The 72,089-nt window shown below is 40.6% G+C and overlaps 1 protein-coding gene across 1 annotated transcript; it reads right to left on the bottom strand.

The window, feature by feature from the left end:
- Positions 1–34,273: 34,273 nt before the first annotated feature.
- On the bottom strand, positions 34,274–70,513 carry LOC122435137 (nuclear RNA export factor 2-like). Its single transcript, XM_043459064.1, has 22 exons — positions 70,410–70,513; positions 69,289–69,387; positions 46,422–46,602; positions 45,829–45,979; positions 45,140–45,223; positions 44,924–45,028; positions 44,730–44,810; positions 44,519–44,588; positions 44,283–44,371; positions 44,056–44,163; positions 43,761–43,870; positions 41,121–41,157; positions 40,672–40,740; positions 40,531–40,586; positions 40,283–40,390; positions 40,106–40,164; positions 39,885–40,000; positions 39,711–39,753; positions 39,023–39,095; positions 38,299–38,481; positions 34,696–34,756; positions 34,274–34,525 (listed from the first exon to the last, which is right to left on the bottom strand). The coding sequence occupies exons 2-22, from the start codon at positions 69,356–69,358 to the stop codon at positions 34,481–34,483; spliced, it is 1,899 nt and encodes a 632-aa protein (XP_043314999.1). The 5' UTR covers positions 69,359–69,387; positions 70,410–70,513; the 3' UTR covers positions 34,274–34,480.
- Positions 70,514–72,089: the final 1,576 nt, after the last annotated feature.

Below are 72,089 nucleotides of genomic sequence, written 5' to 3'. Positions count from 1 at the left end.
AGATGAGGAAAGGAAGACCCTGAGAGATTTCAGAACCTTCCCTAAGGTCACACAGCTGTAATGTGGGCAGAACTGTGACTGAAACTCATCATCTTGGCTTCTGATTCCCTGATCTTAATCATTACCCTTTCTAGAGCACCTATGCCATCTCACATACTTTATACTTTACTTCTTGTTTGCTGTCTATTATCCACTCCACTATGTCATAAGCTCTGTAAAGGCAAGGACTTTGTTCATGATTACACACTGAGGCAGAGACACAGAGAATCTTGTAGTTGCCAAGTCAAAAATCTAACATTAATATAGTCACTACAGTTTTCATATGCCTACTGTTTGAATGGTACATCTTTTTCTCTCCTTTCACTTTCAGCCTATTTGACCTTTATATTTAAATTACATTTCCTTCAGATAATGTATATTTAGATGTGTCATTTTAATCCAGTCTCATAAATATCTGCTTTTTAATTGATGTATTTAGTCTATGTACATTTAAAGTAACTAGCAATAAAATTGGATTTAATTGTACTATTTTGCTATTTTTAATGTATCTTCCTACAGATTTGATTTTACATCTGGTATTATATCTCTTCATCTTGAAAAACTGTTTTTTAAATCATATTTTGTATTGCAGATATACGGATGACTAGTTTCTGTTTGTATAACTGTCTTTGTTTTTCTTTGATTAGTGACATATATTTTGCAGATAGAGATCTATGGATTGATAGGATTTTTTTTTCTTTCAACTCTCTAAAGATGTTTCCCACTGTCTTCTAGCCTCTGTTGTTTCTGAAAAGAAGTCACTTATTTGTATTGTTGCTCTTCTGTATATAATAGATCGTCTTGACCTGATTGCTTTCAAGATTTTTCTTTGTCTTTGGTATTCAACAATTTAACCATTATGTGCTTAAGTGTGATTTTCTTTGTCTTGCTTGGGATTTTCTCAGCTTCTTAAATCTGTAAATATACACCCTTTCACTAAATTGGGGAAATTTGCATCATTATTTCTTCAAATACGTTTTATTCCCCCTTGTCTCTTTTGTCTTACCCTGGCAGCACTCCATGTACACATATGGTAGACTTATTGGCATTATCCACAGATTACGTTGACTCTAAATAATTAAAACATTTTTCTCCCTGTTTTTCAGATTGTGTAATTTCTATTGATCTAACTTTTTTTACTGACTTTTTTTTCATTGGCTTCAGTTTTCTGTGAAAACCTTTCAGGATTTTTTTTTTTCTTTCAGATTTATTTTCCAGTTCTCACATTTCCATTTCTAAATATTTTCTATTTTTCTGTCAAGATTTCTTATGTATTCATACATTATGAGTATATTTTTCTTCATGCTTTTGAGCATTGATGTAACAGGTCATCTGGTATTTCCAACATCTAGCTTATCTTGGTATTGATTCTGTTGATCACCTTTCCACCTTAGGATGGGTTGCATTTTCCTGTTTCTTCTTATGTCAAATAATTTTGGACTGTAATAATAGATATTGTGAAAGATATCTTGTAGATTTTGAATTTTGTTTCTCAAGAGTACTGATTGGCTTATTTTTACAAGCTGTTAACTTGCCTGAATTTTGAAACCAATCCAATCTCTTCTGCAGTTAGCACTAGCTGAAATATTTTAGCTCAGGCTAAAAGAATGGAAGCTTATCATCTTCCTCACCATATGCATGTAGTTCGGGGTCAGCCATAGGCTTGAGTCAAGATTTTACAAGGAATTTGTGGCACCCTTATAGTGGCTTTCACCTTTCAGTGAGTTCCTTCCTCATTTTCCAGCTGCGGTGCTTGTGCCAAAATCTGGCCATTGATTCCTCAACTATTAAGACTACAGATGACCATGTGAATTTTAGCCATTCTACATGTAACCAGGCAGAAAGCCATAAAAACATGCAGCCAGATTCTATTCCTTCTTCCACAAGTAAACTTCCCTTCGATCTCTACCTGTTTGCGATCGTTTTCAAGAGCTTTCAGATGGCTGTGTTAATTTGTTTCCAGAGTTAATAATTGTGAGCTATGGGAGGAATGATCCAGTATAAGTTAATCTGTCATTTTTCAGCAGCTAAGTCATGTCATGTGACTCCACAGACTGCAGCACACCAGGCTTCCCTGTCCTTCACTATCTCCCAGAATTTGCTCAGATTCATGTCCATTCAGTAGGTGATGCTATATAACCATCTCATCCTCTGCTGCCATCTCTTCCTTTTTCCTGTTTCCTTTTACTCTGTCATTACTGGGTTTGAAATATATACTATACCTTTAATTATGGAAAGAATAAGATATTGGTTTTCTTTTCTAAAGAAGTTGGGAGCAATTTAATTGTGAAAGTGAGAACTGCCTACTCCAGTGGAGAAAGAGAACCCAAATAAGGATGAATTCTTCAGTTATTATGGTTTTAAAAATATATGTTTCATATATAGACGTATATATTTAGAAAACTGGGACATCTGTCAAAATGACTTGTTTTAGCTTGAGTTAGAAATATGTGAGCTATTGTAATGAATTATTGGAATTGATTTTCCTCAACAATATATACTGTCCCAAACCATAGTAAATGTTAGCAAGTTTTTTTCAGCTATATTCTCAACTGAAGAGAACTCTGCATATGTATGTATATATACATATACACATGCATGTGTGAGATATCAATATATATAATAGATAAAGATAAATATATTTTCAAAGAAAATGCAATATTACCATAGCATATGTTCATAACATGCCTTTTCCATACAACAGTATGCATGCAAAGTCATTTTAGTCATGGTCGACTCTTTGCCACCATATGGAATGCATCCCACCAGACTTTTCTGTCCATGGGATTCTCCAGGCAAGAATACTGCACTCCAGTTGCCATGCCCTCCTCTAGGGGATCTTCCCAACCCAGGGATCAAACCAACTTCTCTTATATCTCCTGCATTGGCAGGCAGATTCTTTACCACTAGTGCCACCTGGGAAGTCCTGTGACAGTATAGTTTTCAAGTAATTGAATACAATTCTAAAATGACTTTTGTGGTTTAATTCACAGATTTGTCCCATGTTTTCAAATTATTTCATTTTCACTGATTGCAAAATTAATATAATATTTTTGCTAAAAACAAGTAATTGTCTTGTATTTTTTTTGTCCTCCATCTATATTATGGTACTAATCAAGTTTTATAAATTAAAAATCAATATGTATATGTGTGTGTGCTAAGTCACTTCAGTAGTGGTTGACTCTGCCACGGTATGGACTGTATCCCACCAGGCTTCTCTGTCCATGGGATTTTCCAGACAAGAATACGGGAGTGGGTTGCCATGCCCTCCTAAAGGGGATCTTCCTGACCCAGGGATTGAACCCATGGCTCCTCTGTCTCCTGAACTGCAGGCAGATTTTTTACCTACTGAGCCACCTAGGAAGTCTCATGTATATACTATATCTAAATATTAACTTTGTTTATCAATGGGTGTTTGAGTTACTGGTTATTTATATTGTCACCTCGGAACCTCACTGTATTTTCAAGCACTTTACTGTTCTGCTGTTGTTCAGTTGCTCAGTTGTGTCTGACTCTTTATGACACCCCCCACCCCCATGGACTGCAGGCTCCTCTGTCCTCCATTATTGGGGAGATAGTGGCACTACTGTTACTGTCGCTATTTAAATGTCCAATAATAAATGGTTCCATTGCATATGGGTTCTGTGGTGCTTGCCCTGTAGGGAGCTCAGGGAACTCTGAGCATTTGCTCTACATATTTTATTGATTCCTGTGAGGAAGACAATTATTATCTCTATTCTCTAGATTAGGAGACTGAAGCTGGATAACAACAGACATATTTTCTAGGGTTGTTCCTGGTCATTCACTTCAGTTGTGTCCGACTCTGTGAAAGAGAAAGACAGAGATGGTAACCAATGCCTCTCTGACTCCCATATTTTCTTCACAATAACACCTAGTTCAGCTGTAACATAATTCCTCAGCTACAAATTATATACTTACAAAATTGAGAGATGTTTCTATGTTAGAAAATCAGCAGGATGCTGTAAAAGGAGCTTATATTTTAGGCTTGGTTCAGTTTTCAAGAAGCTTACCTTCTTTGTCCTTGCTTTACTTTCTTCATCTATGTCATAGGAATTATATATCTGGTCCCCATTGACTGTGGTTAGGATTTAAAGGGTCTAAAAGATGCTGGCATGAGGTGGGACTCTTAAATAATTTCTCACCCTCCTCAGGAGTCTTCTTTCCCCAGAGTAAAACTTGTGCTTTTACAAAACTATCTCAGGAACTTGAGGACTGGCTAAATCACATGGCCACCATGCTAAGGCCACTTACCCCTTGTCTGCATGAAACAACCCATGGAGCCATCCCAGCAAGTTAAGATAACCAAGCCTTGAGCCTGGAATCCCATAAGGCCTCCAGATAGAAGATTTCTGGGTATTATGGGTCAAGATCCAGACTCTTCATAAGTCTCCTACAGGATGGATGAGCCTTTGTGCCTTGGTTGGGTAATATGTTAAATAAGACTAACAGCATCTTCCTCGTGGGATCATGATGAGGCGGAAATGGAAAACCCATAGAAAGTGTCTGGCATGTAGCTGGCCTGCAAAAAATGCTGGACCAAGCCTTAGCCCGCCTCCTCCATTCTCCAATAAAGGGGATGTATGACACCATAATCCCTCTGAAGTATGTCTGGGGATCTAACCTAAATATGAACCCCTCATGTTATGATTGAAGACCAGGGCCATTCTAAGCAATAAGGTGACTTATCCAAAGGTGTTGGGAAAAGGAGAAGATCTATTTGTATTTTTGCCATACTCTACATTAGAGACTGTGACTCTGATTATTAGTGTGGGGTCCCAAAGTTTCCACACACTGTTCTGGTCTCTTGCTTTTGACCCCAGTAATCTTACATCTGCAAAGCCTCTCAGCACAGAGTCAGAGAAGTTACCTAATGCACACCAATGACATTAGTATATATACATATATGTATATTGCACAGCTGTCTATACATATATGCACATACACACATGTATAGAAATCCTCATGATAATAAGAACAAGAAAAGGTCAGTTATTGCTGGGTAGGGGCAGTGATCATAATTCTTGTTTCTTCTGATACTTATCTTTATTTTACGCATTTTAAAATTTGAGTACATTTCCCAAACATCATGTAAATATGTTTGAAAAGTATGATAGCACTTAAAAACTGTAAACATACAGAACACCTGAGCCTATAATAAGATGTCTGTGAATTTATTTCTAGGTTTTTGCTTGATAAATGTACCTTACAGTGTTTGTCTCTCTCTCTCTTTTTTTTTTTTTTTTTTGAGCAGTGGTTTGTTTAGAAGGAAGATAGAGTGAGAAAAGTGAGGAAACTGGCAGAATTGTTGAAGCAATGGCACTGAGGCTGCCTTGTAGACAGGAAGGAGCTGATATTTACTGGGGTCACAGGAGCTGAACAAAGGGAGATACCCGATCTGGAGGTCTAATGTTAAGGTCAGCAAGAGCACTGGCAATAGAATGAGGGGCCAATTTCACACTGGAATTAGTTTCCTTAGGGAGTTTCCCTCTTTGAGACACATTATTGACCTTTCCTTGTTTAATCACTGTGCTGGGGAAGGCTGTTAGGACCACAGAAGGCTGAGGTGTAAGGAGGAAGAAGAGGAATCAAGAAATGGAATACGTAGTTTCTGCCTGCTTGGGAGCTGAGCCTGTCTACTGTGTGCCAGGCACTGTGACTGTTGCCTTATCAGTGCCGTCATTTTTTTCCTCTCCGTTCTTGGGATGTGGGGATTTATCACCTCCATTTCCTAAGTAAAGAGACTGGGACACAAATCAGTGAATCGTTTTGACTGGGATTACACAGCCACTAAGTGTTAAACACATGAGAACTAAAATCCTTCTGCCTGCCAGTCCTACATTCCTTTCTGGATGCCATGGAGCCACAACTGTAAATCCCATAGTTATAAATCAGCTGATACAAACATCTTGACTTTCTGTGCAGGGTAATGGATATGCTTTATTTCTGAGAATCAAGTCCCAGATTTTTCTCTGTGATTAACTGCATCATCTTGGACAGTTGGTTGGGCTGCTCATTCCCCAGTTGATATATGTAAAAGCTCTGGCTTTGGGACGGATTTTCAAGTTTTCTTTGACTTTTTTACATCAGCTTTATGTTTCACTGTTTCCTCTTTTGGGCACTGAAGGTAATGATGTGCAGGCACTCTCTTGAGCACCTCAGGTGTGAACATTTTCTAAACTAAATCTTGCCTGATGAATGGATGTGAGATGAGAGTTTCTGGTTGAAGGGGGTTTCCATGACCTGGATCTGATTCACTCTAGAGCAGACACATAAACACACACACACATACACTCCAATGGAAGTGTCAAGCATAAGGAAGAGAGGAAAGGAACTGAATGTGTGATGTGTGACAACCAAGTTCCCTATCAGGAGAATCAGCTGTCTGGACCACTCTTGATGCACCTTCATCTTCACCAAACAAGAAGTTCCTTGTCTCTCCTGTCTGTCTTTCCAGCTGTGCTTGTGTATCTGTTGCTGTTATTCAGTTGCTCAGTCATGTCTGACGCTCTGTGACCCCATGGACTGCAGCACGCCAGGCTTCCCTGTCCATCACCAACTCCCTGAGTTTGCTCAAGGTCATGTCCATTGAGTCAGTGATACCATCCAACCATCTCATCCTCTGTCATCCCCTTTTCCTCCTGCCCTCAATCTTGCCCAGTATTAGGGTCTTTTCAAATGAGACAGTTCTTTGCATCAGGTGTCCATATTGGAGCTTGAGCTTCAACATCAGTCCTTCCAAAGAATTTCATTTCCTTTAGGATTGACTGGTTTGATCTCCTTGCAGTCCAAAAGATTCTCAAGAGTCTCTGTGAGTCTGTAGGGGAGACATAAACTGAATATCTTAGTGCAGTGCTGACCCAAGCTTTAGTTTCTACAAGTGCTCGGAGCGATCAGCCCACACTTTGCATTCCTTTAATTCCTTTGATTCTTAGGTTTGAGAAAATTTTTATACATTTGATTGCCATTTCTTCTTAGGAGGATCTGTTTTTATTCATTGCCAATTTCTTTTATTTCATTTACTGTCTTCTCCCACCATTTTACTACTTGGTTGGATGTTAGACAACAGTTTTCCATTGAGCAGTGGATGGATAAAGCAGTACATTCATTTTACAAATATTTGCTGAATGCCCACTTTGAACCATGCATTCTTCAAGGTCAGAAGAATCAGCAGTGAAGAAAAGAGACATAAATCTTTGCCATCCTGACACTTATATTTTAGCAGGTAATGATTGTAAAATGTTGGAGAATTACCCACAGTGTTCAGAAAGAATTCACTGGCACCTTGCTAGACATAGAAGATATAGTATTAAACAAAATTTAAACAAAAATATCTGCATTGCTGTAGTTGCACTGGGAGTCAATCTGAAAACTTGGATGTGGTGGCCCCAAGTACTCCTTGAACTGAAAGTTCAGTGATCAAAGCCAGTGGGCTCATGTGTTTAATCTTTAAAATTTACATTTTGTGACAGTTTATTGAGATATCATTCACATACCATAACATTTACCCATTTAAAGTATATAATTGAATGTTTTGTTTTTTTAGTATTTTTGCAGATACATGCAACCACCATCAGAGTCAATCTTAGAATACTTTCAATAACATAGAGAGAAATCCTGTACCTTTAGTTATCACTCTCCTAGCTCCTCATTCTCCCTAGCCCTAAAAAGCCACTAATCCATTTTATGCCTCTATGGTGGCGCAAATGGTAAAGAATCTGCCTGCAATGTGGGAGACCCAGTTTCAATCCCTGGGTTGGGAAGAGCCCCTGGAGAAGGGGATGGCAACCCACTCCAGTATTCTTGTCTGGAGAATCCCATGAACAGAAGGCCCTAGTGGGCTACAGTCTATGGGATTTCAAAGAGTTGGACACAACTGAGCAACTAACATGGCTGTGCTTATTAGGGACATTTCATATAAATGGAATCATACAATATGTGATCTTCTGCCCCTGGTTTCTTTCATTTAGCATATTTTCAAGGTTCATCCGGTTGGAGCATGTATCAGTATTTTTGACTGAATAATATTCCATAATATGAAAATGCCACATTTTGTTTGTCCATTCAAATGAAATGTGGATGAACATTTTGTTTACTTCCACCTTTGGCTATTATAAATAATGTTGCTATAAACATTCATGTACACATTTTTATTTGAACACGTATTTTATTTTTATTAATTTATTTGGGTGTACCAGGTCTTAGTTGCAGTATATGGAATCTAGTTCTATGAACAGGAAACAAACCTGGGCCCCCTGAATTGAGAGTGAGGAGTCTTAGCCACTGGACCACCAAGGATGTCACTTGAACACCTGTTTTAAGTTCTCTTGTGTATAAACCAGGAGTGGAACTGTACACATGTGTTCATGTTAAAACCAAGGCAGATAATAACTGCATAATTGATCAAATAGACAAACAAACAAGCCTGTTCTCATGATACTACCAAACAGCTGGATATGAGCAAGAGCCAGAAGGGAGTATGGACAAATAAAATACCTGAAATTTTAAGGGAGAGCTTTAACAGTTAAGTTAATGCTTTCTCATGGTTCACAAATAAAAGTTACAAAAGTAGAAGGCAGTAGGAATTGCTTCTGTTACCTACAATTGAAGCCCATTAAATTCGTTACCTAAGCTTTTATGCACTTATGTTGAATATTTGCAATAGAATTCTTGTAAGGGCATAAAGCAAACCATTCTGAAAACAAAGTTTGTCTTAGAGGTTTCTAATGCAGACCAATATCTACTTCCTGAAAACTGAGCTGGCACAGTTGAAATATTATTTCCATGTAGCTTCACTCATTGTGTCAGAGGAAAATATCATGGCGAGAGGTAACTTGACACAAAACTGAATTTATGTAATAAATTCAGATAACATGTTATCCTCAAAACTCCTGTTGTGACCTGCCAGCAGGAAGAATATAACCCTTTCTTTGATAAGAAAATATGACTGTGCTAAATATGGCAAATGACGGTTCATTATATCCTGTCAAACATTCTTCTAGTCTGCCATTTAAAAAGTTGTTTCAAATATCTTTATCTTTTACTTGTTTAAAAATTTTACAATGTGTCTATACATCATATTCTCCTCAGAAAGATTGTGTGGCACATTAGTGGTGTGACATGGGAGACTTTTAATTCCAGGAAGGCTAAACTCAAAGGCTTGTGGGGGTCATAATGGTAATGTAAATAATAGAGGCAGCTATGTACATACATATATAATGTGTGTGTGTGTGTGTGTGTGTGTGTGTGTGTGTGTGTGTGTGTGTATAAGTTTTGGGATGAGCCTTTGATTCCACAAGTAAATGCTCTCTCTCTAGTTTTCTTAAAATGAACAATGCTCTTGGACTTTTGGCTCCCCACTTTTGTTTGACTAAGTGGAGGCAAAAGTGAAAGTGTTAGTCACTCAGTCATGTCCCACTCTTTGTGACTCCACGGACCATGGTCCAACAGGCTCCTCTGTCCGTGGAATTCTCCAGGCAAGAATACTGAAGTGGGCAGCCATTCCCTTCTCCAGGGGATCTTTCCTACCCAGGGGTCAAACCCACATCTCTTGAACTGCAAGCGGATTCTTCACCATCTGAACCATTAGTATTGCACAATTACCTTTAGATAAAAAGTCAATTGAGGAATCTGAAGTAGAAAAAGAGGGAATAAAATTAAGAAAGACAAAGAAACTGACATTATATACTTCTTGGAAACAATAAGAGATGAGAAGAATTTATTGCTTGAGTTATTACAGAAGTTAATGAAAATGCTTACCAAAAATTCAGAACTATCAAGGGTAAGTATATTATTCAATGAGAAAAATGGGGACTCTATGGTTGGCCCCCAAGAACCTTCCTAAAATAAGAATGGCTCTCATTTTTTACCTGCCATGAGTAGTGTAAAGATCACTTTCTTATGTTGTACAGGGATTGCATTTATAAGCTCTTATATAATGATCACAGTCCCCTTTGCATCAAGGAGTGATGATCCACATTTCATAGATCAGGAAATCAAGAGCATAAAGGATGTTACAGAGAAAGGACTAGAAATAAGTAAACTTTTATTCAAGCAAACCGCAGTTACAAGTTCACATAGTGAACATGGAAATGTCAACCAGATGTCTAGATTACAGAAAGTCAGTCCTAGTTTTTGCTGAGCTTTGAACACTATTTTTAAAATCCTATTAATATGAAAACTCAGGACACCTTTCACCCCAATTTATAAAGTTTTATCTGGTAATACGTTAACTGTTTACAAGAGAAAAGAAACCCATTTTTCGTTTGACTGAAAAAAAATTCACCAGTTCAAAAATACCTCGTTGTGGAAACTAGGCAGGGAGCATAGAAAAACATAATTTCCTACTGCATGATTTTTCTTGAAATTGCACATTTTAATTTTAATCCATTCACCAATACAATACTGAATGACAATATATTTGCTTGTGGGTAACATAAATTCAGACCATACATATTGAGAACAAAATTAGACCGCCTTCATTCCTATTTAAGGGATGTCTGAGAAAAACATAGTTTCACTACGAATGCTCTCTATTAAATTCTCAAAATAAATATGACTGAATACAAAGCATCCTTGTTCTCCAACTGAGACAGTCCATTTTCATGCACTGGAAACAGAAATGATTTGGCAGAAGGCAGGAGTACAGGGTATTACTTTAAAGTGAAGAGGTCATGCCGCCGCTAAGTCCCTCCAGTCGTGTCCGACTCTATGTGACCCTATGGACAGCAGCCCACTAGGCTCCTCTGTCCACAGGATTTTCCAGGCAAGAATACTGGAGTGAATTGCCATGCCCTCCTCCTCCTCTGGAATCTTCCAGACCCAGAGATCGAACCCACTTCTCTTAAGTCTCCTGCATTGGCAGGCAGGTTCTTTACCTCTAGTGCCACCTAGAAAGCCCAATATTTTATCATATGTACATGTGAATGGAAAATAATAACAAAAGAAATAGATATTGCTTAGTAGCAAAAATCCTGCTAATGGAATTTTTATGGACAAGATTAGATTAACTATAGAAAGTACCTGGTACATATTAGGCCTTTAAGAAGTGTTAGTCCCAGAGCCCTTTTTTCCATAAATAAGGAGATTCTGATAGAAAATAAATAGCATAACTGTAACAAAGGGCATACGCATATATACACACAAGATATGAAATGTACACACATTTATGGGCTGTGGTGCTATTTTGTTGTTTTTTCGTTGTGTGTTTTCTGATGGAGTTTGGAAGAGGAAAGGATATTTGTGCCATTTATCTTTATTATTTAATGAATTTTCCTATCTGATTTTTACTCTTCAGTTTAGTAGTGGTTTAGTCGCTAAGTCATGTCCAACTCTTGCAACTCCATGGACTATAGCCCACCAGGCTCCTCTGTCCGTGGGATTTCCCAGGCAAGAATACTGGAATGGGTTGTCATTTCCTTCTCCAGGGATCTTCCAGACTCAGGGATCAAATCCAAGTCTCCTGCATTGCAGGTGGATTCTTAACTGACTGAGCCACTAGGGAAGCCATGCAAGAATACTGGAGTGGGTTGTCATTCCCTTCTCCAGGGGATCTTCCTGACCTAGGGATCAAACTCCAATTTCCTGCATTGGCAGGTGGATTCTTTACCATCTGAGCCACCAGGAAAGCCCCACTATTCAGTTTAACATAAGAGAGAAATACACATACACACACAAACACACTCACTCCACACAAGTAGGAGGTAATTGTAGTCATCTTTCTCCAAATAAACATGTTCTGTAGGTGGTTGGAAGTGAGAATCTGGGAATCAGAGAGATGAGTGAGATGGATAAAGAGACTCAAGCTAGCAGTGTCCCATATGTGTATGCTGAATAAATAACTGGTTGTGAAAGACTCAACTTTGGGAATCATCATCAGCAAAGGAGGACCTCCTTGGTGGCTCAGCTGTATAGAATCCTCATGCAATGCAGGAGACAAGGGTTCGATCCCTGGGTCAGGAAGATCCCCTGGAGAAGGAAATGGCAATCCATTCCAGTATCTTTACCTGGGTAATCCCATGGACAGAGGAGCCTGGCAGGCTACAGTCCATGACATCACAAAAGAATAGGAAACGACTTAGCAACTAGATAACAACAAATCAATAAATGAAACTGTACATACACTTCTGATTTCATATATATATGAAAATTTCACATATTTATGATTTTTTCAAGTGTATTTAGCACCATTCATTTTATATTGTCTTTGTTTCTCTTTGCAAAAATTGATGCATTTTCTTTGCAGCAAAGGCAGCCTGTTGAGACTATCACCACCTGCTGGTCAGAGCCAGAATGGCACGTCTCAATATCTCTGGGAGGTGGCTAAGAAAGGGTTTGGAGAGAGAGGGGCCTTTGGTCTGACCCATATAGGGCTTGTTGGAGGTTTGAATGGCATAGACAGGCTTTACTACAGAATCAGATGCTTCTTGTTTGTCTGGGCTCTCCACGGAAGTTCCACACCTATCTCATGAAAAAAAGCAGCCAGGGTGAGGGTCTCTGAGGGGATGTATGTCTGTGTTCTATCTTTTTAGACACGTTTGCTTTATACAAGCATCTACACATACACGCAGAGTTGGACACAACTGAAGCGACTCAGCAGCAGCAGCAACACATACACAAAGGTAAATTATCAACAACAATTGCAATTATATGTTCATACATCATGTAATTTTTTTAAACAATTAACTGTGAATTCCTTTTCAGGCCAGTAGATTTGTATGAAATATGTTTCTGGGACTGGATTATAACAAGTCTTGTTTCCAAAAGTGCATCTTGTTTACTTTCCTCAACTATAAAACCAATATATGTTTGTAATTGGTAGAAATAAAACAAAAAAAAAAGATATGCATATGTAGGAAATGAAATGATCCTATATCTACCTCATTTCCCTCTGCTGAGATATCCTTTGTCAGTGGTGTGGAGCACATTTTGCAAACGCTTTTCTCCAATATATATGTACACAATACATTCAGATGCACAAGATGTATGAGCAGATACATGCACTTTTGTGTGTGTGTGAATGGGGTTACAGCAAACTGTATCAGGCAATTTACCTTTCTTGAGCTAAGGATAAAATTACCAAAACTTTTATTTGTATGATTATTGTGGTTGGTGTCTTTTCACAAGTTTAATTGCAATCCTATAGTTTTCATTTATTTGTCTGTATCCTGATTCAAGAGAATTCCTCATATACAAAACTCTTTCTGAGGTGTTTTATATGGATAATTTTCTCTTCATTTTTTCACACATCTTTCAATCTCATTGATTTTTACGGTGAAGAAATCAGTACAGTTCATTGTTAGTGTTTTGAAGGAGTGTTTTGAAATGTCTTTATTGCCGAATTAAGGAATTAATCATGATTTTATTTTGCATAGTTTCATAACTTCCATTTGAAGTAAAACTTGCTCATTTTGCCAAAAGATTATTTTTTCCTTTGGAAAATAAAACAAAAATTGGAGGTTAGTGCCATCTGGTGACAAAATACAGAATTGCAGCTTGGCATCACTTTTTTATTTTTATTTTTATTTTTTTCATTTATTTTTATTAGTTGGAGGCTAATTACTTTACAGTATTGTAGTGGGTTTTGTCATACATTGACATGAATCAGCCATGGATTTACATGCATTCCCCATCCTGATCCCCCCTCCCACCTCCCTCTCTACCCGCTCCCTCTGGGTCTTCCCAGTGCACCAGGCCCAAGCACTTGTCTCATGCATCCAACCTGGGCTGGTGATCTGTTTCACTATAGATAATATACATGTTTCGATGCTGTTCTTTCAAAACATCCCACCCTCGCCTTCTCCCACAGAGTCCAAAAGTCTGTTCTGTACATCTGTGTCTCTTTTTCTGTTTTGCATATAGGGTCATCATTACCATCTTTCTAAATTCCATATATATGTGTTAGTATGCTGTAATGTTCTTTATCTTTCTGGCTTACTTCACTCTGTATAATGGGCTCCAGTTTCATCCATCTCATTAGAACTGATTCAAATGAATTCTTTTTAATGGCTGAGTAATATTCCACGATGTATATGTACCACAGCTTCCTTATCCATTCGTCTGCTGATGGGCATCTAGGTTGCTTCCATGTCCTGGCTATGATAAACAGTGCTGCAATGAACATTGGGGTGCACGTGTCTCTTTCAGATCTGGTTTCCTTGGTGTGTATGCCCAGAAGTGGGATTGCTGGGTCATATGGCAGTTCTATTTCCAGTTTTTTAAGAAATCTCCACACTGTTCATCACTTTTTTAGAAGTCTGTAGAGAAAACTGCCAGAGAAGGCAATGGCACCAAACTCCAGTACTCTTGCCTGGAAAATCCCATGGACGGAGGAGCCTGGTAGGCTGCACTCCATGGGGTCGCGAAGAGTCGGACGTGGCTGAGCGACTTCACTTTCACTTTACACTTTTATGCATTGGAGAAGGAAATGGCAACCCACTCCAGTGTTCTTGCCTGGAGAATCCCAGGGATGGGGTTGCACAGAGTCGGACACGACTGAAGTGACTTAGCAGTAGCAGTAGAGAAAACTGCGACCCCTTTAATAGCAAGGGGCATTCAAGGTATTTGTGTCCAACCTTCTCAGCCTGCAATGTGGGAGACCTTGATTTGATTCCTGGGTTGGGAAGGTACACTGGAGAAAGGATAGGCTACCCACTTCAGTATTCTTGGGCTTCCTCTGTGGCTCAGCTGGTAAAGAATCTGCCTGCAGTGTGGGAAACCTGGGTTCAATTCCTGGGTTGGGAAGATCCCCTGGAGAAGGGAAAGGCTACCCACTCCAGTATTCTGGCCTGGAGAATTCCATGGACTAAGCAATCCATGGGGTCGCAAGGAGTTGGAGAGGACTGAGTGACTTTCACTTCACTTCCAAGGAGACAAGGTAGGGCTTCCCAAGTGGTGCTAGTGGTAAAGAACCCGCCTGCCAATGCAGGAGACATAAGAGACGTAGGTTCGATCCCTGGGTAGGGAAGATCCCCTGAAGGAGGAAATGTCAACCGACTTCAGTATTCTTGCCTGGAGAATCCCATGGACAGAGGAGCCTGGTGGCCTACAGCCCATAGGGTCACAGAGTCGGACACAATTGAAGTAACTTAGCACACATCATGCATAGAGGAGACAGGGAAAGAGAGCCATCTGGGGTTTATATGGCAAAGGAAATGTTAAGTGGTGACGCAGACCGCACCCATGAATATTAACTCCTTTGACAAGAAGTTTTCTATGGTGCTTTCAAATTAAAAAAGGAGTGCTTTTATGTGTGTGGTTATAAATATAAAGCTATGTGTAACTTTTTAACTTTACAATATACTTAACATCTTCTAATGATCTAAATATATATTTTCAGCATTACTTTTAAAAAAGTTTATTGGAGTATAGTTGATTTACAATGTTGTGTTAGTTTCAGATGTACAGCAAAGTGACTCAGTTATACATATACATATATTTATTCTTTTTCAGATTATTTTCTCTTATAGTTATTACAAAATATTGAGTAGAGTTCCCTATTCTATACAGTAGGTCCTTATCAGTTGTCTATTTTATATATAGTAATGTGTATATGCCAATTCAAAGCTCCCATTTTAACCCTCCATCTCCATTTCCCTCCTGGTAACTGTAAATTTGCTTTCTACATCTGCGACTCTATTTCTGTTTTGTAAGTAAGTTTATTTGTACCATTGTTTTTAAATTCCACATATAAATGATATCATGATATTTGGCTTTTTCTCACTTATTTAACTCAGTATGACAACCTCTATATCCATTCATGTTGCTGCAAATGGCATTATTTCATTCTTTTTTATGGTTAAGTAGTATTCCATTGCATATAGGTACCACATCTTCTTTATCCACTCCTCTGAGCATTACTTTTGAAAATAAAAACACAACTAGGTTTATCTCATGCTGTCATAATTTTATCTTAGTTATTTTGCTTATTTAAAGTAGTGTACATGTTCCTCTAAGTCCCTGGAAACACTGAAGAAATATACATTTATAAAAAGAATTATCTTGTATAAAAGGATTTATCTCCCCTCTTCAACTTTTATGTCCCACCTCAAGATAACCACTTGATATATTTCTTGATATTCTCTAGATATGTTTGTGTGAGATTGTTTATTATTAAAATTACATATGGAGACTTCCCTGGCAGTGCAGTAGTTAAGACTCCATGCTGCCAATGCAGGGGGTGTGGGTTCAATCCCTGGTCAGGGAACTAAGATCCCACATGCTGCAAGGCAGGGAAAAAATAGATATTGAAAAAAATAAAGGATACATTTAAAAAAATAAAAAAATAAAATTTCACATGTATGTTCTTATGATAATATATATTCTTCAAAATTTAGATCATATTGTACATTGAGTTCTGTATCTTGTTATTACATGTCTTTCTTCTTTGGTGTGGTCGAGCAGTTTTACTTATATTTTTGATTGCCATTCATTTTTCTTCTTTGAATTACCTGTTGGTAAATGTGAACATGACTCTTTCAACTAGTCAGATTTCTTTATAGATCAAGCATGTTAATTAAGTTTGTAAATTATGTTGCAAATGTGTCATGTTCAGTGTAGACACCTCCCCCAACCCACTGCACTGATCCTGTATCGGCCTCTTTTCCTCATGCACAAATACTTGAAGGTTATTCTCCTGGGAAGGGGTGGTCTGGCGCCCACAGCGGACTTACCACTACTGAACTGCAATAGGTTCCTTCTGACTTCAGGGAGGTGACATTTACTGGCACCTATTGCTTACTTCTGGGATCCAGGTCACTTCTCTAGGGGCATTACATCTGTGCACATTGAAGCTACTTTGCCTAGGAAGTTTTGTCCACTGGCTTCTCAGCACAGAGCTGTAGCTATTTAAATATGGTAGCTCTTAATTTGAATTATGCATTTTAAAATAAGGAAGAGGACAGAAAAATAGTCATTTCAGAAGAAGAATAATCATTATTTTAGTGAAAAGTGTTCCATAACTAGTATTTGAAAATAGTATTTTGGGGATTTTATACATTTTGCCAAACTAATATATCAGGATATTAATACTCCACCCCAATCAGAAGATATTCATTATTAATCATTTGATACATATTCTGTTGATTTTTTCCAGTATGTGTGCATGCATGTTAAGTCACTCAGTCACATCCAACTCTCTGCGACCCCAAGGACTGCAGCCCACCAGGCTCCTCTGTCCATGGGATTTCCCAGGCAAGAATACTGTAGTGGATTGCCATGCCCTCCTCCAGGGGATCTTCCCAACCCAAGGGTTGAACTTGTGTCTTTTATGTCTCCTGCATTGGCAGGTGGGTTCTTTACCACTGGGCCACCTGGGAAGCTCTTTTTCCAGTATATATCTTAATAAAATATACAGATATTTATCCAAATATAAAAGCATATTCTTTTAGAAATTTGTGATCACTCTCTACATGCTGTGTTGCTATTTACCTGTTTCACTTAGAATGAGAGCTTTTTTGGCATTTCATCAGTTATATGTTCTGTCATGTTTTCAAGTGTTTCATTGTGTTTCATTTTCAAGTGGTTCATAGCTTTTAATGCACATTCTCTGTTCTAATCTTTGGCTTATTTCTCTGTTGGTTAAGACCCAGTGATATTAACTCCATATCTGCAATACAAGTTGCAGAATTTTCTTCCATTCTTTTATATATTTTGTACTTTAAAATTTTGCTATACAGATGGTGTTTTATGTATATATAGTGTGTATATATAGTGTGTATATATATATATGTGTATATATATATATATATATACAGATATATCTCACACACATATATATTTAGTGACTATGACTTCAGATATAAAAGCAGTAAAGCTCATTGTTAAAGAGAAACCCTAAACAATACACTTAGCTTCAGTGAGTGCCTGCCCACATAACAGAGCAGAAAAACATTGGCACTCTTAAATTCCAGATTTTGAGTTCCTGAGCATTTTTTTTAAGTCTTTATCCTTGAGGAGAGTTGCCTAACTTCTTATAAGTCCTGTATCCTGATCTGAATAATGTCAACAATGAACAGTAACTTGAATAGCTATAAGGATTAAATTAAATTAAGTGAAGTACCTATTGATTAAAGTCCTTGTGTAAATGTCAGTAACCTTTTCTCAAGTCATTCTCCAGAGAGAGAGCAACAGCTTTGCTTTCATGTCAGTCTTGCTTAACACTTTAGGAACTAGACTGACCATCCTGGTACAAGGTTTCATCTTGTAATCAGTACTGTGTTGAGTAAGTACCCATGGGCAAAATTCCGGGAAAGTTTGAAACAGTCAGTCCTTTAAGCTTTGGAAGCCCATCCTTGAAAAAGGAAGCTAATGGGTATATAGTGGAGAAGGAAAGATTCTGCTTCTGAATTGATGTGTAACCCTGTAAGAGTACCGTGCTTTGTGGGCCTATACTTGATCATTCATAAAATGGGAATAATGATACCTTCCTCACAGAGCTCTGGGTGGAAAAAAGGAGGAAACCTATAGAAATATCTGGCACATTGTAGGACTAGGACAAAGAGTACCGCCCAGCCCATTCCTCCATCCCATGAAAGAGATGACTTTTAAATAAACCAACCAGCATAACTGTTATAGAAAACATCTGGAAATGTAGCCAAGGAAGAAAAACATACAGATATTTACCTGATGCATGAGCTTTTGGTGTCACTTCTGTGTTGTGAGATGAATTGCATGAGGATTTTGAGAAAAAAAAAGAAAATAATCTGCTTTTACTCTAGGTGATTTCCTGTCCCTTTTTCCACCTTCTGATTTGCTATTGGAGCAGCACTTTCCAACTGAGCCTCAGATTAAAAAAGCACATATGGGAAAAGAGAAGTGAAAATCAAGAGAGAAAGAGAAAGATATATCCAACTGAATGCAGAGTTTCAGAGAATAGCAAGGAGAGACAAGAAAGCCTTTTTTCAAAGAACAATGCAAAGAAATAGAGGAAAACAATAGAATGGAAAGACTAGAGATCTCTTCAAGAAAATTGGAGATACCAAGGGGAACATTTCATGCAAAGATAGGCACAATAAAGGACAGAAATGGTATGGATCTAACAGAAGAAGACATTAAGAAGAGGTGGCAAGAATACACAGAAGAACTGTATAAAAAAGATCTTAATGACCCAGATAACCACGATGTTGTGGTCACTCACCTAGAGCCAGACATTCTGGAATGTGAAGTCAGGTGGGCCTTAGGAAGCACTGCTGCCAATAAAGTTAGTAGAGGTGATGGAATTCCAGCAGAGCTATTTAAAATCCTAAAAGATCATGCTATTAAAGTGCTGCACTCAATATGTCAGCAAATTTGGAAAACCCAGCAGTGGCCATAGGACTGGAAAATGTCAATCTTCATCCCAGTTCCCAAGAAGGGCAGTCCTAAAGAATGTTCAGACTATTGGAAAAGCGTATATGAGGGTCAAGAAGCAACAGTCAGAACTCTGTATGGAACAACTGTCTGGTTCAGGATTGAAAAAGGAATACAACAAGACTGTTTATTGTCACCCTCTTCATTTAACTTATACACAGAGCACATCATGCAAATGCTGGGCTGGATGAGTTACAGGCTGGAATCAAGATTGCTGGGAGAAATACCAACAACCTCAGATATGCGGAGGATACCACTCTAATGGCAGAAACTGAAGAGGAGCTAAAGAGCCTCTTGATGAAGGTGAAGGAGGAGAGTGAAAAAGCTGGCTTAAAACTCAATATTAAAAACAACAACAACAACAACTAAGATCATAGCATCCAGTCCCATCACTTCATGGCAAATAAAAGGGAAAGGTGGAAGCAGTGACAGATTCTCCTCTTGTTAAACTCTAAAATCACTGCAGATGGTGACTGCAGTCATGAAATTAGAAGACAATTGCTTCTTGGAAGAAAAGCTATGACAAACTTAGGCAGTGTATTAAAAAGCAAAGACATCACTTTGCTGACAAAGGTCCATGTAGTCAAAGCTATGGTTTTTTCAGTAGTCATGTATAGATGTGAGAGTTGGACCATAAAGAAGGCTGAGCACTGAAGATTGATGCTTTCAAACTGTGGTGCTGGATAAGACTCTTGAGATTCCCCTGGACAGCAAGAAAATCAAACCAGTCAATCCTAAAGGAAATCAGTCATAAATATTCATTGGAAGGACTGATGCTGAAGCTGAAGCTCTAATATTTTGGCCACCTGATGTGAAGAGCCAACTCATTGGAAAAGACCCTGATGCTGGGAAAGATTGAAGGCAGAAGGAGAAGGGGGTGACAGAGGATGAGATAGTTGGATGGCACCGCTGATTCAAGGGACATGAACTTGGGCAAACTCCAGGAGATGGTGAGGGACAGGGAAGCCTGGCGTGCTGCCTGTGTCCATGGGGTCACAAAAAGTCAGACATGACATGGTGACTAAAGAACAAGAGCAACATATGGGGAAAAAACATTGAAAGGTCTGATGGACAGGAGACTGGGTTCAGGAGGCCTGTGCCCATGTCAAACCACGACCTTGACTGAATTCCTTACTCTGTGCTGACCTCAGTTTTAACACAGAAAAATACTCAGTATTTAAACAGTGGATCAGGGCATGGGTTTGAACTTAAGTGCCTTTAGTTGCAAAATGCATGATCTGTAGTAACAGTTTCCTTTCTCTAAGTCTCAACTTTTCTCTGGTGTTAAGTGGGAATCAAGGCAGTATCTGCTCCCTAAGGTTACAGTGAAGATTAAATGAAATACTACATTGAAAGTCCTCAGAGCAACGTGCAGCACCTACAGTGCTGAATACAAGTTTGCAGTATACAGTGTAATTACCATTACTCCTCCAGCCAACCAAAAGGACAGTCTTGTGAGTGGGATTTGCATAACCAGGAAACATAATTATTCTGTGGTGCTGTACTTTCATCACCATTGGGAGCAGACTGATTGACAAACAGATTAAAGGAAAACTGTAGAAAAGTCATGAACAGGACTGAATATATACTTATTTAATATGAAACTGGTGTGGCATTTCCAAGGGTGTGGACTAAGATGCATGGCTTAAGAAATTGCATATGTATAGTTATAAAGATTCAATAAAAATTGAAGTGAAAATGATGGATGCATGCCATTATTCATCTGTCCAAACTTATAGAATGTACAACACCAAGCATGAACCCTAATGTAAACTGTGGATTTGGGGATGATTATGATGTCCAGTGTAGGTTCATTAACGGTAACAAACGTACAACTCTAGCATGATGTTGATAATGGGATGGGGGAACTTCCCAGGTGATGCTAGTGGTAAAGAACCCGCCTGCCAATGCAGGAGACATAAGAGACATGGGTTCGATCCTTGGGTCGGGAAGATCCCCTGGAGGAGGGCATGGGAATCCACTCCAGTATTCTTGCCTGGAGAATCCCATGGACAGAGCAGCCTGGTGGGCTGCAGTTCGGGTTGAAAGAGTCAGACAGGACTGAGTGACTGAGCATGCATGCATGCACAATATATTTGGAAATGACCATTTACATATATTGCAAAAAGATCACCACAGTAAGTGGTGATATCATATAATATCATATAGATGTTAAAAAAGAAAAAAGGTTTTTTTCCCCTTGCAGTGAAAACTTTTAAAATCTGTCTTCATAACTTTCCAATATACCATAAAGCAGTTTTAATTATAGTCATCATGTTGTACATGATATCCTCAATATTTATTAATCTTATAACTGGAAGTGCATATATTTTGACCACCTTCATCCAATCCCCTCACCCCTCAAGTCTCATGTCTGGTAACCACAAATCTGGCCTCTTTATTAGTTTTCTTAGATTCCACATATAAAGGATATCATACTGTATTTATCTTTCTCTGTTTGACTCATTTCACTTAGCATAATGCCCTCAGTGCACATTCATGTTACAGCAAATAGCAGAGTTTCCTTCTTTTTTTAAAGGCGGAATATTATTCCATTGTATACATTTTCTCATTCACCTGCTGATACACACTTGGGTTGTTTCCATAACTTGGCTATTGTAAATAATGCTGCAGGGAATATGGAGATGCAGGCATCCCTTTGACATAATGATTTTGGTTCCTATAGATATATTCTCAGAAGTGGAATTGCTAGGTCATATGGTAGTCCTATTTTTAATTTCGAAGAACCTCCATACTATTTTCCACAGTGACTGTGTCAATTTACAATCCCATCAACAGTGTACAGGGGTTCCCTTTACTCTACATCCTCACTAGCATTTATCTCGTCTTTTTGATGACAGCCATTCTAATAGGCATAAAGTGATACCTCATTGTGGTTTTGATTTGCATTTCCCAAATGATTAATGATGTTGAATACCTTTTTTCATGTGCCTCTTGACCGTTTGTGACTTCTTTGGAAAAAAGTCTAAATAAAGTCCTCTGCATATTTTTAATTGGATTGTTTTTTGTTGTTGAGTTGTATGAGTTCTTTATATTTTTAATATTAACCTCTTATTACATATATGATTTGCAAAAATCTCCCCCATCCCATAGGCTGCCTTTTCATTTTGTTGATAATTTCTTTTGCTGTGAAGACGCTTTTTAGTTTGATGTAGCTCCACTTCTTTTTCATATTATTGTTTGTTCTTTAGTTGTCATATTCAAAAAATTATTGCCAAGACTCATCTCTAGGAGTTTTTTTCCCCCTATGTTTTCTCCTAGGAGTTTTATGGTTTATTGTTGTTGTTCAGTTGCTCAGTTGTGTCCGACTCTTTGCAACCCCATGGACTGCAGCACGCCAGGCTTCCCTGTACTTTACCATCTCCTGGAGTTTGCTCAAACTCATCTCCATTGAGTTGTTGATGCCATACAACCATCTCATCCTCTGTCACCCCCTTCTCCTCCTACCCTCAATCTTTCCCGGCAACAGGGTCTTTCCCAATGAGTCAGCTCTTCACATCAGATAATCGAAGTATTGGAGCTTCAGCTTCAGCATCAGTCTTTCCAATGAATATTCATGACTGATTTCCTTTAGGATTGACTGGTTTGATCTCCTGCTATCCAAGGGAGTCTCAAAAGTCTTCTCCAGCACCACAGTTCAAAAGCATCAACTCTTTGGCACTCAGCTTTCTTTATGATCCAGCTCTCATAACCATACATAACTACTGGAAAAATCATAGCTTTGACTAGATGGACCTTTGCCAGCAAAGTGATGCCTCTGCTTTCTAATATACTGTCTTGGTCTTACATTTAAGTCTTTAATCCGTTTCAAGCTAATTTTTGTTACTGGTGGAAGATAGGGGTCTAGCTTCATTCTTTTACATGTGTATATACAATTTTCCCAGTATCACTTATTGAAGAGATGGTTTTTCACTGAGTATTCTTGATTCTTCTGCCAAATATTAGTTGATCATATATGCTTGGGTTTATTTCTGGCCTCTCTATTTTGTTCCATTGGTCTTGTATTTGTTTTTATGCAAGTACCATACTGTTTTAATTACTATAGCCTTATCATATAGCTTGAAATCAGGAAGCGTGATGCCCCTGTTTTATTCTTCTCTCTCAGGACTGTTTTGATTATTCAGGGTCTTTTGTGGTTCCATATAAATTTTATTATTTTTTGTACTTCTGTAAAAAATGTCATCAGAAGTTTGATAGGGGTTGCACTGAATCTATAAAAAGCTTCATGTAGTGTGCACATTTTAACAATATTAATTATTCTAATCCATGAACATGAGAGACCTGTTTAATTATTTATGTCTTTTTGATTTCTTTCATCAATGTTTGTAGTTTTCAGTGTAGAGATATATTTCACCTCCTTAATTAAATTTATTTCTAAGTACTTATTGTTTTTGATGCTAATGTAAATGGATTATTTTCTTTATTTCCCTTTTCAGATAATTCATTGTTGTGTAAAGAAATGCAAATGATTTTTGTATGTTAATTTTGTGCTCTGACACTTCATTAAATTTATTGACTAGCTCTAACGGTTTTTGGGCAGTCTTTAGGATTTTCTTTATATAAAATCCTGTCATCTGCAAATAAAGACAATTTTACTTCTTCCTTTCCAGTTCTGATGCATTTTATTTCTTTTTAACACCTAATTGCTCTGGCAAGGACTTCCAGTACTATGTTGAATAAGAGTGATGAGAGTGGGCACTCTTTTATTCCTAACTTTTGAGAAAAAGCTCTCAACCTTTCACCATTTGAGTATGATGTTAGCTGTGGGCTTGTCATGTATGGCCTTTATTATGTTAAGATACATTCTTTCTACACCTAATTTGTTCAGAGTTTTTAATAATAAATGGATGTAGAATTTTGCCATTTTTTTCTGTGTCCATTGAGATTATGTAATATTTTTTCATTCTTTTAGTGAAATGAATCACATTTATTGATCTGCACATATTGAACCATGTTTGTATCTCAGGGATAAATCACACTTAATCATAGCAAATGATCCTTTATTTATTTTTATTTGAATGTTTTATTGAAGTATATTTGACTCACAATATTATGTTTTAGGTGTACAATATAGTGATTCAATATTTTATAGATTACATACCATAAAAAATTATTATAAAATATTGACTATATTCACTGTGCTGTACATTACATCCCTGTAATTTATTTATTTTATAATTGGTAGTTTGTATCTTTTAAATCCCTTTACCTACTTTGCCCATCCCCCATCTCTCTCCCCGTTGGCAACTACTTGTTTGTTCTTTGTATCTGTGAGTCAGCTTCTATTTTATATTTACTCATTTTTCTGTATTTTAGATTCCACATATAAGTGAAAACATACAGTATTTGCCTTTCTTTGTCTGGCTTATTTCACTAGACATAGTACCTCCACATTCATCCACATTGTCACAGATGGAAGATTTTGTTCTTTTTTATTGCTGAGCAATATTCCATTGTGTGTGTGTGTGTGTGTATGTATGTGTGTGTGTGTGTGTATGTATGTGTGTGTGGACAAAAACACACTGTTTTTGTCCATTTATTTGTTGATGGGCACTTAAGTTGCTCCCATAAATTGGTTACTGTAAAATAATGCTGCTATGAACATTAAGGTGCATGTAGATTTTTGAATTAGTGTTTTCATTTTCTTAAGCTAAATACCCAGTGAAATTGCTGGATCATTTGGCAGTTCTATTTTTAACATTTTGAGGCACCTCCATACTCTAGTGGCTACACTAATTTGCATCCCCACCAACAGTGAATGAAGGCTCTCTTTTCTCCACATCTTCACCAACAGGCACATGAAAAAAGATGGTCAGCATCACTAGTCATCAGGGAAATACAAATCCAACCCTCAATGAGATAGCACCTCACACTTGTCAGAATGACTTGTCAGAAAGACAAGAATGGAGTTGCTTTTTTTGGGATGAGTATGGCAGGTACTCCATGGTTAGATTAGTGTTCTGCCCTTGGAGGCAGCTGAAGCTGGGCACCTTCACCCACCACCTACCTGGGTTAGTGGAACATGCAGAGCTCAGTCAGAGGGTGGAGGCAGGGATGGAGCTGCCAGGGCCCAGGACTGATGGAACAGGAGCCAGTGGCACCAACTGGGCTGCCTTTGTCAGCACGGACTGCCCAGAGCCCAAAAAGGGAGCTGAGGAGGCTCCCTGGGAGAGGCAGGCAGGTAGCACAGGGTTTGGGGGGAGTACAGCCCTTGGGGACACCAGGTCCATGGTGGGCCGAGGCCTGCAGGAGCACACCCGTACCTGGCCAGCACTCCCAAGAGCTGAGCAATAGCCAGTCTTTCACCAGAAGGGTCTGTCTCCCACCCCAGGTCTGTGTCCTTGGGGCCTAGGGTGCAAAGGGGGACACAGAGGGCAAGCTGAGGCTGGAAGGCTGAAGCCAAAGGCCTGGGATATGGGGGACTGGCCTGGGCAGCTGGGTCTGCTAGGGGACCTTAACTTCCAGTGGGGAAGGGGCTTCCTGAGCAACCTAGGAGAGGCAGTTGACCAGGACTCACTGCCACCCCCACAAGGCCCATGGAGTGAGTGGGTCGATCCTGAAGATGGGAGAAGCCCTGGTTCTGAGGGCCCTGCTGCTGGGGGGCCACCCCGCTGTCAGAACAGGTTGGACTGGGGTTGGGGTTGGGGTTGAGGGGGCTGGTCTACAAGGCAGGGAGAGCCTTGCCTAGATGGAATTCCCTGGGGAGATGGGAGGATGGGAGGGCTGAGTTGGGGGCCCACCTCTGGACCCAAGAATGATCATTTAAACATGTTGTTGAATTCAGTTTGGTGGTATTTTGTTGAGAGTTTTAGCATCAGGGATACTGGCCTATAGTTTTCTTTTCTTGTAGTGTCCTTTTCTGGTTTTGGTATCAGGGTAATAATGCTGACTTCATCAAATGGTTTGGGAATGTCCCCTCTTCTTCAATTATTTGGAAGAATTTGAGAAGGATTGGCATTAATTCTTTAAATGTTTGGTGAAATTCTCCAGTGAAGCCATCTGGTCTTCAGCTTTTTTCATTGAGAGATTTTTGGTGACTAATTCAATCTCCTTACTAGTGATTAGTCTATTCAGATTTTCTATTCCTCTTGATTGAATCTTCGTAGGTTGTATGTTTTTAAGAATTTCTCATTTCTTGTAGGTTGTCCAATTTGTTGGTATCTAGTTATTAATTTTTTTAAAAAGCATTGGCTCATGCAACTGTGGAACCTGGCAAGTCTAAAGTCTGCAGGGTAGGCTAGCAGGCTAGAGACCTAAGGAAGAGCTATAGTTAAAGTCTGAAGGCAGTCTGCTAGCATAATTCCCTCTCTCTCTCTAGGGAAGTCAGTCATTTTTCTATTCAAATCTTCAACTGATTAGATGAGGCCCACCTACTTTATAAAGAGTCATATGCTTTACTCAGAGTCTACTGATTGAAATATTAATTCAGGACTTCCCTGGTGATCCAGTGGTTAATAATTGACTTTCCAATGCAGGGGATGAGGGTTCAATCGCTGGTTGGGGAACTAAGATCCCACATGCCACAGGGAATCTAAGCCTGTGTGCCATGACTAGAGAGCCCACATGCCACAACTACTGAACCTGGGTGCTCTAGAACCTGCATGCCACAACTAGAGAGAAGCCAGTGTGCTGCCATGAAAGATCCCACATGTTGCAACTAAGATTCTATGCAGCCAAATAAATAAATAAATATTTTAAATAAATAAATATTAAGATCATCCCCAAAAATGCCTTCACGGAAATATCCATAATAATGTTTGACCAAATATCTGGGTACCACAGTCTGGACAAATTGACACATAAAATTAACCATCACACCTGGGATCCTATAACAACTGCAGAATTTCAGGCCCTGCCACAACCACTCACCCACCTCAACCCCCAGAAAGTTTGCCCTCTTACCAGTACTTCATCACCTTTCTTTGATGCATGTTAGGGTGCTAAGAACAGCTGAACACCAATTCTTCCTGCTTTAGATTATTTTGGTGGGGGTGAGGTACAATGTCTAATCTTGCATGACGTGGGTCTGAGGTTTCTGCCCTTGGATATTGGCCATTGAAGGAATGAAATGCTCACATCTAACTACTGTCTCTCCAGCACAGGGGTTACAGGGTAAGACTTGTAAGAGGCTTTCCTGGTGGCTCAGACTGTAAAGACCCAGGTTCAATTTCTGGGTCAGGAAGATCCCCTGGAGGAAGGGAATAGGAAGGGAATGGCAACCCACTCCATTATTCTTGCTTCAAGAAAACCATGGCCAGAGGAGCCTGGTGGGAACTACAGTCCATGTGATCACAGAGAGTTGGACATGACTGAGTCACACACACACACACACACACACACACACCCCGCAGGAACAGTGCCTGGAGGGTAATTCTGTGCTCATCAAGGGAATGGTACCATTAAAACCTTGAAGACTTGTTTCCTGCTGTGGGAGGGTGCCGGCTTGGCTCCCGGCTCACCCCCGGAGCGCTGACCCAGGAGCATGGCTCCTCTGAACTCTGGAGCTGGAGTTCGGGCCACAGGCACACCAAGGTGCCCATGCGCAGCCTTGAACTGGACTGCCAACCTGCTGCTGGACTGCAAGGAGCACTGCCTGCACACTACTTGCAGCTGGACTGCAAGGAGCACGGGCCTCCTTGCACAGCATCCGCTATGACTTTAAGCCGGGGTCTATAGATGCTTCCGATGAAGGAGAGCTTTAGAAGAGCTTCCAAAAGACAGAAGTACTTCTAGCTCCAATTTAGATTAAAAAAGGAGTGAAAGTCACTCAGTCGTGTCTGACTCTTTGCGACCCCATGGACTATACAGTTATGGGATTCTCTGGGCCAGGATACTGGAGTGGGTAGCCTTTCCCGTCTCCAGGGAATCTTCCCAACCCAAGGATCAAACCCAGGACTCCCACACTGCAAGCAGATTCTTTACCCACTGAGCCACAAGGGAAGCCCAAGAATACTGGAGTGGGTAGTCTATCCCTTCTCCAGGGAATCTTTCTGACCCAGGAATCGAACCAGGGTCTCCTGCATTGCAGGTGGATTATTTAACTGACTGAGCTGTGAGGGAAGCCCAGTTTAGATCCAAACAGTCCCTGAATATAGCAGTCCCTAATGATGCTGGGGGAACAGATTAAATCAGCAGATACTGTGCTGATGCATGTGATTTGATTAAATTGAGGCTTTTAGTTCTATGTAGATCCATAATAAGTGTGCTCCTTTCAGTGGGTTTCAGTGGGGTCTAGGAGTGGAAGAGACATGAGGTGAAGAAGCCTCTGAGCAAATAAGCCAGCAGCCAGTTTCTAAACCAGAATCTTGATAGGAGGTGTGCAGTGTGAAACCAACATGTGTTGGTAAGGTTCCTCTATTCATGCTTTTGTACCATTGTTTGTTCCTGACTCCCAAACTGACTCAGATTTTGTATGTACAGCTAGAAGAAAGTCATGGGATTGCCTTCTGCAGTGTGCAGTTTCCAGATGAATCTGCCATTGCGGGAAACTGGTCACTAGTAAATGTTCCTTATGCAGCGGATGTATGATAGGTCATCTCATAAATAGTATAGTGTGTTGGTCGCTCAGTCATGTCCAACTCTTTGTGACCCCATGGACTGTAGCCTGCCAGGCTCCTCTGTCCATTGGATTCTCCAGACAAGAATACTGGAGTGGGTTGCCATGCCTTGCTCCAGGGGAATCTTCCCAACCCAGGATAAAATTCGGATTTCCTACATTGCAGGCAGATTCTTCACTGTCTGAGCCACCAGGGTATGGAGTCGCCCATTTCTGTCATTTGAATGACTTGAATTCCTCAGAAATTTCTGTCTGCTTCAGCTCAGTGGTATTGAGAACATGAAGACTGATTTTTCTCCCTTGGGGTGGCCTCTCCCTCTCCAGCTAGTGGAAAGAAACAGTCTGGACCTAGAAAGAAGTTATATGATTCATGTCGGGGGCTTTGATTTGAGTCACCTGCTCCACCCACATGGTGACTGACCCAAGTGAGCTGGAGAGGGGGCCTGACAGCATGTTCATGCCACTCCACCAGTGTCATTCAGGGGTACACGCCAATGGCCTGCGCTGGGTTCTCAGCCTTTTGTGGGGTTTCAGTGGATTTCATGGCAGGTAGAAACTTATTTATAATGAATTGATTGTTGCTTTTTAATTCTTTGGTAATGACAGCTCAGGGAAGCTGAAGGTCATGGTTGGGAGACTTGAATTGTTACTGGATGTGGGAATCATTTCACTGCTCTTAACTGGCTCAAACTGGAGCAGGTTCTAGGAACTTGAACTAAAAATATTTGTCTCTCTCTTTTTTTTTTCTTCCCAAAGTCTTGATATATGTAGACAGAACCGTGGTTTGGGGCCTGTTGGGTCAAGCTGTTTGTTTCTATAGGAAGTGCTGGCAGGTGTCAGTTGGGGCTTTCCAGGTGGTACTAGTGGTAAAGAACCGCACTGCTAATTCAGGAGACTCAAGAGACATGGGTTTGATCCCTGGATCAGGAAGATCCCCTGGAGGAGGAAAGGGCAACCCACTCCAGTATACTTGCTTGGAGAATCCCATGAACAGAGGAGCCTGATGGGCTATAGTCCATAGGGTCTCAAAGAACTGGATGCAGCTGAAGCAACTTAGCATGTGCACACATAGGTGTCAGTGGGCTTGGTGAGTCAGGCTCTCTGAACTCAACGCATCTCCCTGTCATCCACTGTGCCTGGCCCTGCAGGGTTGTAACATCTGCTAGCACAGCCTGTTTTGTTCTCTGTGCAAGCCTTTGACCGTTCCCTCTGCAAGCCCTCCAGCTTTATCCAGCAGAGTAAGGAATCTTTTCTTTATGGAAACGAATAATCCACCCTCATAAACTACTTCTCACACGTACCCTCCTGCCAGTCAAACTGGACTTGTTCTTCCTGCCTTTGTGCCTTGTCAGCTCCCCTCATCCAGCCCTACTCGGGGGCTCTGTAGGTATGTCACCGTCATGGACTCCTCCTCTGTTAATTTCTGTTATGTTGATATACATTAGGTACAGACAAATCGAATGTTTTCATTTGGCAAGGAAGGTAGGACTGGTGAAACTCAGGTCTTAACCAGTAGATTGGACGACAAGACCAATTGAAGACATGCATGTTTATATGAAATGTTTGCTGTAAAAATTTTTTTGCTTACTCTTTTATTTTTTTTTGTTTACTCTTTTAAAAAATCACTGTATTTAAGTAAAAAATGAAAGTCAGCAATAAAAACAAACTTATGAGCAGGTAAATAGGATAAATAGAATCCATATTTTGGAACATAAGCAGTAGTAGTAGGGCTGGGGATGGGGGCTACAGGCGGAGATGCCTGGGGTAAGGGATCAGTTCAGACAAAAGTTCTGGGACAAAGTGTTGGGAGTAGAAAGTACCACACAGGAGCCAGAGCAATTCTGAGGGAAGGCACACAAGTTAGTTGGAGATGAAGGTCAGAAAGAGATTCAGAGAGACAGGCTTCAGAGTTAACATTTGCCCAGAATCATCAGAGCAAGGGAACAGAAAGCAAAGAATCTGCAGAACAAGTGAATGGAAGACCAAGGTAACATCTGAGCTGGCTAAAGAAGGAGGTCAAGGATGTGGAAGCCTGATGATGTAGAGAGAGGATGTAGAAGGTCCATGTAATGAGTTCCATGTTCCCTGTCCACAAGGGATCTCAAAGAGCCTGAGTTAAGCCAGACAGTGCAATTGTTGGTTTACACTGGAGTCTGCCTCTATTCCTCACATGTGACTGAGAAATGTACACTGTGATCTCTGTTCTCTAGCTGAGAATGTCAAGTCTTGTCTGTGATAATTGAGGCACTACATGAAATAACATTAATTGCCAACATTCGTTGGATCATAGAGAAAGCAAGGGAATTCCAGAAAAACATCTGCTTCATTGACTACACAAAAGCCTTTGACTGAGTGGATCACAACAAACTGTGGAAAATTCTTAAAAAGATGGGAATACTAGACCATCTTACTTGTCTCCTGAGAAACCAGTATGCAGGTCAAGAAGCAACAGTTAGAAGGTTACATGGAACAAGTGACTGGTTCAAAATTGGGAAAGGAGTACGTCAAGGCTGTATATTGTCATCCTGCTTATTTAACTTGTATGCAGAGTACATCATGTGAAATTCTGGGCTGGATGAAGCACAAGCTGGAATCAAGATTTGGAGAAATAACAACACCCTCAGGTATGCAGATGACACCACCTCTATGGCAGAAAGCGAAGAAGAACTAAAGAGCCTCTGGATTAAAGTGAAAGAGGAGAGTGAAAAAGTTGGCTTAAAACTCAACATTCAGAAAACTAAGATCATGGCATCCGGTCCCATCACTTCATGGCAAATAGATGGGGAAACAATGGATACAGTGCAGACTTTATTTTGGGGGGCTCCAATCACTGCAGATGGTGACTGCAGCCATGAAATTAAAAGCTGCTTGCTCCTTGGAAGAAAAATTATGACCAATGTAGACAGCTTATTAAAAAGCAGAGACATTACTTTGCCAACAAAGGTCCATCTAGTCAAAGCTATGGTTTTTCCAGTAGTCATGTATGGATGTGAGAGTTGGACTATAAAGGAAGCTGAGCACCGAAGAATTGATGCTTTTAAACTGTGGTGTTGGAGAAGACTCTTGAGAGTCCCTTGGATAGCAAGGAGATCCAACCAGTTCATCCTAAAGGAAATCAGTCCTGAAAATCCATTGGAAGGACTGATGCTGAAGCTGAAACGCCAATTCTTTGACCACCTGATGTGAAGAACTGCCTCATTTGAAAAGACCCTGATGCTGGGAAAGATTGAAGCCGGGAGGAGAAGGGGACAACAGAGGATGAGATGGTTGGATGGCATCACTGACTCAGTGGACATGGTTTGGGTGGACTCCGGGAGTTGGTGATGGACAGGGAGGCCTGGCGTGCTACAGTTCATGGGGTTGCAAAGAATAGGACATGACTGAGTGACTGAACTGAATGAATTGAAGAGGGATTAAAGAGCCTCTTGATGAGGGTGAATGAGGACAGTGAAAAAGCTGGCTTAAAACTCAACATTTAAAAAACTAAGATCATGGCCTCTGGTCCCATGTCTTCATGGCAAATAAAAGGGGAAAAAGTGGAAGCAGTGACAGATTTTATTTTCCTGGGCTCCAAAATCACTGCAGATGGTGACTGCAGCCATGAAATTAAAAAAACACTTGCTCCTTGGAATGAAAGCTATGGCAAGCCTAGATTGTGTATTAAAAAGCATAGACATCACTTTGATGACAAAGGTCCGTATAGTCAAAGTTATGGTTTTTCCTGTAGTCATGTAGTAATAAATGTGAGAGTTGGACCATAAAGAAGGCTGAGTGCCGAAGAATTGATGCTTTTGAACTGTGGTGTTGGAGAAGACTCTTTTGAGAGTAGCTTGGACTGCAAGTAGGTCCAACCAGTCCATCCTAAAGGAGATCAGTCCCGGGTGTTCATTGAAAGGACTGATGCTGAAGCTGAAACTCCAATACTTTGGCCACCTCTTGCGAAGAGTTGACTCACTGGAAAAGACCCTGATGCTGTGAAAGAATGACGGCAGAAGAGGGTGGCAGGGGATGAAATGGTTAGATAGGATCACTGACTCAATGGACATTAATCTGAGCAAACTCTTGGAGACAGCGAAGGAAGGGAAGCCTGGTGTGCTGCAGTCCATGGGGCTGCAAAGAGTTGTACACAACTTAGCAACTGAACAGCAAAATTCCTAATGTAATGGCAATCATCTCCTTAGTTCATATTTTTAAAGAGTTCACAAGCCAATATATGAATCCTTCATGTAAATATACATAAAGAACTGAAAAGTTGCATGTGGTAGAAAATAACTTATGTAAGACACCAAAATGGAGGCATAATTTGTAAACTGGTGGTACCACACCTGTATCATCATGTATATGATCATAGCTTAAAATGTGACACCACTATTATTCTCATTTCAAAAATCATGCCTGCTTGTTGTCTGAAGGGTATACATTACAGAAGTGCAGAAAATAAGTTGTGTCCCTTTCAATTCTTGCTTGCAATTCTGTACTGCTAATTGTGTCAGTGAGAAAGGTCACACAGACTTGACCATAATGTGAGATTTCGTGTTGTTTGTTTCGAAGTGAAATGAAATGGCTCAACCCCCTCAAGCACCCAATGTCAGCTCTCTTGAGAGATGCATGGGTAGACAGGCTGACTCTCCCCTACTCTAAGGTACTGAAGTGAGATCCCTCCTACAATGCACCTTCAGAAAGGGGTAGTACAGGGGATGAATGAGATTCCCTATAGAAGCATGGTGAGAGGTGTGAAAAGGCCCATTTCTCACTCATGCATGCATGCTCACATCACTTCAGTTGTGTCTGACTCTGTGTGACCCTTTGGACTGTAGCCTACCAGGTTCCTCTGTCCATGGGATTCTCCAAGAAGAATACTGGAGTAGGTTGCCATGCCCTTCTCTAGGATTTCTCATTCATCTGTATGAAAATCATGAAACGTTCACAGTATGGTCTTTGGAAGTAATTAGGAATAAGAAGTAAAACATGTACGTCCTCATCTTTCGTTCTTTCCACTGCCCTCACTAGCCAGTTGGCATCCCTTGCAAAGCCTCTGTTGTTCCAGGTCACATGCCTGCTTCTGAGAATCTCTAGGAAGAGTATCTGGGTCACACCACCTCCAAAAACCAATCCCTGGAAGCATATCATGTCTCCTCTCATCATAATTTATTGGCATCAAGCCTGATGTATCTGCCAGGGACTACCAAGGAGAATGTGGGTCGGGGAGGAGGGCAGGACTTTTCAGGCCTGGACCCACTGGCTCATGATTGGGGCAAGGAAGAGCAATGCAGGACACATAACATATAACATGCAACATCACTCTTTATTATGAAAACAAACACAGCAATAATGAGTGAGGGAAATATGCAGAACAACTGACCCTCAGGATATGTTAACTGGCCTATAATGTAACTTTGGCTTCTTGGTCAGTCTCCAACCCCAGTCACGGGTGTGGCCTGAGGCTAGAGAGAAAAAGACGATGTGGATGAAGCCAAAGACGACATCCAAGGGCTCCTTTCAGGGGATTTCTTTGAAGGCTTCCTCTGGGATCTTGCCCTCGGTCTGGAGGGAAGGAGTTGGGATGTTAAAAAGCCAGTCCCCCCCCCCAAAAAAAAAAAAAAAAAAAAAGCCAGTCCCCAAGTTCCATTCCCAGGCCACCAGCCTCCACTTTCTTGGCCTCCCTGAAGGCCCAGAAATGTTCATCTTTAACCTACTTGATTCCCAGACCTCACCTTGAGCATACAGAAGACTTGACCAGCTCTGGTGTAGTTCCATCCATTGTCCTGAAGGCACCTGTAGTAGGAGAAGAACAGGTGCTCTCCATTAGTACCACAATACAGACATGTTGACACTGCAATGCCACCACTAAATTCATGCCACTTTTCTTGCTGGGACACATGGACCAGTGTGAACAGTATGTGTAATGATGAAGAAAGACCAGTGAAAACCAAATCATCTGTCACTAGCATTCATGCCCACTGGAATTCAAAACAGAAAAATAGAGCTGTGCATAAGAACAAGGGAATTCAATATATACTGATCAAGAAAGACATTCAAGAAAATGACAAATGAAAAATTATAAAGTACTAGTTTCGAACTGTCTTTTATTGAGATATAATGCACACATCATTTTAAAGTATACAAATCAGTGCTTTTTATTAGTCAAAAGATTGTGCACCTATCACATCTATCTAATTCCAGAATCATTTTAACACCTCAAAAAGAAACTCCTTAACCATTAATGATCCCTCTCTATTCCTCCCCTTCCCCTGGCAACCACTAATATGATTTTGGTCCCTGTGGATTTGCCAATTATGGACATTTCCTACAATATCTGACTTCTTGTGACTGGCTTCTTTCACTTAGCATCATGTTTTCAAGGTCCATCCATGTCATGACATATATCAGAACTGCATTCTTTTTTTATGACTGAATAATATTCTACTATATGGCTATACCAGTTTTATTCATCCATTCATCCGTTTTTTCCATATTTTGACTATTATGAATAATGCTATTCCTGAATAAGTTTTAGAGTGAACAAATGCTTTCATTTCTCCTGGGAGATACTTAGGAGTGGGATTACCGGGTGATATATTAACTCCATTTTAACATTTTGAGGAACTTCCAAATGTTTTTCCAAAGTGAGTATTCCATATACCTCTAATACATGAGCATTCTAACTTCTCCACACCTTCACCTATGCTTATCTTTTGTTTCATTGATTAAAGCCATCTTAGTGTATGTGAAGTGAGTGGTTGTTTTGATTTGTATTTTCCTAATGATTAATGATGTTGAGCATGTTTTCATGTGCTTGCCGGTCATTTGTACACCATATTTAGAGAAATATCTATTCAAATCTTTTCTCCATTTTTAAATTAGTATTTATGTTTTGATTGTTGACTTGTAAAATCCTTCAATATTCTAGACAGCGAACCTTATCAGATATGAGATTTGCAAATCTCCCATTTTGTGGGTGGTATGTTCACTTTCTTGATAGTGTCCTTTGATGCACAAAAGTTTTTACTTTTGATGAAGTGCAATTTATTTGTTTCTTTGGCTGCTTGTGTTTTTGGTGTCACATATAAGAAACTGGTGATGATTCAAGGTCATGAAGATATACACCTATGTTTTTTTCTAAGTGCTTCTTAAAATTTTTATTGGAGTATAACTGACTTACAATGTTATGTTAGTTTCAGGTATTTAACAAACTGAGTATATACATATACATACATACATATTCATATATATATATATTCTTTTTCAGGTTATTTTCCCACATAGGTTATTACAGAACATTGAGTAGAGTTCCCTGTGCTATATAGTAGGTCTTTATTAGTTATCTATTTTGTATATAGCAGTGTGTAGATATTAATCCCAATATCCTAATTTATCACTTCTCCCCACACTTTCCCTTTGGTAACCATAAATTTATTTCAAGATCTGTGTCTATTTCTGTTTTGTAAATAAGCTCATTTGTATCATTTTTATTAGACATCACATGTGGTATCATATTATATTTGTCTTTCTCTGTCTGACTTACTTTACTTACCCAACCAAAATATGGGAAGAAGATCTAAATAGACATTTCCCCAAAGATTATATACAGAAAGCCAAAAAACGCATGAAAAGATGCTCAACATCACTAATTATTAGAGAAGTGCAAATCAAAATGACAATGAGGTATCAACTCACACCAGCCAGAATGGCTAGCATTAAAAAATCTATGAACAATAAATACTAGAAAGGGTGTGGAGAAAAGGGAACCCTCCTACACTGTTGGTGGAAATGTAAATTGGTACAACCAATATGGACAATAGTATAGCCTTCCCTTGTGGCTCAGCTGGTAAAGAATCTGCGTGTAATGCAGGAGACCTAGGTTCGATCCCTGGGTTGGGAAGATCCCCTGGAGAATGGAAAGGCTACTCACTCCAGTATTCTGGCCTAGAAAATTCCAGGGACTGTATAGTCCATGGGGTCGCAAAGAGTTGGACACGACTGAGTGACTTTCACTTTCACTTTTCACGAAGGTGCCTTAGAGAACTAAATATAGAACCATCATATGATTCAGCAACCCTATTCCTGGGCATATATCCAGGGAAAACCATAATTCAAAGAGATACACACATCCCAATGTTCATAGCAGCACTATTTACATTAGACAAGCCATGGAAGCAACATAAATGTCCACTGTCAGAGAAATGGGTAAAGAAGATACAGTATATATAAACAATGGAATATTACTCAGTCATAAAAGAGAATGAAATAATACCATTTGCAGCAACATGGATAGACCTAGAGATTGTCATACTAAGTGAAAGTCAGTAAGAGTTTTTACACTTGTAGATTTTATATTAGGTCTTTGATCCATTTTGAGTCAATATTTGTATATGGTCTGTGATAGGAGACAAAATTCTTTTTTTTTTTTGGCATGTGAATACCCATGTGTCCCAGCACCATCTGTCAAAAAGACTATTTTTTTTCTCCATTAATTAATTTGGCACCCACTAAAAATTAATTAGCTACAAATGTCAGGGTTTATATCAGGACTCTCAAATCTATTGCACTCATCTATCAAATGTCAGTGCCATGCAGCCTTGATTATAGTATCTTTGTAGTAAGTTCAGAAATTGTGAGGACCAGGATTTGTGAGTCCTCAACATTATTCCCTTTCAATATTGTTTTGACTATTCTGAGTCCATGCACTTCCATGTGAAAATTGAGGATCATTTAATCAATTTCTGGAAAGGAGCCAAAAGGGATTTTTGCTATGGTTTAGACTCTGTAGATCACTTTGAATAGCACCTACAATCTTAACAATATTAAGTCTTTCAACATGAACACAGAATATCCTTCTTTTTTTTAAGATTTTCTTTAATTTACTCCAACAATGTTTTGAAGATTTTAAAGTACAATTTTTTTACTTCTTTAGTTACATTTTGCTCTAAACATTTATCCTTTCTGATCCTACTATAAATCAAATTGTTTTCTTAATTTCAATCTAGGATTTTTTCATTTTAAGTGCATAGAAATATAAATGACTTTTGTATACTGATCATATATCCTGAAATTTTATTGAACTTGTTTATGTATTCTTACAGTGTCTTAGTGAATTTCTTATCATTTTCCATATAAAATATGTCAAATAAGCATGATACTGTTTTAAAAATGATTTACATATATAATCATAAAATTTGTTTATCTTTTTCACAAGCTTACTTTTTTTGGAAGCAAAATATCCAAATACTTATTTTTCCAAATTGCTTGTGTGTTCCCATTATTAATTCCATCATTCTCCCAGCTCCCTCTTATCTTCATGCACATGCAATACTCACTTCTGAGACCACTGACAGTTCATCCCAGACTGAGTGGAGAAGGCTTGTACCATTTGCTGCTGTTCCTTGGAGAAAGTGGCCACGGAGCTGGTGGATGGTGTGGGCACTGGGATGGAGAATGCACTCTCGGTGGTTTTAGGGCTGGCTTCCATCACAAACAGCTCGTCATTCACTATACAAAGACTGGAGGAAAAATGCGCATTTAGATAACTAATGGATGGACAACCAGCACCCCCAATCCTGACTGCTGCCACCACCACTCAGCAACCAGATTCCTTCCATCCCCCTCCTGTGTCTGTCCCCAGACTCCTTGACTGGTTCCTCTGCCCCTCACACAGAGCCCACCTTCAGAGAGATTGTCTACCAGCTTCACTCAATGGATAGGTTGACCCCCAACCCAGGGACAACTTCATATCTACCCTGAACAGCAGCCCAGTACACTACAGTACAGGAGTGTACAGTCTAATCCCCATTTTCAGAAGACACTGAGTCATGGAGAGGTCATGTGACTTGACCAAGGTCACACAGAGAGTGTTGGGTCAGGGAGAGAACCCATGTGCTGATTCCAGAGGCCATGCTCTTCCTAACCACTAGGCTAGACTGTTCCTTGGAGCTCCCTGCTGGCTTTCCACAATACTGAGTAAACATAAGGTCTGCACCACCACATGTCCAGGACCCCGAAATCACACTGGATGGGTCATTCCGCCCACAACACGGCTCTCACCTGGAAGAGCTGGCAGGGGTAGTGATGAAGGTCCGGGTGAAGGCACGCACACAGTCCTGAGACCCTCCTTCCACTTCAACAAACAACAAATAATAGCTCTTAGGGACCTACATGTTTACAGGCTCCCATGGTGGACCCCAGTCATGCTGAGGGGACAGCTCTTCACTTGGGGAACCAGGGTGTTGGGAATGGGGAGGGCAACTGTAGGAGCTGTCTGCTCCCAGTGACATGTCCCCATGGCAACCACTTTACAAGTTCATGGGATGCATTCTTCATAGCTGCCCAAGAGGTGGATATTATGACCCCATTTTGCAAATGAGGAAACTGTGAGGTTAAGTAATGGCCCAAGTTCTCAGTGTAAGGATCTGAGATGGGAGCCACCAAACTCCACAGCCTATGTCCGTAATGTCCAAGGCAGGCTGGGCAGACATGGACGCAGTTCAGATCTGGGTTGTCTGTGGGAAGACTGAGGGCTGGAGGACACAGAGGGAAGGGAGGGGAAGGGAGGGAAAAAACAGGGAGGGGAGGGAAAGGAAGGTGAGTGAAAGGGAGGGGAGTCCAGGGGAGGGGACAGAATGAAAGGGAAGGGGAGGGGAGTGGAGAGAAGCTGGAAGGGCTCTTGAGGGGGGAGCCTAGCCAGAGGAGGGAGCAGTAGGGCATCTGGGGGAAGAGGGCTACACACACTCACCTTCCTTGAACACCCCACTGACAGAGAAGCAGACCATCGTACTCTGAAAAGGAAGAGCCCAGGTAATGTCACCCCCTCAACCTCTTCCCCACCTGTGGCTTCCTGCCTGACTATCCCCCTACAGGGCATCCCCCCACCACTGCCGCCCCACCAAGGGAAGAAGCAGTCACTCACTGTCCGGAACCACATGTCCACCATGAAGGAGTTGAGGTCATGCTGAGTTTTGGGCAACACACAGAGGGCACGCACAATGTCACCATTTGTGTGCTTCAACTGCTGGATACGCAGGTCTGTAGAGGAGGGAAAGAAAGCAAAAGTCAGGGTTGCCATGGCCTGGACCCTATGATTGGCTCCCTCACCACCCTTTCTGCCCAGTCTTGCCACCACACACTCACTGGGGTCCTTAACCGTCTTCATATTCCTGCTGTCCTTGAAGTAAGCGCATAAGCTGCTTCTAGAAAACAGAGGAACAATGGGTGGTGGTCCAACCAGCAGGGATGTTAGCAAGAGCTGGCCTGTGTCTGCTGGGGAACCACACAGCCTGAGGGAGGAGTTTTGGCAGTGATACTCACAGGGCTGGATCCTCAGAGTGGAATGGAATGGTCAGGGAGAAGCAGGCCTTGTGGTGGTAAGTACTGAGGAGATCATATCGGTTTCCAGAGTCATAGATCAAGTAATACCTGTGGAACAGCAATGAGGACAGGCTGTCAGTGATCCGAGCCCCAAAGGAGACTTGAAAGTCTCTGCAAGGAGACCTGCGGTTTGGTGGCCTGACCCAGTCTCAGCCCTCTCTATTCCTCATGGTCCCAAGTGAACTTACTGCTTCAGGAATTGAAGGATCATATTCTTCAGTGTGTCAGATCCTTCATAGTTTTCCTGGAATCAAAAGGCATTTTGGACTATGTAGTGGATAAACCCTCACCTGCAATAGCCCCAAATATTGTTTGATCCTCTTCCTCACCTTGCTGGGCTTTATTGCACAGGGAGTGTCACTGTCAATCACAACTGGTGAGGGTAACTCCTGGCCATCCTGGAGAATGGAAGGGGAAGTCAGGAGTGGAGACCAGGGGGGTGACCCTGGATGATCAGGGAAAAGGATGATCCCAGGTTGTGGAGGATAGGAGGTAAGTTGTAAAAGGGTCCTAGAAAGTGCATAGGCAAGCTTACAGTGGGTGTCTTCATCATGAAGTCCTAGAGGTCTCTAGTATTATATGCAACTTTTATGTGTCTGTGTGTGTGTGTTTATGGATATTTTTCCAGTGAGCATATCCATGGCATTTTCAGGACTCCGTATCCCCTAAAGTGGTCAAGGGTCTGATGCCAACACATAATCTAGGCAAGAACCAAAGGGCTTGAGTGTAGGAGGTCAGAAATGTTAGTAAGATAACAATGATTTACATAGGAACTTACCAGGCGTAGTAACTTTGGGAAACATTCTATGATGGCACTGTCCAAAACCAAAAATAGAGAAGAGGTGGTTGATAGTTCAAGGTTGTAATGCCTAATTTGAGTTAAAACATTAACATGATAAACAGAGATTGGGGTGTTCTTGCCCATTCAGCAGCCCGTTGTACCCACCTCAACTTTTGATTTTGAGGGTTTTGGGTTGACTTCCCTGTTGAACGCTGAGTATCTCTCATCTGATTGAAAGGCACCATCTCTCTCAGTACCTTAAGTTTAATATTCCTTCCTCCTCTCCTTCTCCCTCTCCTTTCCCCTGGGTAGCTCCCACCTAGACTGTCATGACTCCCTTCTCCTGTGCCACAAGGACCAACATTTCAAATCCAGTCTGCAGGCCTTCCTCTCCTCCCTGCCTTCCTTCCTCCAGGGCCCAGTGAAGGCTGTGGAGAGAAGAGGGAATGGGAGAATGGGAGCCTGGGGCTTTGCTACCTCACTGGGCATCCAGCACTCTGCCAAGTCAGGTCACACCTCAGGGATGGCTCAGGATGCTGTGGAAGGGAGGTGAGTGAGGTGGGGCTCAGCAGGGAGGGAGAGGGATGAAGACAAAAAGAGAGTGGAGGGAGGAGGGGAGAAACAAGGGAGATATAGGGGCTCAGAGATAAGGGAGAGAGAGAAAGCAAAGGGAAGAGAAGGGAAGGAAGCTCTACCATTGTGGGGGTCAAGGGAGAAGACAGAAGAAAGAGGAAGTAGTGCCCCTGCTGCAGCCCTTTCCTTCCCCTGCCCTGGAACAGCCCAGGCACCCCAGGTAGGAATGGAAACTAGGCACATGTTGGGCTGGGGGCCAGCCACTGGATGTTGGTTGAAGCTTTATCACCTGTGTGAGCTCAGTCAGACCTGGGCATGGGAAAACGGAGTAGCCATGGGGGTAGATCTTCCCCAGAAGGAATAAAGGGCCAGGTCCCAGCTCAGTGTAGAGCTGAGGGTCTTTAGCCCGCCCTTATGATCACCACTTTCTCTCCTGATGGCCTCTGCGCCTATCTGAATTGGATCTTTCTCTGAGGAATCACATGTGTCTCAGGCTACAGGGGGTTCCTCTGGAGGACAGGCAGGATGATGTGACGTGTACAGGGAGGGACAGGTGGTGTCCCCTGAGAGGCCTGTCCTGCAGTCTCCTGTAACTCCTCTGCCCCTTGCCTTCCTCTCCTGCCTAAGGAAGCTCTCTGCTCACTGACGGTGGCCAACTTCTGGCCCCTTGACTCAAGGAACCCTGCTTTTTTCCTAAGAAGGATCCAGTCCCTGGCTTTGGGCCAGGGGAACGGATGTCATGACAGCAGCCACCCAGGACCTCAGCCCCCAGCACTGGGCAAGAAAGCCCCTGTGTCAACATAGAAGAGGAGGGGAACCCTTTTGGAGGTAGGGGGAGAAGGACCCTGTCTGAATGGAGGAGGGAAGCCCCGTCTCAGCATGGAGAAGGAAGGCCGGTCTCAGCATGAGGTCCGAACCTGGAGGACCCTTCTCAGTCAAGGGCCCAGCATTAGGGTCAAGTCTGGTCACTCCTGGTCTCAGTGAGGGAGAGGAGCCTTGACTCCTGAACCATGCTCTTGGGAGGCCCTGGTGGAGAATGCTGGGGGCAGAGAACCAGAAGCAGACTTCTGAGACCTGAAGAGGTAAGCAGGTCAGAGGAAGGAAATTCCTCACAGGTAAGAGACACAATCAGCTCAGATATGCAGATGACACTACCCTTATGGCAGAAAGTGAAGAACTAAAGAGCCTCTTGATGGAAGTGAAAGAGGAGAGTGAAAAAATTGGCTTAAAGCTCAACATTCAGAAAACTAAGATCATGGCATCTGGTCCCATCACTTCATGGCAAATAGATGGGGAAACAGTGGAAACAGGGGCAGACTTTATCTTTGGGGGGGCTCCAAAATCACTACAGATGGTGACTGCAGCCATGAAATAAAAAGACGCTTACTCCTTGAAAGAAAAGTTATGACCAACCTAGACAGCATTTTAAAAAGCAGAGACATTACTTTGCCAACAAAGGTCCATCTAGTCAAGGCTATGGTTTTTCCAATAGTCATGTATGGATGTGAGAGTTGGACTATAAAGAAAACTGAGCAGCAAAGAATTGATGCTTTTGAACTGTGGTGTTGGAGAAGACTCTTGAGAGTCCCTTGGACTGCAAGGAGATCCAACCAGTCCATCCTAAAGGAGATCAGTCCTGAATATTCATTGGAAGGACTGATGGTGAAGCTGAAACTCCAATACTTTGGCCACCTGATGCGAAGAGCTGACTCATTTGAAAAGTCCCTGATGCTGGGAAAGATTGAAGGCGAGAGGAGAAGGGGACGACAGAGGATGAGATGGTTGGATGGCATCACCGACTCAATGGACATGAGTTTGAGTAAACTCTGGGAGTTGGTGATGGACAGGGAGGCCTGGTGTGCTGCAGTTCATGGGGTTGCAAAGAGTCGGAGACAACTGAGTGACTGAATTGAACTGAAGGGACACAGAAAAGAGAAGGCAGAGCCCTTGATCCTCCCAGAATACCAGGGCTGCCACCTTTGGCAAAGAGGTACTGTCAGAAATAGTTTAGGCCCCCATGGGTAAAGGTCTCTACGAAGAGTGACAGGATGGTCTCACACAGACCTTACGTAGGTGGACTGGTCTGGAAAGCTGTCACACAGTGGGTTCCCTCGCAGCCACAGCTCTTCAAGCTTCAGCCCTTTCATCTTGTTCAACTCCCACAAAGAGTTCAGCTGAGAAATATGGAGAGGAAATTGGAAAACGAATCCCAGGGAAAGAGAAACAACCAGGCCCTTGCAGCCCAGCCTCCACCCCCCAACCACCACAGGTACCCTCACCTGTCTCCTATTATCACTCTGATGACCACGACCACCTCCCCTACTCTCATCACAACTTTGATCTGACTCCCTCTTCTCACCTCATTTTTGGAGAGGTTCAGTATCTTGATTGTGGGGACCATGTGCACAATGTCAGACAGGCCGTCCAGCTGGTACAGTTTGTTGCAGCTCAGGTTCAAGGACAATAGCTTTGGGTGAAGAAGAGTTAGAGTGAAGGTTACTATCCTGGATCTTGGAGACAAATCTGCCCTCCACCCCATCTATTCCACCCCCTACCATAATATCAGAGCTGGGCCTTCAGCCTCACCTTAGGGAAGTTCTTCTTGATGATCTGCAGGGCAGCAGCCATGCAGTTTCTTCGATTCAGAATTATCTCAATATCTTGGCTCACCAAGTCTTCAGGAAGGAGAGGGGAGGGATTCAGAACACCAAGTGGGGTCCAGGCCCATAATCAGCCCCTCACCACATTACCATCCCAAAGTCTCCCTCTAGGAAGATTCCCTCTGCCTGCACCCGCCCTCAAATTACTACTGTCAGCCATACTTGGGTCAAAGCGGAGCTTCCGGAGGTCAAGAGATTGCTGGGAGACATCAAATCGTTTGTTAAAGGCCAGCTGCAGAGACAGAGAGAGGGAGAGAGCAGCTCTGAGACTGTGGTGATGGCAGGGAAATCGGGGGTGAGAGGGATGGGGGGGGTGGGGGAAGAACAGGTAGAGGTGAGTGTTGGCATACAGCATGCCTTGAGTTGGCATTACCTTTAGCTTCTCCATTTCTTCTGGTTCCAACTTATTACGCACAGAGTAGGGAACAGCAGAGGGGTTGACAAAGATAGGTATCTGCAGGAAGAAGAGGTGGGGTGGGCGGCAACTCTAGTTCCAAAGAAGACGACTAGCCCCAGGCCTGTCCTCCTGTCCCAGGATGCACTATAGGCAATGACCCGGACACACACCTTTTGGTTCTCCTCATCATAGATCTTGTAGCTGACATCCATCAAGGCAGAGGCAGTGCTAGCTTCCTGGACAAAGAATCGAGCCCCATTTTTCACATAGTGGAACTACAGGGATCGAATGCAACAGAAATAGTATCAGAGGCCAACAGACCCTGCTATACCAGATCTCTCCCCCTTCCCTATGCCCACTCATCTGGCTTTGGCATCCTGTCTTACATCCACTGGAGTAAAGCAGACACTGCAAAGGCTCTGGATTGAGTTCATTAGCCATATCTTGTCATACTTTATCCCATGAGGAATCTAAGGATGAAAAGAGGGGTTGGGACAGAGGACAGATGACAGGGAATTGAGCCTGGAGAACAAACCTTTTCCTGTTCTTTTCCAGTCTTCTACTGAGCTTGAAAGGGCATCTAAAGAAGGAACCACTGGTATGATTTCTTATGTTTGTGCATAATATGGATTTCCAAAATACTCCTCTCCAGTCAAAGCTCTCTACCAAATAATCAAGGTGTTAGAGATGATCTTTCTTTAATAAAGTTCCAGGAGATCCTACCTAGCACAGATACTGCTTGCCCCTCAGACAAGGTCTCCAGAGACTCAGCACCCCATGTCCCACACTCAGATAGCCAAACTGAGACCTCTAGTGCACAGCTGCTCCATATCCTAGTCAGTAGTTCATGTCTTTGCCTTGAGATAGTCTCCAACGTTCTCCTTACAGTCGGTCTGTTCCCTTTATATTGCTTCTCTGAATTTGCCCTTAGATGAACAAGACTGTTAACTCCTAGAAATAAAATGGTCAGATTACAAACTGTCCCCAGCAAAATAAACTAGCATCTCCACTTGAGACCAACATAACTCCTGACTTTTCTCTCTTTCGCAGTTCATACTTTTTTCAGGATACTCACTGTGACCTTAAACCAGCTCCCTTGGGCACCATCTTGTGTGTTCTTCATTTCTCTCATCACAGGTTTTCCATTTCCCGACACAGTAACATGGATATTGCCTTCTCTGCGCCATCTCACTCTCCTCCCGCTGCCTCGGAAGGGATAGGGAGAGCTGACATGGAGAGAAGAAGGGTGAGTGGCCATAAGTGCTAAGAAAGTCTTCCGTACACACTCGTCTCTTTGACACCAGCACTACAGTTTGGATTGTTGTTATTTAGTCACTAAGTTGTGTCTGACTCTTTGCAACCCCATGGACTGTAGCCCACCAGGCTCCTCTGTTCATGGGATTTCCCAGGGAAGAATAACGGAGTGGGTTGCCATTTCCTTCTCCAGGGGATCTTCCTGACCCAGTGATTTAACCCTCGTCTCCTGCATTGGCAGGTGGATTCTTTACCACTGATCACCAGGGAAAACTCCACAATTAGGGTTGCACAACCATTATTCCACTTCTAGCATACTTCAGTTTTATAGTGAGAGAAGGAAAAGAAGCCCACAGGGAGAGCTGCACTGTCCCAGGGGCTGCTGTGTGCAAACCCTGCTGCCTGGTCACTTACTGTCTTCCTTTGCGGTCCTCCTGGACACCCCTCATCACCACACTTCTATCATTATCACGGTGGTGTGAAGGCTGAGTCTCATATCCATTATCTTCATAATGAGGGCTCCTCTTGTCAAAATTATCTTGGAAAGAACTCCAACCTTCATTTCTTCCTTCAGGTGAACTATCACCTCTGTATTCTGAAAAGCAGAACAAAAATACAAGTCTGAACACACATCAGTGGCCCACTCACCATGTACAATGTCTTAGGCTAATAGGACGACAGGCAAGCAAAATGCCAACCTGGCCTAAGGGTTCAATCCCACACACCCCAAAAGGAAACTCTTCTGCCAGTTCAAGATGCTTACTCAGTCCCTCAGTCCTGTCTGACTCTTTGTGACCTAGTAGCCCACCAGGCTCCTCTGTCCATGGGATTTCTCAGGTAAGAATACTGGAATGGATGCCATTTCCTCCTCCAGTGGATCTTCCTGACCCGGAGATCAAACTGTGTCTCCTGCATTGCAGGCAGTTTCTTTATCTGCTGAGCCCTCAGGGAAGCATTATCTGAGAGATGGTACTATCACTGGAGAAATTGAGGAGAAGCAGGATGAGGAAGAGGAGGGGTCTGGAATGCAGGTGTTTGGAAAGCAGGTGTTTGGAATGCACAATAGTTATACTTTCATGTCCATGCTTTACTTGTATAAAAAAGTTAGGTCAGAGTTTTACCAGGTGCTTGGGGGGAAGCACTATTACTATTGACTCATTACATAACATAATAGAAACAATTATTGATAATTAGATCCACCTGTCTTCTCTCTGATTATTAAACTACATCATTTTGGACAATTCACCCAACTTCTCCTGATCTCAAATTACTTATAATAATATGCAAAAGTCAGGGATTAAAGCTAAACACCACCTCAATCAAGATAAAAGCATATACCACACTCCAAATTGTTCCCAGTTAATCTTTTCATCTCCCAGGTCCATAGAAACCTTTATCTGCTCAGTTTCTATATAGTAGTTTTGCTTGCCAGAGATCCAAGAAGTAGAACTTCTTGTAAATGGAATCATACATACTGTATACCTTTCCATCTGGCTTTTAAAATTCAGCATAATGTTTCTGAAATTCAGTTATGTTCTTGCCTTTTTCATTGCTGTGTAATATCCCACTGTATGGGTTGTAGCTCTCAACCTTGTTTACACAGTAGAGGTACTTGGGGAGATTGAGAATATCATCAGCAACAAGCTATACTCACAATAATTAAAGGCATCCACATTTTCTAAATTCTCCATGTGACTGCAGTGTACAACCACAGTTGAAAGTCACTGTGTTAAAAGTATCAGCTTTGGGTTTATGGTCTTTCCTAGTGGCTCAGACTGTAAAGAATCCGCATGCAATGCAGAGGCAAAGGTTCAATCCCTGGGTCAAGAAGATCCCCTGGAGAAGGCATTGGCAACCAATTCCAGTATGCTTGTCTGGAAAATTCCATGGACAGAGGAGTCTGGTGGGCTACAGTCTATGGGGTCACAAAGAGTTGGACAAAACGTGTTTGCCAGAGATCCTAGAAATGGATGCCACCTCATTTTGCTAGCTTTCCACTTTGTTGTTTTAGGGACCTGGTGATTCCATTAGCTTAAATCAGACATTGAGAAACCATAACCCATGGGCCAAACCTGATCTGTGGCCTGTTTTTCTAGGGCCTGCAAGCTAAGAATGGTTTTAACATATTTGAATGGTTTAAAAAAGTAATATTTCTTGACATGTGAAAATTATTTGAAATCCACACATCAGTGTCCATATACAAGGTTTTATTGGAACATAGCCATACTTGTCTCTGGAGGCTTCCACCCTACAACAGCAGAGTTGAGTAGTTACAAAACAGATAAAATGGTCCATAAAGCCTCAAATATTTGTGATCTGGCCCTTACCAGGAAAAGTTTGCTGAGCTCTGGCTCAGAGCGAGTGTCTTTAGAGCAAATGCACAATAACTGTGGTAAATGGCTGACCATCCCTTTGGCTAAGCCTGGGAAGATTTACTATAATTCCTTGTGGCTTCACTGTAGGGTCCTTCCTCAGCAGTCCACTTATTCATGGTGTTCTGGGTCAATGTGAGAATTGAGTAAGGAATTACCATTCACCAACAAGACAGCTCAAATCACCAGGTCTAGAGCTTGATTTACTTATTTTTATGTTCTTCTATATCTTATAAATAAATATTTATTCAAATTTTATTTATTTATACATGGATCAAATGCAACTTAAGGGTATGTTCAAATATTTCAAGATGCAAGGGATCTATTGATCACTTAGCTACATTCAGAGACTGAAAGTGAAAGTCGCTCAGTCATGTCTGACTCTATGCGACCCCATGGGTATAGTCCATGGAATTCTCTAGGCCAGAATACTGGAGTTGGTAGCCTTTCCCTTCTCTAGTGGATCTTCCCAACCCAGGGATCGAACTCAGGTCTCCCGCATTGCAGGCGGATTCTTTACCAGCTGAGCCACACGGGAAGCCCAAGAATACTGGAGTGGGTAGACTATCTCTTCTCCAGTGGATCTTCCCAAACCAAGAATTGAATCGGTGTCTCCTGCATCGTAGGTGGATTCTTTACCAACTGAGCCATCTTGAGGTCAAACCAATGTGACTCCCCTTCCAGTCTTGCTGTTTATCAGATGAACTGCACTCATCTTGAGGCAGGTGGTTAAGTGCTCCTCCTGGGCCTACAATTCCAGGACCCCATCATACCCACTGAAATGAGGGTGACCATGTCAATGGCAGGATCTCCCATCTCATCTGTGTCCTACACAAGTCAGCCACTTCAGAACATTTCAAAGATGAAGATGCCCCCCTCACTAATATGTTTCTCAATGCTATGGGGAAAGGATTGACCTCTGAGTTCCAAACAGCAGGTGCTTGGTCCACTGAAACATTGACTTCAAAGGTATTTCAATTCAAGTGACTGCAAGTGCTAACTCTTGAAACTGAGTCCCTCTAAAACCAAGTTCACTTGTCAAGTTTATGACTAACTTCTCTATCCAAAACTTCATTCCCTTTCTTGTCCCACTCATGATCTCCTCAGGACTGAGGAGTACCCAAGAAAAGGTGGGTTTGAAACTGAATAGAAACCTGCAGGGCCCTCCTGAGTACAAAAGCCCCTCTGTCTTCCCTGATTCTTGTTTGGAGAAAAAGGCTTTGGGCCCCTCAGTTTTCCCTGAGTTCCAAAGAACAGACTCAAGCAGTTACTAATTAGGGAGGTGAGGGAATGCAGAAACAAAGGGAAAGCAGTCAAGAAACAATAGTGCAGGTCAGTCCCAAGATGGCAGAGGAATAGGATGGGAAGACCACTTTCTCCCCCTCAAATACATCAAAAGATAACCTGCATGTGGAGCAACTTCCACACGACAACTTCTAAATGCTGGTGGAAGACCTCAGATACCCAGAAAGGCAAACCAATCTCTTCGAAATGAGTCTTGATGTTACTCTAAAAGGGGGACAAAAACCCTGAGGCAGAAGGCTCACCTTCAGAACTTTGGACAATCATAGAACTCCTAGCCCCAGGGAAAATTAACACACAAAAGCCCACCCAGAAGCCTTCATATCTATACTGAAACCAAGCTCCATGCAAGAGCCAACAAGTTCCACTGCAAGACACCCCATGCTAATCCTCCAACAAAATAGGAACACAATCTTGAACATTAAAAACAGGATGCCTGAAGTCATACCAAACCCATAGACACCTCAAAACTCACTACTGGACACTGCATTACCCTCCAGAGAGATGAGAGCCAGCTCCAGCCACCAGAGCACAGACACAAGTCCCCCCAACCAAGAAACCCTCACAAGGCACTGATCCAACCCCACCCACAGGGAACAGACTTCACAGTTAAGAGGAACTATGATCCTCCAGCCTGCAGAAAGCAGACACCAAGCACAGCAAACTAAACAAAATGAAAAGGCAAAGAAATATCCAGCAGGTGAAGGAATATGATAAAAACCTACCAAACCAAACAAAAGACGAGGTGATAGGGAGTCTACCTGAAAAAAGAATTCAGAATAGTGATGGGAAAGATGATCCAAAATCTTGAAAACAAAACAGTTATGGATATATAGATTAGAGACACAGATTGAGAAAATGCAAGAAGTGTTTAAGAAGGAACTAGAAGAAATAAATAGTTAATTAGTAAATAACAATGCAATACGTGAGATTAAAAACACTCTGGAGCAAACCAACAGTAGAGGAACTGAGGCAGAAGAGAGGATAAGTGAGCTAGAAGATAGAATGGTGGAAATAAATGAAGCAGAGTGGAAAAAAGAATAAAAAGAAAGGAGGACAGCCTCAGAGATTTCTGGGACAATGTGAAATACTCCAACATTTGAACACAGGTGTCCCAGAAGAAGGAAACAAAAGGAAAGGGCATGAGAAAATATTTGAGGAGATAATAGCTGAAAACTTCCCTAAAATGGGGAAGGAAATAACCACCCAAGTCCAAGAAGCCCAGAAAGTCCTATACAGGATAAACTGATGGTGAAACACACCAAGACACATATTAATCAAACTAACAAAAACTAAACACAAAGAGCAAATATTAAAAGCAGCAAGGGAAAAGAAAGAAAGAACATACAAGAGGATCCCTATAAGGATAACAGCTGATCTTTCAAAAGTAACTCTGCAGGCCAGAAGGGAATGGCAGGATATACTTAAAGTGATGAAAGGGTAAAACCTACAACCTGGATTACTCTAGCCAATAAGGATCTCATTAAGATTTGAAGGAGAAAGCAAAGCTTTACAGACAAGCAAAAGCTGAGGGAATTCACCACCACCAAGGCAGCTCTTCTCCTTGGAAGAAAAGCTCTGACAAACCTAGACAGTGTATTAAAAAGCAGAGACATTACTTTGCCAACAAAGGTCCACATAGTCAAAGCTATGGTTTTTCCAGCAGTCATGTACAGATGTGAGAGCTGGACAATGAAGAAGGTTGAGCGCCTAAGAATTGATGCTTTTGAACTGTGGTATTGGAGAAGACTCTTGAGAGTCCCTTGGACTGCAAGGAGATCAAACCAGTCAATCCTAAAGGAAATCAGTCCTGAATATTCACTGGAAGGATGGATGCTGAAGCTGAAGCTCCAATACTTTGACCACGTGATGCAAAGAACTGACTCACTGGAAAAGACCCTGATTCTGGGAAAGACTGAAGGCAGAAGGGGATGACAGAGGATGAGATGGTTGGATGGTATCACCAACTTGATGAGTTTCACCTTTTTCTCAAGTGCACATGGAACCTTCTCCAGGATAGATCACATCCTGGGCCATAAATCTAGCCTTGGTAAATTCAAAAAACTTGAAATCATTCCAAGCATCTTTTCTGATCACAATGCAGTAAGATTAGATGTCGACGACAGGAAAAAAAAAAAACTATTAAAAATTCCAACATATGAGGCTAAACAACACGCTTCTGAATAATCAACAAATCGCAGAAGAAATAAAAAGAAATCAAAATATGCATATAAACAAATGAAAACACGACAACCCAAAACCTATGGGATTCAGTAAAAGCAGTGCTAAGGAGAAGGTTCATAGCAATACAAGCTTGCCTCAAGAAACGAGAGAAAAATCAAATAAATAACCTAACTTTACACCTAAAGCAACTAGAAAAAGAAGAAATGAAGAACCCCAGGGTTAGTAGAAGGAAAAAAATCATAAAAAATTGGGCATAAATAAATGAAAAAGAAACAAAGGAGACCATAACAAAAATCACCAAAACTAAAAGCCAGTTCTTTGAGAAGATAAATAAAATAGACAAGCCATTAGCCAGACTCATCAAGAAAAAAGGGAGAAGGATCAAATTAGAAATTAAAATGGAGAAATCAAAACAGACAACACAGAAATAGAAAGGATCATAAGAGACTACTATCAGCAACAATATGCCAATAAAATGGACAACTTGGAAGAAATGGACAAATTCTTAGAAAAGTATAGCCTTCCAAAACTGAACCAGGAAGACACAGAGAATCTTAACAGACTCATCACAAGCATGGAAATCAAAACTGTAATGAAAAAATCTTCCAACAAACAACAGCCCAGGACCAGATGGCTTCACAGCTGAATTCTACCAAAAATTTAAAAAAAAGCTAACACCTATCCTACTCAAACTCTTCCAGAAAACTGCAGAAGAAGGTAAACTTCCAAACTCATTCTATGAGGCCACCATCACCCTAATACCAAGCCCAGACAAAGATGCAACAAAAGAAGAAAACTATAGGCCAATATCACTGATGAACATAGATGCAAAAAGCCTTAACAAAATTCTAGCAAACAGAATCCAACAACATATTAAAAAGATCATGCATCATGACCAAGTGGGTTTTATCCCAGGGATGCAAGGATTCTTTAATATTTGCAAATCAATCAATGTGATACACGACATTAACAAATTAAGAGATAAAAACCATATGATGTTCTCAATAGATTCATAGAAAGCCTTTGCCAAAATTCAACATCCATTTGTGATAAAAACCCTCCAGAAAGCAGGCATGGAAGGAACATACCTCAACATAATAAAATGATTTGAGAGAACAGCATTGAAACATGTGTATTATTATATGTGAAAGAGATCACCAGTCCAGGTTTGACGCATGAGACAAGGTACTCATGGCTGGTGCACTGGAATGACCCTGAGGGATGGGATGGGGAGGGAGGTTCAGGATGGGGAAGAGATGTACACCCATGGCTGATTCATGTCAACATATGGTAAAACCCACTACAATACTGTAAAGTAATTAGCCTCCTTTAAAAAAAAATAAATTTTTTTAAAATAAAAAAATAATAAAAGCCATATATGATAAACCCACAGCAAACATTATCCTCAATGGTAAAAAATGGAAAGCATTTCCCCTAACATCAGGAGCAAGACATGGGTGCTCACTCTCACCACTACTATTCAACATAGTTTTGGAAGTTTTAGCCACAGCAATCAGAGAAGAAAAAGAAATAAACGGAATCCAGATTGAAAAAGAAGAAGTAAAACTCTCACTGTTTGCAGATGACATGACCCTCTATGTAGAAAAGCCTAAAGACTCCACCAGAAAATTACTAGAGCTAATCAATGAATATAGTAATGTTGCATATAAAATTAACACACAGAAATCCCTTGCATTCCTATACACTAACAAAAAGAAAACAGAAAGAGAAATTAAGGAAACAATTCCATTCACCATTGCAACGAAAAGAATAAAATACTTAGGAATAAATCCACCTAAAGAAACAAAAGACCTATATATATAGAAAAGTATAAAACACTGATGAAAGAAATCAAAGATGACACAAATAGATGGAGAAATATACCATGTTTATGGATCGGAAGCACTATATAGTGAAAATGAGTATACTACCCAAAGCAAGCTATAGATTTAATGCAATCCCTATCAAGCTACCAACAGTATTTTTCACAGAACTAGAACAAATACTTTCACAATTTGTATGGAAATACAAAAAACCTCAAATAGCCAAAGCAATCTTGAGAAAGAAGAATGGAACTGGAGGAATCAACCTGCCTGACTTTGGGCTATACTACAAAGCCACAGTCATCAAGACAGTCATCAAGACAGACAATGGTCCTGGTACAAAGACAGAAATATAGATCAATGGAACAAAACAGAAAGGCCAGAGGTAAACCCACACACCTATGGACACCTTATCTTTGACAAAGGAGGCAAGAATATACAATAGAGAAAAGACAATCTCTTTAACAAGTGCTGCTGGGAAAACTGGTCAACCACTTGTAAAAGAATGAAACTAGAACACTTTCTAACACCACACACAAAAATAAACTCAAATGGATTGAAGATCTAAATGTAAGACCAGAAACTATAAAACTCCTAGAGGAAAACATGGGCAAAACACTCTCTGATGTAAATCATAGCAGGATCCTCTATAACCCACCTCCCAGAGTAATGGAAATAAAAGTGAAAATAAACAAATGGGACCTAATGAAACTTAAAAGCTTTTGCACAATGAAGGAAACTATAAGCAAGGTGAAAAGACAGCCTTCAGAAGGGGAGAAAATAATAGCAAATGAAGCAACTGACAAAGAATTAATCTCAAAAATATACAAGCAACTCCTGCAGCTCAATTTCAGAAAAATAAGCGACCCAATCAAAACATGGGCCAAAGAACTAAACAGACATTTCTCCAAAGAAGACATACAGATGGCTAACAAACACATGAAAAGATGCTCAACATCACTCATTATCAGAGAAATGTAAATCAAAACCACAGTGAGGAGGAGGGAACTAAGATGGCAGAGGAATAGGATGGGGAGACCACTTTCTACCCCACAAATTCATCAAAAGATCATTTGAACGCTGAGCAAACTCCACAAAACAACTTCTGATCACTAGCAGAGGACATCAGACACCCAGAAAAGCAGCCCATTGTCTTCGAAAGGAGGTAGGACAAAATATAAAAGATAAAAAGAGAGACAATAGAGTTAGGGACGGAGATCCGTCCCAGGAAGGGAGTCTTAATAAAGGAAGTTTCCAAACACCAGGAAACCCTCTCACTGGCGGGTCTGGGGGAAGTTTTTGAAACTTGGAGGGCAACCTAACTGGGAGGAAAAAATAAATAAAACCCACAGATTACATGCCTAAAAGCAACTCCCAGCAGAAAAGTACCCCAGATGCTCGCATCCTCCACCAGCAAGTGGGGGCAGAACTGAGAAGAGCAGGCGGCATTGCTTAGGGTAAGGACCGGGCCTGAAAGCCCTGGGGGCAATCGGAGGGAGCTAACGGTGAGATAGCAACTTAAACTGTGGGATCACAAGAAAGAGAGAATTAACTTGGGAAAAGCCCTAAATTTAGGCACTACCCGCCGTTCCCAGAATGAAGGACTGAGCGACTACCAGAGAAGAGCTAGCCAGCTGCGGACCGGCCCATCCCCCGCCAGAGGCAGGAGGCAGTCGGGAGGAGAAAGGGGCAAACTCGGCCCCAGAGACGGCATTCCCTACGAAACTGCAAACAGGCTTCCAGTCTCTAACCAAAGACTTCCTGAGATTCTGCATGGTGGATATCTGCCGGGAGGGTCGCAGCTAGAGTCCAGCTCCCCAGAACAGACACAAGGCGCACCCAACCGATGCGCCTGGAAACCGAAGCGGGACCGTGGAGGGGATAAGGCGCACTGCACCTGGGGAGAGTGCGCCCATCAAGCTCCTGGCTGCCTGAGCTGCTGGGCGGGGAAGGCACAAAAAGCAGGCCCAACCAAGTCTGCGTCTTTGTGGAGTATGGGAAAACCTGAATCTGAGCAGCTTAGGCCTGGGAAGTGCATGCAACTCAGGGCTCGCTCCCTGGAGAGCAGCCTGGAGCCTGAGCAGTGTAGACAGGGAAAGCACACACCCGTGAATGGGGGCAAACCCAGTGTGGCTGGAACACTGTGGGTCCTCCCCACACACGCCAGTGATATTTGTCTGCAGTGCCCCTCGCTCCCCACAGCACGACTGAACAAGTGAACCTAAACAAGAGACCACCTCCGCCCACTTGTCTCAGGGCAGAAATTAGACACTGAAGAGACCTGCAAACAGAAGCCAAATAAACAAAGGGAACTGCTTCAGAAGTGACAGGTGCAACAGGTTAAAATCCCTGTAGTCAACACTGACTACACTGGAAGGGGCCTATAGATATCGAGAAGTGTAAGCTCGAACAAGGAGCTATCTGAAACTGAACTGAATCCACACTGCCCGCAACAGCTCCAGAGAAATTTCTAGATATATTTTTACTATTATTTTTTTTAATTAAAAATTTTTTTTCTCTTTTTTTTCTAAAGTCCTCTATTACTCCTTAATTTTCATTTTTATAACCCACTATAACCTGGCAAAGAAAAAAAGGACCCTATTTTTAAAGGGAACTTCATATATATTTCTTTGTGTTCACACATATTTTTTGTGTTTTTGTGTTTTTTTAATATCGTATTTTTAAGAGTCTAACCTCTACCCTAGATTTTTAATCTTTGTTTTTCAGTATTTGATATCAATTTTGGACATTTAAGAATCCAACCTTTAGTACTCATTTTTACTCAGGAGTGTGATTACTGGTTTGATCATTCTCTCCCCCTTTTGACCCTCCTTTTTCTCCCCCAGATCACCTCTATTTCCTCCCTCCCCCTTCTCTTCTCAATCCAATTCTGTGAATCTCTGTGGGTGTTCTGGGCTGTGGAGAACACTTAGGGAACAGAGTACAACCTAGATCTGTCTCTCCTCTCTTGAATCCCCCTTTTTCTCCGCCTGCTCACCTCTATCTCCTTCCTCCCTCTCCTCTTCTTCATGTAACTCTGTGAACCTCTCTGGGTGTCCCTCAAATCTGGATAATCCTTTCACCATTAACCTAGAAGTTTTATTATCAGTGCTGTATGGAGGGAGAAGTCTTGAGGCTACTGAAAGAATAAGACTGAAATCCAGAGGCAAGAGGCTTAAGCCCAAAACCTGAGAAAACCAGAGAACTCCTGACTACAGGGAACATTAATTAATAAGACATCATCCAAAAGCCTGAGAACACCAGAGAACTCCTGACTACAGGGAATATTAATTAATAAGACATCATCCAAAAGCCTCCACACCTACACTGAAACCAACCAGCACCAGCAATAAGTTCCAGAGCAAGACATACCACGCAAATTCTCCAGCAACGGAGGAACATAGCCCTGAGTGTCAATAAACAGGCTGCCCAAAGTCACACCAAACGCACAGACCCATCTCAAAACTCACTACTGGACACTCCATTGCACTCCAGAGAGAAGAAATCCAGCTCCACCCACCAGAACACCGACACAAGCTTCTCTAACCAGCAAACCTCAACAAGCCAAACATCCAGCCCCACCCACTGGGAGAAACCTCCACAATAAAAAGGAACCACAGACTACCAGAATACACAAAGGCCACCCCAAACCCAACAATCTAAATAAGATGAAAAGGCAGAGAAATACCCAGCAGGTAAAGGAATATGAAAAATGCCCACCAAGCCAAACAAAAGAGGAGGAGATAGGGAATCTACCTGAAAAAGAATTTAGAATAATGATAATAAAAATGATCCAAAAAAAAATTTAAAAAAAAATGATCCAAAATCTTGAAAACAAAATGGAGTTACAGATAAATAACCTGGAGACAACGATTGAGAAGATGCAAGAAATGTTTAACAAGGACCTAGAAGAAATAAAAAAGAGTCAATTAAAAATGAATAATGCAATAAATGAGATCAAAAACACTCTGGAGGGAACCAACAGTAGAATAACGGAGGCAGAATATAGGATAAGTGAGGTAGAAGATAAAATGGTGGAAATAAATGAGGCAGAGAGGAAAAAAAAAGGATTGAGAGAAATGAGGACAACCTCAGGGACCTCTGGGACAATGTGAAACGCCCAAACATTTGAATCATAGGAGTCCCAGAAGAAGACAACAAAAAGAAAGGCCATGAGAAGATACTCGAGGAGATAATAGCTGAAAACTTCCCTAAAATGAGGAAGGAAATAGCCACTGAAGTCCAAGAAACCCAGGGAGTCCCAAACAGGATAAACCCAAGGCAAAACACCCCAAGACACATATTAGTCAAACTGACGAAGATCAAACACAAAGAATAAATATTAAAAGCAGCAAGGGAGAAACAACGAATGACACACAAGGGGATTCCCATAAGGATAACAGCTGACCTTTCAATAGAAACACTTCAGGCCAGAAGGGAATGGCAGGACATACTTACAGAAATGAAAGAGAATAACATACAACCCAAATTACTGTACCCAGCAAGGATCTCATTCAGATATGAAGGAGAATTTAAAAGCTTTACAGACAAGCAAAAGCTGAGAGAATTCAGCACCACCAAACCAGCTCTTCAACAAATGCTAAAGGATCTTCTCTAGACAGGAAACACAGAAAGGTTGTATGAACGTGAACCCAAAACAACAAACCAAATGGCAACAGGACCATTCTTATCAATAATTACCTTAAATGTAGATGGGTTGAATGCCCAAACCAAAAGACAAAGACTGGCTGAATGGATACAAAAGCAAGACCCCTATATATGCTGTCTACAAGAGACCCACCTCAAAGCAAGGGACACATACAGACTGAAAGTGAATGGCTGGAAAAAAATATTTCATGCAAACGGAGACAAAAAGAAAGCAGGAGTCACAATACTTATATCAGATAAAATAGACTTCAAAATAAAGGCTGTGAAAAGAGACAAAGAAGGACACTACATAATGATCAAAGGATCAATCCAAGAAGAAGATATAACAATTATAAATATATATGTTCCCAACATAGGAGCACCACAATATGTAAGGCAAATGCTAACAAGAATGAAGGGGGAAATTAACAATAATGCAATAATGCAATAATAGTGGGAGACTTTAATACCCCACTCCCACCTATGGACAGAACTAAACAGAAAATTAACAATGCAACACAAACTTTAAATGACACAATGGTCCAGCTAGACCTAATTGATATCTATAGGACATTTCACCCTAAAACAATCAATTTCACCTTTTTCTCAAGTGCACATGGAACCTTCTCCAGAATAGATCACATCCTAGGCCATAAATCTATCCTTGGTAAATTCAAAAAAAATGAAATCATTCCAGTCATCTTTTCTGACCACAATGCAGTAAGATTACATCTCAATTACAGGAAAAAAACTATTAAAAATCCCAACATATGGAGGCTAAATAACACGCTTCTGAATAACCAACAAATCATAGAAGAAATCAAAAAAGAAATCAAAATATGCATAGAAATGAATGAAAATGAAAACACAACAACCCCAAACCTATGGGATACTGTAAAAGCAGTACTAAGGGGAAGGTTCATGGCATTACAGACTTACCTCAAGAAACAAGAAAAAAGTCAAATAAATGACCTAACTCTACACCTAAAGCAACCAGAGAAGGAAGAAATGAAGAACCCCAAGGTTAGTAGAAAGAAAGAAATCTTAAAAATTAGGGCAGAAATAAATGCAAAAGAAACAAGAGACCATAGCAAAAGTCAACAAAGCTAAAAGTTGGTTTTTTAAAAAGGTAAATAAAACTGACAAGCCGTTAGCCAGACTCATCAAGAAACAAAGGGAGAAGAACCAAATCAACAAAATTAGAAATGAAAATGGAGAGATCACAACAGACAACTCTGAAATACAAAAGATCATAAGAGACTACTACCAGCAGCTCTATGCCAATAAAATGGACAACTTGGAAGAAATGGACAAATTCTTAGAAAAGGATAACTTTCCAAAACTGAACCAGGAAGAAATAGAAAATCTTAACGGACCCATCACAAGCACGGAAATCGAAACTGTAATCAGAAATCTTCCAGCAAACCAAAGCCCAGGACCAGATGGCTTCACAGGCGAATTCTACCAAAAATTCAGAGACGAGCTAACACCTATCTTACTCAAACTCTTCCAGAAAATTGCAGAAGAAGGCAAACTTCAAAACTCATTCTATGAGGCCACCATCACCCTAATACCAAAACCAGACAAGGATGCCACAAAAAGAAAACTATAGGCCAATATCACTGATGAACATAGATGCAAAAATCCTTAACAAAATTTAGCAAACAGAATCCAACAACATATTAAAAAGATCATACATCATGACCAAGTGGGCTTTATCTCAGGAATGCAAGGATTCTTTAATATCTGCAAATCAATCAATGTAATACACCACATTAACAAATTGAAAGATAAAAACCATATGATTATCTCAATAGATGCAGAAAAAGCCTTTGACCCAGAGCCAACATTATCCTCAATGGTGAAAAATTGAAAGCATTTCCCTTAAAGTCAGGAACAAGATAAGGGTGCCCACTCTCACCAGTACTATTTAACATAGTTTTGGAAGTGTTGGCCATAGCAATCAGAGCAGAAAAAGAAATAAAAGTAATCCAGATAGGAAAAGAAGAATTAAAACTCTCACTGTTTGCAGACGACATGATCCTCTACATAGAAAACCCTAAAGACTCTACCAGAAAATCACTACAGCTAATCAATGAATACAGTAATGTTGCAGGATATAAAATTAACACACAGAAATCCCTTGCATTCCTATAGGCTAACAAAGAGAAATTAAGGAAACAATACCATTCACCATTGCAACAAAAAGAATAAAATACTTAGGAGTGTATCTACCTAAAGAAACAAAAGACCTATACAGAGAAAACTATAAAACACTGATGAAAGAAATCAAAGAGGACACAAACAGATGGAGAAATATACCTTGTTCATGGATTGGAAGAATCAATATTGTCAAAATGACTATACTACCCAAAGCAATCTATTGATTCAATGCAATCCCTATCAGGCTACCAACGGCATTTTTCACAGAACTAGAACAAATATTTCACAATTTGTATGGAAATACAAAAAACCTCGAATAGCCAAAGCAAACTTGAGAAAGAAGAATGGATCTGGAGGAATCAACCTGCCTGACTTCAGGCTCTACTACAAAGCCACAGTCATCAAGACAGTATGGCACTGGCACAAAGACAGAAATATAGATCAATGGAACAGAATAGAAAGCCCAGAGATAAATCCACGAACCTATGGACAACTTATCTTCGACAAAGGAGGCAAGGATATACAATGGAAAAAAGACAACCTCTTTAACAAGTGGTGCTGAGAAAACTGGTCAACCACTTGTAAAAGAATGAAACTAGAACACCTTTTCACACCACACACAAAAATAAACTCAAAATGGATTAAAGATCTAAATGTAAGACCAGAAACTATAAAACTCCTAGAGGAGAACATGGGCAAAACATTCTCTGACATAAATCACAGCAGGATCCTCTATGACCCACCTCCCAGAATATTGGAAATAAAAGCAAAAATAAACAAATGGAACCTAATTAAACTTAAAAGCTTTTGCACAACAAAGGAAACTATAAGCAAGGTGAAAAGACAGCCTTCAGAAGGGGAGAAAATAATAGCAAATGAAGAAACAGACAAAGGATTAATCTCAAAAATATACAAGCATCTCTTGCAGCTCAATTCCAGAAAAACAAATGACCCAATCAAAACATGGGCCAAAGAACTAAACAGACATTTCTCCAAAGAAGACATACAGATGGCTAACAAACACATGAAAAGATGCTCAACATCACTCATTATCAGAGAAATGCAAATCAAAACCACAACGAGGTACCATTACATACCAGTCAGGATGGCTGCTATCCAAAAGTCTACAAGCAATAAATACTGGAGAGGGTGTGGAGAAAAGGGAACCCTCTTACACTGTTGGTAGGAATGCAAACTAGTACAGCCACTATGGAGAACAGTGTGGAGATTTCTTAAAAAACTGGAAATAGTACTGCCATATTTCCCAGCAATCCCATTCCTGGGCATACACACCGAGGAAACTCGATCTGAAAGAGACATGTGCACCCCAATGTTCATCACAGCACTGTTTATAATTGCCAGGACATGGAAGCAACCTAGATGCCCATCCGCAGATGAATGGATAAGGAAGCTGTGGTACATACACACAATGGAATATTACTCAGCCATTAAAAAGAATTCATTTGAATCAGTTCTAATGAGATGGATGAAACTGGAGCCCCTTATACAGAGTGAAGTAAGCCAGAAATATAAAGACCAATACAGTATACTAATACATATATATGGAATTTAAAAAGACGGTAATGATAACCCTATATGCAAAACAGAAAAAGAGACACAGATGTACAGAACAGACTTTTGGACTCTGTGGGAGAAGGCAAGGGTGGGATGTTCTGAGAGAATAGCATTGAAACAAGTATACTATCAAGGGTGAAACAGATCACCAGCCCAGGTTGGATGCATGAGACAAGTGCTCAGGGCTGGTGCACTGGGAAGACCCAGAGGGATGGGATGGGGAGGGAGGCGGGAGGGGGGATCGGGATGGGGAACACATGTAAATTCATGGCTGGTTCATGTCAATGTATGCCAAAAACCGCTACAATATTGTAAAGTAATTAGCCTCCAACTAATAAAAATAAATGAAAAAAAAGAAAAAGAAAAAAAAAAAAAGAAAAAATAAATAAATAAATAAAATAAAAAAAAAAGAAAAACAACAATGAGGTACCATCTCATGCCTGTCAGAATGGCTGCTATCAATAAGTCTACAAAGGATAAATGCTGGAGAGGGTGCAGAGAAAAAGGAACCCTCTTACACTGTTGGTGGGAATGCAAACTAATACAGCCACTATGGAGAACAGTGTGGAGATTCCTTAAAAACCTGGACATAGAACTGCCATATGACCCAGCCATTCTACTGCTGGGCATACACACCGAGGAAACCAGAATTGAAAGAGACACATGTACTCCAATGTTCATTGCAGCACTGTTTACAATAGCCAGGACATGGAAGCAACCAAGATGTCCATCGGCAGATGAATGGATAAGAAAGCTGTGGTACATATACACAATGAAATATTACTCAGCTATTAAAAAGAATACATTTGAATCAGTTCTAATGAAGTGGGTGAAACTGGAGCCTATTATACAGAGTGAAGTAAGTCAGAAAGAAAAACACCAATACAGTATATATATTCCATATATATATATATATATATATATATATATATATATGGAATTTAGAAAGATGGTAACAATGACCCTATATGTGAGACAGCAAAAGAAACACAGATGTAAAGAACAGACTTTTGGGCTGTAATAGATCGGTTGAATTTTAGTAAATTCACACTACAGAATTTTATTACAGCTGATAAAATGTTGTACATGGTATCTAAGATGAAAAATAGTGTGCAGAATAATTTTCATAGTACGATCTCAAATTATTTTTAAAAGGCACATGTGTACACACATTCACATATAACATATGTGGAGTGAGGTAGGAGGGGGGTTCAGGATGGGGACACATGTACACCCATGGCTGATTCGTGTCAATGTATGGCAAAAAACACTACAATATTGTAAAGTAATTAACCTCCAGTTAAAATAAGTAAATTAATTTTAAAAAATAAAATAAAGGCCATTATAAGAGACAAGTATACTACCTAAAGATCAAGGATCAATCTAATAAGATATAACAATTATAAAAACATATGCACCCAATATAGGAGCACCTCAATATATAAGATAAATGCTAACATGTATGAAAGGGGAAGTTAACAGCACAATAATAGTGGGGGACTTTAATACCCCACTCATACTAATGGACAGATCATCCAGACCGAAAAATAGCAAGGTAACACAAGCTTTAAGCAATAAAATGGACCAGTTATCCCTAATTTATAGCTTTGGACATTTAACCCAAAAACAATGGATTTCACCTTTTTCTCAAGTGTACATGGAACATTCTCCAGGATAGATCACATCCTGTGCCACAAATCTAGCCTTGGTAAATTTAAAGAAACTGAAATAATTTCAAACATTTTTTCTGATCACAATGCTGTAAGATTAGATATCAACTACTGGAAGAAAGCTATTAAAAACCCAAACATATGGAGACTAAGCAATACACTTCTGAGTAACCAACACATCACTGAAGAAATAAAAAAGGAAATCAAAATACACATAGAAACAAATAATAGCGAAAACATGACAACCCAAAACCTATGGGATTCAGTAAAAGCAGTGCTAAGAGGGAAGTTCATAGCACTACAAACCTATCTCAAGAAACAAAAAAATGAAAATGAAAGTTGCTCAATCATGTCCAACTCTTTGTGACCCCATGGACTATACAGTCCATGGAATTCTCCAGGCCAGAATACTGGAGTGGATAGCCATTCCGTTCTCCAGGGATCTTCCCAACCCAGGGATTGAACCCAGGCCTCCCACACTGCAGGTAGATTCTTTACCACCTGATCTACCAGGGAAGCCCTCAAGAAACAAGAGAAACATCAAATAAACAACATAGCTTTACAACTAAAGCAGCTAGAAAAAGAACAAAAAAAAAATCCCAAAGTTAGCAGAAGAAAATAAATCATAAAAATCAGAGAATAAATAAATGAAAAAATTAGAAATGAAAATGCAGAAACTACAACAGACAACACAGAAATACAAATGATCATAAGAAACTACTATAAGCAAATATATACCAATAAAATGGACAACTTGGGAAAAATGAACAAATTCTTAGAAAAGTATAACCTTCCAAAACTGAACCAGGAAGAAATAGAAAATTTGAACAGACCAATCACAAGCACGAAAATCGAAACTATAGTCAAAAATCTTCCAACAAACAATAGCCCAGGACCAGATGGCTTCACAGGTGATTGATACAAAAAATTTAGAGAATAGCTAACACCTATCCTACTAAGCTCTTCCAGAAAACTGCAGAGGAAGGAAAACTCCCAAACTCATTCTATGAGGCCACCATCACCCTGATATCAAAACCAGACAAAGATGCCACAAAAAAGAAAACTACAGGCCAATATCACTGATGAATATAGACATAAAAATCCTCAACAAAATTCTAGCAAACAGAATCCAACAATATATTAAAAAGATCATACATCATGATCAAGGGACTTTATTCCAGGGATGCAAGGATTCTTCAATATTTGCAAATCAATGTGATACACCATAGTAACAAATTGAAAGATAAAAACCATATGATTATCTCAATAGATGCAGGGAAGTCTTTGACAAAATTCAAAACCAATTTATGATAAAAAGTCTCCAGAAAGTAGGCATAGAAGGAACATACCTCAACATAATGAAAGCCATATATGACAACCCGCAACAAACATTATCCTCAATAGCAAAAGGATTGCCTCTAAAATCAGGAACAAGACAAGGGTGCCCACTCTCACCACTACTATTCAACATAGTTTTGGAAGTCCTAGAGACAGCAGTCAGAGAATAAAAAGAAATAAAAAGAATCCAGATTGGAAAAGAAGAAGTAAAACAAATACTGTTTGCCCATGACATGATCCTCTACATAGAAAATGCTAAAGATGCCACCAGAAAATTACTAGAGATAATCAGTGAAAATAGTAAAGCTGCAGGATACAAAAGTAATACACAGAAATATCTTGCATTCCTATACACTAACAACGGAAAATCAGAAAGAGAAATTAAGGAAACAATCCCATTCACCATTGCAACAAAAAGAGAAAAAACAGAAAATACCTGTATACAGAGAACTATAAAACACTGATGAAGGAAATCAAAGATGACACAAATAAACGGAGAAATATGCCATGTTCTTGGATTGGAAGAATCAATAAAGTGAAAATGAGTATATTACCCAAAGCAATCTATAGTTTTGAGTTCCTCCTCAAGGGACAACAATTTGCTAGATATTTTTGAGCTGTTATACAGAAACTAAGACCCCCCTGCCCAGGTGGAGAATGGTGACTACATGCTGACCACAAGCACACAGTTCCCAGACTGGCTGGAACTAGAATGTTGATGATTAAGATTCCTGAAACACAACCCTGTGACCTCACCACCAATCAATCAGAAGAACATCATGTATACTGTGGCCCTCACCCCAGATGTTGCCTTTAAAACTGTTCTCTGAAAGGCAAGCAGGGAATTCAAGTCTTTTGAACACAAGCAGTCAGTTCTCCTTACCTGGCACCCTGAAAATAAACACTGTATTTTCCTTCACCAACAACCCAATGTCAGTAGATTGGCTTTGCTGTGTGGCAGGCAAACAAATTCTATTCAGTAACACTCTTGCAACTCTTTCACCATTGTGTGCTATGGAATACAAATATTTCATCTTCTATTATCAACTGTATCCTTACTATCTTCAGATTCACCTAGGCCAGATAACCTATCCCCACTTCCTTCAGGGCTCTTTGCTTGCAAACTATTTTGGTGTCAAGTAGTCTGTTAAACAACGTTCCCACTTACCTATGCTAGATATTCATTCTAGCTATTTTATAAAAGTAAGACACCTTTAATAAAACATATGACATAGCTTACAAAAATTCTGTGAGGGCCAGAAAAGCATGCTTGGATGCTGCACATCCAGGGGAAATCCCCCTCACTGTTATAGCTGAAAACCACGGCTGCCAGCAGGCTAACTGACATTCATGCATTCAAGCACTCTGCTGTGGCTACCTATAAAAACCAAACACCTCTCCCACCATACATAGCTGATCCTACATGTGGCTCCCACATTACTCAGTTATACCTCCAAGCTTTACTATGGTGCATATATTTGATACATAGAGATCTTGTTTGGCACCCTAGACACAAGTAGGGCATGTCTAGAAAACATATACACCCACACTAATATAGGTCTCTATTCTTGTTCTTAGCTTTCTAGTCTCTATAGTGGAAGTGAAAGTCGCTCATTCGTGTCCGACTCTTTGCAACCCCATGGACTATGCAGTCCATGGAACTCTCTAGGCCAGAATACTGGAGTGGGTAGCCTTTCCCTTCTCCAGGGGATCTTCCCAACCCAGGGATCAAACCCAGGTCTCCCACATTGCAGGCAGATTCTTTACCAGCTGAGCCACAAGGGAAGCCCTTAATCTCTATAGTACAGGAAAACATTTAATAAAGAGTGTTTATGAGTGTTGGAATAGTTGCCAAGTGACCAATTTGTGGTATATTCCACAGGATCTGGTTTTTTTTTTTCTATTGTAAATGATATATTCACAGTGAAAATATTATTTCTTATTTGGTGCAATTATTTTGCATATATTAGTCTCACATATAATAAGCTGGTTGGAAAGTGAAAAAAAAGTGAAAGTATTAGTTCCTCAGTTGTGTCCAATTCTTTGAGACCCCATGGACTGTAGCCCACCAGGCTCCCATGTCAACGGAATTTTCCAGGCAAGAATACTGGAGTGGGTAGACATTCCCTTCTTCAGGGGATCATCCTGACCCAGGGATTGAACCCAGGTGTCCTGCATTGCAGGCAGGTTCTTTACCATCTGAGCCACCAGGGATAATTTTCCATAGCTTCTATTGAGTTTTATATGAAGACAATTATACTGACAGGTTTGTTTATTTTCAGTTTTACAAGTGTTAATGTATGTATGTACATATTTTGACTTACTGCAATGCCTCAGAGACTCAGTAAGATGTTGAATAGCAGTGATTATGTGAATCATCTTTGCCTCTTCTGATTTAAAATGCAGTGGTTTTAATGTATCAGTATTATGTATGTTGTTTGTTATAGTTTTTCTTAAATACCCACTATCATTTTAAAGAAATATCTTTCTATTCCCAGTTAGCTGAGAGTTATTTTTGTTGTTGTTTAATCTTGATTGGTTATTGAATTTTGTTGCATGCATTTTTTTCTGGAATCTTTGTGATAATCATTCTTTTCTAGCTCCTTTTCCTTATTAATGTGTCGAATTACATTATGGATCTCCTAATGTTAAACCAACAATGCAAATTTGGTATAAACACAACTTTGCCCAACTATATTATCTGTTTTAGCTATTGTTGGATTAAGTTTGTCATTATCTTATTTCTGCTTTTTTACATTTTTATAACCAATTAAGATTGAGCAGTAATTTTGCATTCTCACGCAGTCTTTGTCAAGAATAAGCTTAGATGATGGCTGCTCTGTCAGTTTGGGTCTCCAAGGTCTACCATCCTGTGATGGGCATGCACCTGCCATAGACATGTAGTAGGAGTGAGGAGTAAGCCACTGAGATATGGGGATCATCTATTATTATAGTATAATTTAGCCTATGGGCTTCCCAGGTGGTGCTAGTGGTAAAGAACCTGCCTGCCAATGCAGGAGACATAAAGGATGTGGGTTTGATCCTTGGGTCAGGAAGATCCCCTACAGGAGGGCATAGCAACCCACTCCAGTATTTTTGCCTGGAGAATCTCATGGACAGAGGAGCGGGTCACACAGAGTTGGACACAACAGAAGTGACTTATCAAGCATGCAATCTAGCCTATCCTGATTCTTCTATCTTATCTGTAAATTAAAATAACATCCTTTCAGGATTTTCCTGAGGATTAAATGAGAAAACTTGTATGACAAGGTTATCACAATGTTTTGACATATAATAGGAATTCAAAAAATAGCAGCTCTAATTATTAAATAATAACTAATTAGTTTTGAAAAAGTGTGGAAATTGGTATAAAATGTGAGACAGTTCACCCTTACAAGTAAGTTGTATCATATTCTCCAGAGTGGGGCATTTTATTTTGCTTATAAGATTTCCTAATGACTAGCACTTATGCACTTATTTCTTGCCATCATGATATCAGAAACATAAATTGAGGTTATATAGAAAAAATGAAAAAAATGGAAAGGCTAAGCAAAAGAATGACTAATGAAATAAGACAAAATGAGTAAGCAATAAGTAGTTTCTTAATGAGAACAGATTATAATTATCAGTAAACATACATTGTTCTTAGTAAACAAAGGTACAAGGCATTAATACGTTAGAAGAGATTTAGTTTGAACAGGTTCTCCCAAAATGTTTTCTATGGAACACTGGTACTTCAAATGGTCTGTGGGAAAATGTTCCATTCCCACAGAAATTGAGGAAATCAACTGCTACAGACTGAATGTTTATGTTCCAACCTAATCTCCAAGGTGACAGTATTTGGAGGTAGAGTCTTTGAAAGGTGATTAGGTCATGAGTGAGGTTCCCTCATGAATGGGATTTGTGCCCTTATAAAGAACCCAGAGAGCTCACTTGCTCTTCTGCCCTGTGAAAATACAGCATGAAGAAAGCCCTTTATGAAGCAGGAAGCAGATCTCACCAGACACTGAACCTGCTGGTGTCTTGATTTTGGACTTCAGAAATTCCAGAACTGTGAAAAATAAATTTCTGTTGTTTATAAGCCACCCAGTCCACAGTGTTCTACTATAGCAGACTGAACAAAGTAAGTCACTACCCCTTTCTCTGATATTCAAGTTGCATACTAGCATGTTATCTTTAAAGTAAGACAATATAGAAATCCTTTTACCTTCATTTTTGTATGTCCCATTGTTCTCTGATGGATGAGTATTTTTTTGTTGATATTGTCTCTCAGACATAGTGTTTTGTAGAAAAAAATCTCAAAGTGCTGAAATAAGAGAAAAAACAGCTATTATATAATAAAAATACCACCCCATAAACATCTCTCAAACAATATTTAAATCCCTCACAAATGTAAACACGATCTCTTATTTGCTGAATTTTACTCCTTAAGTACCATCTACATGATTTTTATGAAATGCATCACCTATAATTTTACTTAATATGTTTTTCTTAAATAAATTCACTGTTTTTTACACATGAAGAAATGGGGTAGTTTTCAAGAAGTCGAATAAGTAATGGTGAGGAGAATCAGAAGCTAGCAGTGTCTGGTTAGACTAACCCATTTTGAGATTCCAAGCAAAAAAGGACTATGGCATCCCATCCCCCATGAGTACATGCTAAGTTGCTTCAGTTGTGTCTGACTCTTCGAGACCCTACAGACTGATGGAAGCCTGCCAGGCTCCTCCATCCCCCACACACTTTGAAAAGCTACTGATCGGCAAAGCAAATAACAAAAAACAAATTCTGAATCTTCATGTAATGGCTAGTTTCACACTTTTACTGAAAAAATATAAAATTCTTAAAAAATAGTCTCCTCTCGATATACGGAACCAATTAAGAGACAGAAATTAAGATCAGACCTGAAATTATCTATATAAAATTGTCATCTAGGAGTTCTCGGGTATCGATAAACATGTGGTCAGCGGAGCGCAATGGACGCCACCACGTGGCAGAAAGTGAATACCAAGTGGAGATAAGCAAAAGGTGTGGCTTTAATATGGGGGTGGGGAAGGGGAAAGAGAAGCGGGGGAGTCAACCCAGTTTCCCAAGCCTGAGAAGTCCCTCGGGTTTGAGAAAAGTCCTTGTCTTTTCCCAAGGGATGCTGAGAGAAGCCCCTCAACCCCTGTCTCCGAGCCACCTGCTGTTCCGCCAATTCTGAGTAAACCTGGTACTGGTGGGCGTCCATCCTACCCGACTAAAACCTCCGGCAGCTGGATATAAAAGTTAGTGGAAAACTTGGAATCTGAGCCACAGTCTCCTCAAAGTTTCCCGAGTCAGGACACATACCTTAAATCTAAAGGTTTTCCTCACTGACTGGTCCGACTCCTCAGAGGACTAAGCTGAGCTACCGAGCGCCATTCAGCGGCTCTCCACACGCCTTAACAGCGCTCCCTCTCGCGCGAACATAGAGGGTCACGTGACTGCGAGATTCACGTAGTGCGCCACCACGTGGCGCACCGCCCCCCCCGCCCCCCCCCCCTGCCCCCCCTCCCCGCCCCGCTCAGAACTTCCAGGGGTTTGACGGGCATGGACCACGTAATAAAAAGATCGAAGTCACCTCTGGGATCAGGAGCTCTCAATCCTCATGAAACTGAAAACTGACCATCAAGTGACCACAGCATGTCACATGGACCATAGAATGAATATACACAACCAAGAGCCACTGGATAGGTGCAGTTGTTCATATGACTGCAAGCAGTTTGCTCTCGCCATGTGATGGTAGGAGCCATGTCACTGTTGATGCAGGGATCTTGATTGGGTAGCCAACAATATTTACAAGATACAGATAGCTGAGCCTCTTATGTGACCAAGGGGGACCATAGCATCCATATGATTCTAAGAAACAGGTCATCTTTGTGACTTGGAGGGCTGAGGTTTCCACATGCTATTAGCTAGTATAGGCCACGTGACAGGATGAATCCACACGATGTGCAAGATTTAGGAGTCCGCTGTACTCTAGTGATTTGAAAAGCTGAACCTCTGCTCGGGCCTGGTGCACTGGGAAGACCCAGAGGAATCGGGTGGAGAGGGAGGTGGGAGGGGGGATCGGGATGGGGAATACGTGTAACTCTATGGCTGATTCATATCAATGTATGACAAAACCCAAAAAAATAAAATAATAAAATAAATAAATAAATAAATAAAAATAAATGTTATAATTCACTTAAAAAAAAAAAAGAAAGAAAAGCTGGACCTCTGACATGATCATAATGGCAATCGGTCCAGAGAGACTTGGTGAGCTCAGGATTTAAGATCTTGTGATGCTGACATGATCTGCAGGTCTGGGCCTGCCATGCATCTGTAGTGTCCACGAGATGGCAGCATCCAAGTGACCACAGCCTTAGGTACCCAGGATAATCACAAGCTGGATCAGCTTCCTGAGTGACGGTGACAGTAGAGTTCTCGTGGCTGCGTGTTTCAGGAAACCGTTCTTTTTTTGAGACCTGAAGATCCGAGATTGCTCACATTCCTGGTTTTCCCGTTGACGGTGGTATCTATGGGTGATCTTCTTGAGCACACAAGCCTTGGCTAATCCAATCCCTTTAATGTGCTAGTAAATTTCTTTAATGTGCTAATTTTGTTTTTCCTAATAATACACTAAATTTAATACATAAATTAATGCATAACAATGAACTGTGCATGCTGCATGCTCGGTTGCTGAGTCATGTCCTACTCTTTACACAGTCCTCCTTGAAACCAGAACTGTTGCCATATTGTAAGGACTACTTAAAAAACCTAAGTGGTGGGTATAGGTAAGCTTTGTTGACTTAATTTCATGCAAGTCTAAGAGAAATTAAAGCAAACCCAGTAAGTGAATTTCAGTTGTTAATTTGAAAAACAAAATGTGTATAAATGATTTCAATGTGTCAAGCACTTTATTTGTGTATGTGTGTGTCAAGCACTTTAAAACATTATGTTAACTCATTTAATAGTGGTAATTCTATAAACAGCTTCCCAGACAGCTCA

This window comes from Cervus canadensis, chromosome X, assembly GCF_019320065.1.
Source record: "Cervus canadensis isolate Bull #8, Minnesota chromosome X, ASM1932006v1, whole genome shotgun sequence".
Lineage (NCBI taxonomy): Eukaryota > Metazoa > Chordata > Mammalia > Artiodactyla > Cervidae > Cervus > Cervus canadensis.
Note: the sequence above shows the minus strand (reverse complement) of the source record. Positions and strands in the feature narration are given on the sequence as shown.

What these genes read in the sequence shown, in the direction of transcription:
- LOC122435137 (XM_043459064.1), bottom strand. Translation starts at nt 69,358, where the DNA reads ATGTCTGAGAGACAATATCAACAAAAAAATACTCATCCATCAGAGAAC. An exon ending in TCTGCTTTACTCCAGTGGAT is followed by an intron (nt 45,029 to 45,139) that starts GTAAGACAGGAT and finishes CGATCCCTGTAG; the next exon opens with TTCCACTATGTGAAAAATGG. An exon ending in GAAGCTCCGCTTTGACCCAA is followed by an intron (nt 44,372 to 44,518) that starts GTATGGCTGACA and finishes TCCTTCCTGAAG; the next exon opens with ACTTGGTGAGCCAAGATATT.